General features: G+C 37.9%; 2 protein-coding genes across 5 annotated transcripts in view; one reads left to right on the top strand and one right to left on the bottom strand.

Moving 5' to 3' along the window:
- Positions 1 to 573: 573 nt before the first annotated feature.
- TSHR (thyroid stimulating hormone receptor) lies at positions 574 to 45,328 on the top strand. 4 transcript variants are annotated; one of them, XM_041400727.1, is made up of 10 exons: positions 574 to 783; positions 10,804 to 10,875; positions 13,406 to 13,480; positions 22,148 to 22,222; positions 23,360 to 23,434; positions 26,141 to 26,218; positions 27,205 to 27,273; positions 33,565 to 33,642; positions 42,914 to 43,102; positions 43,903 to 45,328. In XM_041400727.1, the coding sequence occupies exons 1-10, from the start codon at positions 608 to 610 to the stop codon at positions 45,305 to 45,307; spliced, it is 2,292 nt and encodes a 763-aa protein (XP_041256661.1). In that variant the 5' UTR covers positions 574 to 607; the 3' UTR covers positions 45,308 to 45,328. The 4 variants fall into 4 exon arrangements, with proteins under 4 accessions (XP_041256661.1, XP_041256670.1, XP_041256687.1 ...); XM_041400736.1 differs by lacking the exon at positions 13,406 to 13,480; XM_041400745.1 differs by lacking the exon at positions 26,141 to 26,218 and having other exon boundaries at positions 596 to 783.
- Positions 45,329 to 54,557: 9,229 nt separating this feature from the next.
- Positions 54,558 to 72,089, bottom strand: part of GTF2A1 (general transcription factor IIA subunit 1) — a 26,427-nt gene continuing 8,895 nt past the window's right edge. Inside the window, exons 3-9 of the mRNA XM_041400766.1 lie at positions 71,805 to 72,009; positions 69,414 to 69,478; positions 67,203 to 67,278; positions 65,295 to 65,428; positions 64,063 to 64,383; positions 62,101 to 62,190; positions 54,558 to 59,068 (exon numbers count right to left, since the gene is read on the bottom strand). Of these exons, the coding sequence (XP_041256700.1) occupies positions 58,961 to 59,068; positions 62,101 to 62,190; positions 64,063 to 64,383; positions 65,295 to 65,428; positions 67,203 to 67,278; positions 69,414 to 69,478; positions 71,805 to 72,009 (999 nt within the window). The 3' untranslated portion in view covers positions 54,558 to 58,960. The remainder of the gene's footprint in view (positions 59,069 to 62,100; positions 62,191 to 64,062; positions 64,384 to 65,294; positions 65,429 to 67,202; positions 67,279 to 69,413; positions 69,479 to 71,804; positions 72,010 to 72,089) is intronic.

Raw genomic sequence — 72,089 nt, forward strand, 5'->3', positions numbered from 1 at the left:
TTGCAAAGGTCTGCTTTAACGTCACTGCTTCCACAGGTGAGTTAATATGGCTCTTACTCAGCCCCCTTGCTCCTGTTCCTTTTTGCAAAGATGCCAGCAGGAATGGTCGGGGTCCGACGTTTCTCCGCTGCCTTTGAAAGGGGCTCGACGGGCCGGTCCCGCTCCCGGGGCGGCTCTGGCCCCGGCCGGGCAGAGCCGGGCTGGGCAGGGCTGGGCTGGGTAGGGCAGGAGCCCGCTCGCCCCTCGCAGTCCCGGCCGCCCGCGGCAGGCGGCCCCGGAGCCGCAGGGCTGCGGACGGAGCCGGGGCACTGCCGGGGAACGGGCCCCGGGGGACCCCGCAGGAGGGGTGCGGGGCAGGTCCAGGATGGCCGGCGGGATGGGCGCGGGGCCGCGGCGAGGAGAGGGACCCTGCCCCATGGCGAGAGCGCTCAGGGCTTGCTGAGACCTTTCCTGACCCCGCTTAGTGAGGAGGCGGCGTTGTCCAGCACAGGTGCCGCCTTTCCCCGGCAGCTTCTCCCGGCGGGGCAGCGTGGTCTGCCCGTGCAGCTTTAGGATCTCCTCGTCTCCTCGGAGAAGCGAGGAGCAGAGCGGGAGCGGACGGCGGAAGATGCTGTGCTTCACGGTAGCCTTCCTTCACCAGTTGCTGCTGGTGCTGGTGCTGTGCAGCCAGGGTACAGAGAGGTGTCCTTCAGCCTTCTGCGAGTGCTCCGACTGGGAGGACTACAAAATCACTTGCAGGGACATCTACTTTATTCCCCGCCTTCCGGAGGACACCCAGACTCTGTGAGTACATTGGGATGGTTTAGGGAAGCCACCTGTGAGTGTTCATACTTTGCAGGCAGGAGATGCTCTGAGCTGATGTCCTATGGGATGAGGAAGCGGTGAGAGGGGAGAGGTGCTGCAGATTACCTGGGCGGTACAGGACAGCAGAACGGCAGTGTGCAGATTGCGTGTGGCAGGAGGAGGTAGGAAAAGTGACACTCAAACCTTAAAGAGCTGTGAAGAGATGGTTCATTGGATCTTAAGAGTTCTGAAAAAAATGTGGGGAAATATGTAACTGGGCTGTTTGTGGGCGAAATGAGCAGTAGGCTGGATTCTGTGTGGCAAGTGCTTAGGGGATGAGGGGAAGCAAAGGTAGATCAAACACAATTTTGTGGTTAAAAACCAAGGAATCTCACAAAGACTTTCACAAAATCTTCTGTGCATTTTCAGCTTTGTCAAAGCCGGAAAAGAAAAATAATCCGTGAGAATTGAGAATCCAAGTACACTGTCTGGGAGACAGGGTACTTCAGATAAAAGTGTGGATTCTGGGATAAAGCAGCAATTTCAGAGCTTGCCAAAGTGATAGAGTAATTCAGGTAGCTCAGCCTAAGTGTTTGGTACATTATGGGCACAGTAGAAGATCTTGTCCAGGTTCCTGCTGCCAGTCCAGATGAGCATCTTGTATTATATCTGTCAGTCAAATACTGTGATGAGACTGAAATGGCACCTGTCAGCTACAACTGAACAGCTTAATCACTCCTGGCTTTTACTTTGTTTCTTGAGGTACAAAAGTTTTATAGTCTCTATGGGAAGGTTCACTTGTAAATATAGATTACTTTCTGATAATGTAAATTAACTCAAACTCAGTTGATTTAATTGTAAGGTGAACCAGTAACAGATTGATTCGTTTATGTCTTGATAATGATTCTCAGGACTTTATATAAATAAGAACTTTCTATAAATAAGGACTTTATATAAATAAGAACATTAAATTATTTTCACTTATTTGAATGCTTCTCAGATTTTTTAACACTGAAAGTAAAAGCTTAAATTGGTCACTTGCCTAGAAAGAAAGAAAAAAATATTTGTGTTATTTCCATTATTTTTGCTTGCCTTTAATTTTTTGTATGGTTAGACTGCAGTATTTAAGTTAATAAGATTTTAAATTATATAAGTTTTTTTGTTATTATACTTTTATATACACAGTTTATTTAGGTTGAAATTGCAGTAATGTTATGACATGGACCAAGTAGTATGTTCTTTGAAATCGACCATGATAAGTTAGAAAATATAGCATTTTCAGTTCATAGGAGAAAGTGCCTTTGTCCAGGCATTTAAAATAGTTAATAGAAACAATGAGATCACATAATGAAATTTGATACGTCCCTTGAAATATGCTTGTTTGATGGCTGAGAAGTACCTCTCTGCATACAGCTCCACAAATAAAGCACTTTGGCCACTGGAATTCTAGTGTTTTAAACACCTGTAGTAATGGGGGCTGTAAAATAATAAGCCATTGTTTCGAAAAGACAAAAACACCCCGTGAAGATCTTATTTCTGTGGGAAAAGTAATTAATAAAAACAACAGAGAAATATTTTTCTGTTTATTTGGGGTGAAATTTAATCATGTGCACCTATTAGAGTGACCATTGCAAACTTCTCAAGATGTGTTCTCCCTGCCACATCAAAAAAATATTCTGGGTAATGACAATTGTGATTTTATAGTGTATGGTAGAAGCAGTAGAACATGTGGTGCATAGTCTTTTATTTGAAAGCAAATGGGAGAATTATCTGAGGAAATAAGGAAGACAGAACTCTTCACACACAGCATCCCCAAACAAACAAGCAAATGAAACACAACCCAATCAAACACAAAACCCCCACCACAGTTTTTTTACTTCAATTTGAAGTTTTCTCTCCAGATAAAGTGTGTTTATTTTCCTTCTGTTCTCTTATTTGAATTGCTGAAGTCTGGTGGACTGTACCCAATTCTGTAGTCCCTTGCTCTCTGCAAATGTCTTAATATCTCTTTCCCTCCATATGTTAAATGGGAGTCATAACATTTACCTATATGTGGTTTTTGTTCAGAGTGCTTTCAGATGCTTGACTGGATTATTTGCACATGTCAAAACAACAGTTAAAACAACACAGAATTTCGTGTGAGATTATAAAGTGTGTGCCCCTGATTCCGTCATGTTTTCATCCTTTTGCTGTACAATAGGCAGCAGTTCTGAATCAAAGACGAAAGATTCCAAAATAATTGAAGTTTCTGTTACCCTTAAGAACAAATAAATGCTTCTTTGAGGTGAAATATGTAGCTGTACGTATTGCACATTTTATGTTGAAACTCTACAATTTTCCCTAAATGCAGCAAGTTTGTTACTTTAGGCAAAGTAATTCTGCTTCTTGGTGGTAACGAGTGAACCTCAAGATTGCCAATTTCAAAAGTTTTTTGTGCAGCTATTCAGTTTTGTAGGGTTTGTAGGACTAAGAGACTGGTGAGTCTAGGAACACTTTGCCAGCTTTTGGAGATTATGAGCTCTTTTCAATGCACAGGATCTTGAAACTCCAATTAAAGTTTCATTCTGATTATTCAGTCAGAACTGTTCTCATTTCTCTATTCTACTTTAAGAGAATGGGGTGAACCATTTTTTAAGAAATGCTTATTTTAAGAAATTCCAGTAGAAGTTTATTTCTAACTCTTTTAGTAGAAAAGTGACATGAACTTAAGCCAGAAAAGTATGTTTATTTTAAACTGTTATTTATTCAAATATAGTTAATGCAGGTGCTTATCCAGAATTCCTGAATGCACAGATATTGATCTTGGAGATGTCCTTTTTTCAGTATAAGATTTTTTTTTGTTTGTTTACTTACACATACAGATCACCAAAACCTCACTGAACATTTTTCCAAAGATATAATTGCATCATAATTCTTGAATTATTGTAATATGCTTCTTGGCATCATTATGATGACATATTCAGATGGTATCACTATTCCAGCATCACCTCAATGCAATTCTCAATTATTTTCATTTTATAGATCTATTTCTAGTTATTTTTAATTATTTTTCTTTGACAGTAAAATTAATAAAGTTTTGCTTCTTATTCAGTGTGCATTACATCTCCTGCATTCACTTACTAAAATAATTTAATCTCTCCCTTCCCTTCCCTTCCCTTCCCTTCCCTTCCCTGTTAATAAGGTTTCCATCCTGTACCCAGGTGTCTTTTCATATCACCATAATCACATTTGATTGAAATTGAACAAGAGGATGTTAGGCAAGGACAGAGGAACTGATATATAAATAGGTAAAAAAACAGTACAGGCTTCAAGAATATGCTCTTTACATTAGGTACTAAGCTACAGTTCTGCCTTTGCTCCAGTAAATTTGCCATAGCTAGGGTACTGCCTTTTAATTAATGCCCATATATTCTGTATATTTTGTAGGTAATATAGAATGGCTACACATTTTGAAATAATGTTTTAGTTGCAATTAATTAATTTTCCAAAAAATACGTGGTTATTTTCATTTGTAAAAGTATCTGACTATTTCTGAAGACAAAGCCAGATTTGAACCTTCTTAAAATAATTAATTAATTTTTTTACCAAACACCATTATACTTACCAAATCCATGAAACTGTTTTATCAATTGTCTTTCAGGTAATGATTTAAATAATTCTATGTACATGGCTGCAACATGTTTCCTAAATACTGTGCTTTACATAAAACTATAATTTCTTGTCAATTCTGATGTTTGTTATATTTACCTACATATTTTGCTTAGAAAGGCATTGTATTGCTTCTATAATCCCGCTGTTAACATAACGACAAACCTGCATTTGACATACAGTAGGTCCATCAGTATATGCTATTGTCTCAGTCAAAGTGAAATGTTAAAGTGAAAGGATTTGTTCATAATCCCAATGGTAAATTGAAGCACTGTTCTAAGGGTTCTTGAAGTAACTTACAAACTGTGCACGGCTTTACTGTACATACACAGGCCAACTCAAAGTGAGCAGATGAAGAACAGGAATGAGGGACTAAGGGAGTAGAGAAACTGCTAAAGACCACATTAATATCTTGTGAACATTGAATACAATATTTTCTTTCATTCCTTATCAGTCATTGTATCAGTAAAATTTCTTGTAGATTAGGAACATTTAAATTTCCTGTGTCATGGCACAGAAACCTATCAAGTGCAAGGAACTGTACAAGCACAAACCAAAAAGATGTAGAAACAAGCATTACTTCAGCATTTTTGAACTACATACATAGTTTGCTCAACAGAAAATAGGAGGACTGCAAGTAGTTCTGTTTTAAATGCTGTGAAGAGATTAACCTCAATGAGAATATCACACATTTTTTACAGAAGACACTGGTGATAAGGAAGTAGAAATTAATTTGTATCATTTCCTTGAGTTTTGATGAGTTTTGATCATCATAGTAGCAAAAAAGTAGTTTTTACCAGAGTTAAACAACTCTTATTTTTGGAGTTGATTTCAACACTGGTTTAACAGGCTGATTCTGTAAGTGTTACACTACACTGAATCTTGAATTGCTATTATAATCAGTTTTCATTACAGTGTTTTCTTTTGACATAACATTTCCAACCCGTTACACTTCAGAAGCACACAACAGCCTTCTCTTGAATCTGTGAAAGGAAAGAAAAAGCCTAAATTAAAAAAAAAAAAAAAAAAACCAAACCATGCGACTACTAAGGAATGATTTACAGATTTTTTTTGCAAATATCAGTGGAGAGGGCAACTTTTCATGAATCTGACTCATATAGTCTGCTTATATATTTGCAAAATTGAGAAATGTTTGATGTTTTCCTTAACATGAGTTTACAGAACCTCCAAACAGTATATAAAAGGTGATTATATTTTGAAAATTGGACTGTCTCAGGAAATGTTTTAAAAATGTCTAAATGATCTGCCTTCATCACCAAGTGTGACTGAACCTTACCACATGCAGTTCAGAGAGACTGCTGTAAAATGCTAATCTTCCAAAACAGGTATAGGGAAAAAGGGATACAGTCTCAGTTCCTGAAAAACTCAACTTTAAACATGCTTTTGTGTTCTGCTGGACTCAGCACTTACATATTCTTATGTTCAAAGAATACACATTAAAGAGTCTTAAAAAATTTAACAATATATATTGTGAAGCTGCTAATAGCATAACAGCTTCTTAACCACACTTTTGGCTACTATGTGGTAGCCAAAATTTAGAGGCTAGAAAAAGTAGTTTGTTTTACTCAAAAATGAGAAGTAAGCCATCTGCAAAATGCCATCTTATGTCAACACCTTCTGTTCTATTCAAGATTGTACAAACCAGCCAGTGTCCTGATACCTTACCCAAGTCAATGGGAAATGATACTCAGGATTTTGCAAAGTGCAATGCTATGGACTCAAGTTGAAGCAATGAGACCAGCTATAGTAAACACTACAATTTAAGCCTAAATATAGGCAATGAGCTGCTGACACATACTAAAACAAAATTACTTCTCTCTTGAACTCCAGCCAGTGTCATCTGTCTGAATGTAATGAAATCGGCATTTTAAATGGCACTCTTTACAAAGAAAGGTTGAATCACACAACATTAAAAGATTGAGCTAGTTTTTTCTCACAAATAAATAGATACATAAATATAGAATTGAATAATTTAATTGAATTGAAACCTAATACTATAATTTAGCATAGAATCATACAATAGTTTGGGTTGGAATGTACCTTTGAAGACCATCTAGTCCAACCACCTCTTGAAGGAGCAGGGACATCTTCAACTAGATCAGGTTGGTCAGAGAACCATCCAGCCTGACCTTGAATGCTTCCAGAGATGATTTATCTACCACCTTTATAAGCAATCTGCGCCTGGATTTCACCATGGTCATTGTAAAAATGTCTCCTTTACATCTAGTCTGAATTGACCATCTTTTATTTTAAAATCATAACACCCTGCCTTATTGCAGCAGGCACTACTAAAAAGCGTGTCCCAACTTTGTTAGAAACCCTCTTTAAGTACTGGAAGGCTGTAATAAAGTGTCTCTGGAGCCTTCTCTTCTGCAGGCTGAAAAAGCCCAGCAGAAGAGAAGCTCAACCTTTCCTCACAGAGAGGGATTCCAGCTCTCTGATCATTTTCATGGCCCTCCATTGAGCCCACACCAGCAGGTCCACATCTTTCTTGTACTTAGAACTCCAGAGCTGGATGCAGTACTCCAGGTGGGGTCTCACTAGAGCAGAGGGGCAGAATCTCCTCCCTTGCCCTGTGCACTTGGAGCCTTGGATAAATGACATCTGTAGCCCTTCCCTTGTCCCCTGATGTAGTCATTCCATCAGAGAAGGCCACTGGGTTGGTCAGATGGGACTTGCCCTTGGTGAAGCTGTGCTGTCTCAAATCACCTCTCTGTTCTCCATGTGCCTTAGCATAGCTTCTGGGAGGATCTTCCCAGGAACAGAGATGAGATTGACAGGTCAATAGTTACCCCAGTCCTCCCTTCCAACCTTTCAAAAAGATGGGTACAATGCTTCATCCTTTCTGGTCGTCTGGGACTTCACCCAATTGCCATATTAAAACCCTACTACCTCATGTATTTCCTTGTATTGTGATCTCAAACGTACCTATTTCATTACTTTTGAACTAAATTTTGATTTTTACCTAAACCCAGTGCTGCTACCTTTTTTACCCTGAACTTTAAACTTTTATGATGGCCTGCTATAAAACGTACTCTAACTACAATAGAGAAGAGCTGTGTTTCTGAAATATTGAACTAAAAGCCTAAAAATTGCTGCAAAGAGAGTTCAAACAGGACTAGGAAATTTCAGGAAAGAACAGTCAGAAGAGGCTCACTTCCTACAGGGAAAGAGAGTAAGAATAGGCTGTAATTGCTGGCTATTATTGCTTTTAATCAGAGAACCACTACGTGCCTATAATTGCTGCCAGCTGCTTGGCAGAGGTCAAAAAGTCAAACTGAATGTTAGGAATTATTAAGATAGAAATATAGATGAAAATAAAAGATTTTTTTGGTGTACATAGCACCTGCAAAAGGACATTGAAATGTATGAAATCACTTGCACACAAAAATAACTACATAGCAGCCATTAGCCTGTGTTTCCTCAGATCCTTCTTTGTGCCGCACTAGAAGATGTGCATGCTGCTTTTGTTTTTCAGATATAACCTCCCTTGATCACCATGATATTTCAAAGATAATAGGGTAGCCTCAGAATGATGTCAGCCAGCACCCTCATTGCCCTTAGTTGCAACATGTCTGGTCCCGTGGATTGCTGTACGTCCAGTACACTTCAGTGCTTGTTTGGTCTATCCTCTATGCCAGGTAGAGCTCCATTTCCTCAGGCTGCATTGCCAGGCAAAGGACCTAATAGGCCTGGGAGCAAATGAAAAGAAAAAAAAAAGTTGCAGAGAAGTGGCCTGATTTTGGCTGGAATAGAGTTAATTTTCTTCATAGTACCAAGTATCATGCTATGGATTGGTTTGGATTTGTATTTGTGCTGGAAAAAAAGTTGGTTATTCAAGGATGTATTAGTTATTGTTGGGCAGTGCTTAGAGAGTCACAGCCTTTTATGCTTCTCATTCTACCCCACCAGGCTGGAGGTGCACAAGGGGAGGGGACACAGCAAGCTGGCACTTTGCTTTGTTGAACCTCATACAGTTGCCTTGGCCCATCATTCCAGCCTGTACAGGACCCTTTACAGAGCCTTCCTACCCTCCAGCAGATCAACATTCCTGCTCATCTTGGTGTCATCTGAAAACTGACTGAGGATGGGATCATTCCTTCCTATAAAGTCTTTTTTTACTCAAATCCAGTCAGAAGCACTGGGTGATCACAAATTGAGCAATGATAAGCTCCAACATTGTGGATTGGTGTTTTCTATTTGCTGTAAACTCACAAGTAACCAACCTAAATTCTTGCCTGTCAGTCTGAGAGTGTCTGGATGTACCTCAGTTTGTAGGAAGAGGATACATTAGCAGTAAGAGCTTACTTTCAGTACCTACTTGTCCCAAACACTGTACAATTTCATTTGTTTTTTGAAGGAATCTAGTATTTCTTTAATTTCTTAGGGCTGGGCCAGTTTTGAGGGACACTTTATGTTATTCTGTTGGACTGCTAATTCTAGAAAAGCAGCTATGTAGTCTTGCATATTCAGAAGTGATTCCCTACTTGCAGAGTTCCTTTGCTGTGTGAATCTTTCCCTCATTCCTACTACATTGGTAATACTAGCATTGGACACTAGGTGGTAATCATCTTCTGGTAAGCTCAGCACGAATTTCACTACGCGAAATGCCTTTTTATAGTTATTTTTGCACCACTGAAAGACTGCTACTCAGAATAATTTAAAAATATATTGAATTGGATATAAAGAACCAGAAACCAATATGTCAATAGCTGTTTACCTAGCCATTACTTTGTTGTTGTGTTTATTTCTCCTATATAAAAGCTAGGTCACTGCTTGTAATAATTTTCTCAGAAAAAAATTAATTTTGAATGTAAAATTTTTAATTTTGTTTCGAATTGACAAACTCTGTTTCATGCTGAGGTATGGTAAATTTTTCCCTCTGCATCAGTGGAGAATAGTTCATTAAAATACATAAAGCTTTTGTTGACACGATTCAAATTATAAATCATATCATTTAAATCTGAAATTCTTTGGGTGGTGTGTATTTAATTATTGTGTTTTGTAGATGTGCATTTAAAAATTCTTTCAAAATGAAGAGGCAACTATGTGAAATATATATTTACTTCCCTAATATATCTTACTGAAGTAATATCACTGATAATGCTGTGGATATTAAAATAACATCTATATGGACATAACCTCTTGACCAATTGACATTCCTGTGGTTGGGAGCTTGTTTGGAGCCAGGTGTGTTGAGGTCAGGAGAAACATCAAGTCACTGTTGGAAAAGTAGAAGTCTTTACTCATTATTGTAACAAGTATATGGAGTGGAGAAGGCAGACTGGGGAAGTAGATTCTTCCCTTGAGATTATAGGAATGTGCATTCTCTTAATTTATACTTTAATTCAAGACAAAACCTTGGAGAATCTCTACATATATTGTTATTAACTCCAGTTTTATTTCTTGTATGCAAGTTCCAGAAGCTTGATAAATCTCTAGAGGATAATATATTTGGCTATGTAAATCAAATGTATTTGTAGTAATCAGATACTTGGCATTATGAAACAAAACAGAATCAGGAAATCATCCTAGTTTGTTTATTTCTTTTCTTCTTTAACTGTTGTTAAATAGCAGCTAGGGGAAAAGTTTTTCATTTGTTCGTGATTATTCTTCAAACTATTCACTGACTAGATATTCTGTAAATGTATTCCCAAACTGTATTGGAAAACGAAAGATTAACAACAACAGGTTGTAAGTTTAACAGCTATCATAGGCTGATTTTCAAAAGTATTTCCTCCTTTCTTATTTAGAGGAGAGTCTGCTGGAGATTAATTCGATTAAGAGCTTGGCTGTTGATAAGTATCTCCCTTAAATATTGTGGCTTTTTCTGAAATCTCCTGCAGATGGGTAAGGTACATGCCACCCCCGCATCAGATGTTTGAGGGGGAAGAATGTACTATTTATTGCAAAGAAAATGGAGAATTCTGGGGAGGTAGTAGCAATTGCTCTAATTCAATTTTGGCTGACATGCCTGAATTTTTTGCTCAGAATGAGGGATGGGATATTGTTGTGGAGCCTGAAATGATTAAAATAATTCTCTTAATACTTCATTAGCTTCAATGGGCAAATATGTTTTGCTGGCCATGCTCTGGAGTTTTGGAAGGCCCATCATCACCACTGACTGCTGAGTTCTTGGGAGAGATGATGCAGAAAGCTACAATTTAGATTGATGGAGCACACCAAACAAAACAAGCCACATAATGTAACAGAAATAGAAATGAGGCAAAGACGGCAACACAGAGAAAAGGCAAGATAAGAACAAAAATATTGGAGCAGAGCTGAAGATGTGTAGGACTTTTAAATTGTAGTTACTAAAGAATATTTACTGCCAATTTTTAATTTCTCTAGGAGATTTTTGGAGACTCATCTAAGAAAAATTCCAAGTGATGCTTTTTCCAATCTCCCCAACATCTCTAGGATGTAAGTTCTGTTCAGTTTCTGATACTATTCTTTTAAATCTTTGTTAAAAATTACTCTCCTCCAAAATTCTGTCTTTGTGTATAAAAATTTATGAAATAAAAATATTAGGGTACCTTTGCTACCTCACCACTTACGTTTTAGAACTGAAGTAATAATTATATTGTTTATAACCTGAACCGGTTGCAGGAAGGCATTCTGTGCATTTGTGAACAAGACCACTCCTCTGTTATTGAAGTCGATGTGATAAATAAAGCTTTATAGCTTTTTTTTAGTTTGCAAATTACAGGAAAGCATTTCACTCATAAAAAATTACCATATTCAATTGCTGGTCCTGGCTAAAAATTTGTTTCCAGCTGCCAGCATGATTTGGAGCACAACTCATTGGAGACCAGGGGCATTTCTAGACTAGAGATGGACTTTCACCAAAACATTAATATTTTGATGTGAGATCAGATTGTGTCATTTCCTTTGTGTGCAAATATATGCATGGATACAGTCCACAGAAGCAGAACCAGCTGTGTGTCTACACTTGTCCCATAAAGGTGGTTCTGTTAAGGAAACTTGCCTGTCCAACCATCCAGGAGCCACTCTGAGAGTCACATTCACACCATTACCAGCTCGACCCCACATTTCCCATAGCAAAGTCTCAGATGTCCAGATCTTTTAATGGTTTCATCTTGATTCAACAACTAAATAACAAAATAGCCCGAGTTTGGTGCCTCCAAGGAGGGACCCTGAACAAAGGGATCCCTGGGGTTTTACACACTCACAATTTAAGTGCCCCAGTGTTCGTGGTCCTTGGCTCGTGCTGTGTCTCTGAGTGTGCCCCTCACCTATTATATTTTATAGTTTCATCCAGATATATTGAAATAAAGGCTTCCTAAAATCCTTTTAAGTAATTGTTCTTGGATATCTGCAGCTTCATTTACCATCTCAGTTTAATCAGATAGATGGGATATTGTTTAGGATTTTTTTTTTGGAGAGGGAGGAATATCCCTCACAGGATGTATAATGTTGTATATAAAAAGGATAAATTTAGTTTAGAACAGAGTTTGATTCAATATAAAAGGGTGTCAGCCCTTCTTTGGCTCCAAAAGCTCCACTGGCAATTTAAATTTGAATAGTATCAATGCCCATCTGGATATTTTTTATAGCATTACAACTACCACAAAACATGGACTCCCACCCTCTTGATACAAACTTCAGGTTAGGGAATCAGTACCTGTGTTTTAACTACAACTTTTATATGTATGTCTTGGCCTCCAATGTACCATGTCTCATTTGGCTCTCCCAGCCCATAATTTCTGTGCAATGAAAACTGTGCAATGAAAATTACCAGATCGTTCCTGGTTTTGCAAATTCATCTAGAAAATGTTCTGAAGTTTCAACAGGGAAATATATACTGTATTTACTGTTCAAAATACAGCAGTTCATTTTGCTATATGGTGTCTACTATATGATTTCCACAAATAAACATGGTTTTTTAATCTATGAATAGAAAATTTAGTTGTCCTCTTTTTGAACCTTGTTTAAAGAAAAATTTTAGAGCTACAATTTCTCTTAAATGAATGCCTGTCTATGTACTTTTGATAGCCAGAAGCAGAGATTTTTTTCCCCCCCCCGTGCTGCTTTTCCACATGAATGAAAGAAAATCATTTTAATTACGTGCTTAATTGCAGAGCTAATTCCTGTCAGGAAGGCATCACTGAATAAAAAAAGTTTTATAGGATATTCAAATGCAATTGAAATTTCTGGTTTACACTGGTAATAAGGCAAATACACTAAATATTGATAAAAGGGATTCACCTGGTATTTTCTGCCAACTTAAGAACATATTGAACATTCAGTATTTTTAAGGTCAAGGATAAGGAACACTTTTTCTGGATTTAGGATGATGCTCTTGGTACACGTTCACGAGTACCTCACAAACACCTTGTCTGTAGCTCCTCAAAGTGTTTTCTCCACAGCTTCTCCACACAAAGGAGCATCCCACAGTGCTCTCAGCCAGCACGATTCCCCTGTGCACCCTTCCCCGTGTAGCACAGTGCCTTTCCCACCCTGCTCACACTGCTGCCCCACAGCCAACGCCAGCACACAGCTCCCCACACCTCGCATGTGTCTGCACCTCCGGTGCTCCCCAGTGCCAGCTGACACAGCACAGCCTCCGCTCAGTCTCCATTGCCTTAGCTGCTCCTGGTTATCCTCTCCTGAAGTGTCCCACGTGTCACCACGCTGCTCTCCTTCAGCAGCAGAAGACAACAGGGGCAGCTGGTAGGCAGCAATACGGGGGATGCTGAGGTTGGAAAAAAGCAAAGAAAGGTGGAGAGAGGGAGAAGGAAGAAAATAAGGGCTGGGAGAGGGCCTTGTGGCTGGTGCCAAGTGTTAATCTGATTTAAATCCTGCTCTCTTTCTGAGTGTAATCATAGCTGCATGAGAAAAATAATGAGACGACAAATGAAGTGGCATGATGGGCGCTAGCTGTGGCTTCCCAGTGTCTGAGACCTGTTTATTTTTCTGTTTGTGTGTTTAGTTACATCTCTATAGATGAAACACTTCAGAGTCTGGAGGCCCATTCCTTCAACAGTTTAGGCAAAGTCACTCACATGTAAGTACTGTAATTAAATAAATGAATATAGTGATGAGATAAATTTGGAATGTGTGGAAATAACATATATGTTGATGTTAGTCATTCCTGTCACCTATGTAGCTAAATATTTCTTTTTTCATTTCCTTTCTCCATAATGTAGAATGAGTCAGTCTCTTTTTTGAGCTTATTTCATTGTGCATGTTTTCCATATATCTTTTTGGTTCCCTTCTGTATCTTTCCATAGAAATGTAGGTAAATGTACTGAGAAACTAGTGGGAGTGCATAATGAACTTGATGTCAAGTTGAAATAAAATGCAAATTAAGAATTATTTCTGTCAATTTACTTGTCAATTTCTTATGCTTATATTACTGTTTTACACCTACAGGTAAGTGTAAAACAGTAATGTAAGCATAAGAAATAAAATCAGAAGGACCAAAGCACAGAGAACAATGGCACTAGCTGGAGACATGAAGAATAAGTAATCATTCCCAAAGTGCACTAGTAAAACGAAGAGTGTTTATATGGTTATTAAATGGAACAAGAATAATATGGAAAAAGCCTTCTTGGAAGTGTTTTTGCACCTTTTTGTTCTCATTTTCTGACCAATCCACACCAAGTGACGCTCTAAGGGCAATTACAGAACTGCTGGGACATATCCAGAGAATTCTTGTCATCCATCAGGACTCTGTCAAAATGAGAATGTAATGTGTTGAATAGAGAGTTCCATAGGACCCCTCCTGTATCTGGTACTCTTCCATGTTTCCATTACTGATCCAAAGGAGGTATTGGAAAGTGTGCCACTGTTGTACAGCTCAGCTTTATTACAGTTTGGCATATTTCAGAGATTTTTGTTTGAAGAGGTTCCATGGGAGAGCACTGTTGGTCACCATGGATCCAGAAAACATGGTCAGAGAGAAAAGTCTTTTGTGTCCAGAAAGAAAACATGCCAGAGGCAGATTGATTTTTTAAGGTTGTTGCAAGAGGTGAAAGCTACCACCCATTTTCACACTAATGTCTGAAAAAGTAATAATAATGTTAAAGTAGATTAGATGAGACTCCTGGCAGCTTCTAGGAAATGTATTCCTATGGCTGGTATAAATAAACACTAGAATTGTTTTCCTGGAGACATTGTCTCTACCACTGCAGGCCTTTAAGGCTGTATGGTGAAATTCCATAGATCTATTTAATCATGACTCAGGGAAACAGATTGAATTAGATGATGATTTAACACTGCTGTAGTTCTATGATTTTTTTTCCTTTTACTTTACACAGTGTGAATCAGAAAGACTAACAAAGTTACAGGAGAAAAATGTAATTATTGTTAATGAAGATAAAGGGAGAAACTAATGCTGGAGAGTGTAAGTGACTCCTCTAAGAGAACATGAACCTGACTGGCATATCTAGAAGCAGTGTGAGGATCCTGAGATCTACTTCAGGCCAACTACATGCTCCAATAGTATTCCTGAGTTTCACAGCAAGGCTTTGGTGTGATATCAGTACTTACTTTTGGTTATAATACCATTTCCTATTCTGTAGATATTTTTTCCCTAAGCCTGTCATGTCCATATTCTCTCTTCCTCTTTCATAGTTGTTGTGTCTTTAAAATTTCTTGTTTAACACAAATGAACATTTAATGAAACATTTACTGGCAGCACATTTTATCAGCAATGAATAAAGCATCTGCCACTATACACTACAAATTCCTCATATGGTACTTCTTTTGCGGTTCACCTTATTAGAAATTAAAGATAAAATGCTCCAGAAAGCTCCAAAATCACACCCCCTCCAGCCCCCAGGCCTGGATGTGCTGTCCATGGCTGGGAAGCTGCAGGTCTCAGGAGAGTGCAGGAGTCAGCAGAGTCCACAGGCACCTACTCTCACGTCACCCCTGGCACAGGCTTGTGGGGAGGGATGGAGGGAATGATTCCTGCTCCAATATACAAGGGTAGGGCAAAGTGGGACCCCTTGTATTTCTCACAAAGCACTGCCAAGAGAAACTATAGACAGACATACAAGATTTATTTTTTTCCTGCACATGATCCAAAGATATTACCCAGGACAAGACATCAGAACTCTGCTCACAAAAGTTGTAGGAAAACACCAAGACTTTGCAGATAGCCCACAAAGAGGGGCCACCTCTACCACTTGAAAGTGCTTACCAGGTTTATAAAATCTGTTTGGAAGTAAGGCACATGTACAATTTAATCAGGGAATATCCAAGCATCTGGCAAGTTAGACAGTTGCATATAAGTTGTGAAAGAAAGCAATTTATAGATTTGATAATTTTTATGCATTGTTTCTATAACTGATTTGTTAAAACCTCTCACTGTTGAGTTTGATTTACTTTCCAAACAACAGGATAATACAGGGATAAATTTGTAACTTGTGCTATGCATTAATTTAACATTCTCCATTTACATAGTATTTTTAAAGTATTATTGCTAAAATAATACTAGGTTAAGATTATCACGAAGTATTTTAAAGGAGGTTGAGATTAACAGTTTAGAAAAATAATTTCACGGAGTTTTATTTTTACAGCTTGTTTTCCTTTGAACTTTCATAAAGTGCAGCTTTATGTAAATAATCTTTTTACCCTAACTGAAACTTATACACACAGTTTCATTCTCAAAACATTTGTTTTTAGACATAAGAACTTTTCAAGAGAAAATTCAGTGTTTGTGGAAGGGAGAAACTAATGCTTTGCTTTAAGCCAAGGGTTATGTGAATAGGCATCCTGTGTTCATCACGATCTGTCTGCCAAGCTTAGTTAGTGAACTTCAGCCTTGATCTTCAGCAACCCATTTTCTCAGTACTTATTTGATTCATGTACCTCTGTCCTGACTTTCTGTTCCTCCCAGACCTCAGCTCTTTAAGCACAAATCATATTTTTATGCATACATGCCTTTCAAGTACTGAGCAACTTCTGCAAACTAAGGATACTGATGACCTGCTGTATTTTAATGAGCCACATCTCATTTTGCTGTTTAATTGATGGCAAAATTTCCACTCTATGAAGATGCAAATAAGGAACAAATTTCTGCTGGTTTTTTTTCTCCCCAATTGTGTTAAATTGGTCTCACAATGGTTTCTTGTTTCTTCTTTTTGTATTTACATTTTTAACCATGTCTGTTTACAATTTCAGATCTTTCTCTCTCATACAATTACATAAGTATGTATATTTTGTACATGTAATTGTGAAAGGGACTGATTAGTCATCAGTGTCTTTGTGTAGTTGCTTTACTAGTAGAACTGAAGCTTGGTAACATTACACAAAATAAAAACCTGTTGTAATTAGGTCTCTATTTCTCGGGGAAGCATTCCTGCAAACAGAACCTCAGAAAAATTCATTCTTTCTTTTCCTCCTTTCTCTGTGTTTTGGCTCACCCTCCCCTGGTTTCTCTCTACTCTCTTCTCCTAATCATAAAGCATTCTCCTCTTATACAACCACATAAAAAGCCCTCTCAGCATTTGGGAACAAGGCCAAAGGTTATGGTTCAAGTGGCTTGCCCTCATATACGTGACGTCATTTGGAGAGCTGCTGGGGGACCACTCTGCAGCTCTGCAGTGAGAGGCTGCCAAGGGCAGAGCAGCCCCACCATCCTCTGGGCCAGGCTGCACTTCTCTTGGGCAGCTCCTGATGCCAGGCCATGGGATACAGCGCTGCAGGGAAAGAGAGAAGCACTGGAGAGGAAGACTGAAGAGATTTGTGGGGGAATGCTGTGTACCTGCAGTGAATTTCAGAGCTGGGATAAGTGCTGTGCAGAAAAATCTTGTTAAAATCTGCAGTCTGGAGGTAGGGAGTAGGCTGTTGGGAGCGTAAGCCAGTCTTCTGGTGCCACTGGTGCAAAGGCTGGAACAGGCAGATGAAATAACATGGATGGTTTGGCTGCAGGGGGGGAATAAAGCACGGAAGTAGGTGAACACGTGAGAGAAGCTAAGGTAGCTACAAAGTCACAGAAGGTAGAGAGGGGGGCCCAGGTCATTAAAAGACCATGAAAAAAAGCTTATTTAAAACATTTCAAAATTGCTGACCTGGATATCCTTAGTCTTTGTAGGTATCACAGCACGACATGATTATATTGCTATTCTAAAACCAGATTTGTAATTTCTGAATTCTGGGCTTAAACAGACTCAAGAATGTATCAATATTGCACGGCAGGTATGAAAAACACATTTGGTAAATGAAATTTAGATTCCTCTTCCATATATAAATGTTTGTGCTTCTTTTAATGTCACCTAATTCGGACGCAGTTTTAAGGAGCATATTAACCTTTCTGAAAGATAGCTGGCAAACATATGTCTCAATTAATCAGCCTAATATTTGAATAGTTCTTCCTATTAGTTTCATTTTTAGGTTCATTTGGATTTGAAAGCAGTTATAGCTTTGGAGCTAAAAATAAGTTCATAGTTATTTGTAAGTCTTGACACATGTCTTTATGACATCAAGTGACTTTCTCTGCACATCCATTCTTGATGCAGTAAAGTTTTTTTGTGTATTTTCATTAAAAAGGAAAATTGAATTGCTGTTCTTGGACAGTCAGATGGTGATTTGATTGTGAACTTCTAGATGAGCATCTCTAAGTAATTTCAGTTAGGACTGCAAAGTGAAATGTTTGTTCAGGGTACCTTTTGCCTTTTTGCATCAATGGTCAACAAAAATGCCTACTAACTGTCTCAGGTTTTCTTATACTTTAAAAGCACTTAATGCCCAGAAGGACTCAGAATTGTAGCACTGCTGTATGCCATGATTTTTCTATTTGCAGAGTGTGTCAAAGCTGCGTTTCAAAAGTAATTTAAAATCAGCTCTCATAGACACTTAGATATCAGGGAACTAGCTTACTAGTCATTTTAATTATACTCTTGGGCTTTATCTGCATTTTAGGCAGCTCAAACTACTAACAGTTTTCCTAGAGTTGCTTGTCATAGAACTGTAACTTTTTAAGTTCACAAGTTTCAATATTTTCAACTCAGCAATTCATAGAAGATAAATTATAAAAGTGCAAACCCTGCTTAATGAATTTACTGATAATCAACTTGCTCTTCTATCTTTATGGACCTTTAAGGATTAATCTTTACACCACAGCAGTCTTTTGATTACAGCTTGAAAATTAAGATCATATAACATTTATGTGTCTTTGAGTATATTACTCATGCCTGATTACTGTAAAAGAAATTGTGAAATGCAGTTTGTCCTGTTAATTGATGAGATCAGAACTATTCAAATGTCCTTTCTCCTTATGGGCTTAACTTCATGGGCTCCAATATTAATGGAGTAGTAGATATACTTTACATCTGTGATTTTAGGGAGGAATTCCTTCCAGTACTCGAAGATTAATCATGTTTGAGTATTTAAAGCAAGGACAGCAGCACAGTTCATGAACGGAAATGAATTTGAAGGTCTGTGGGGAGGAAAGGGTTGGAAAAGAGAAGATTGGCAAGAAGAGAGAAAAATAAATTTGACTAGAATTGTTTTCATTCAGAGACCAATCTTGCACCGAGGAGATGTTGGAAAATAGTGTCAGAGAATCCATGTGTTTTGGTTATTTTTTGCCTACTGAAGAAGTGAAACTTTCTCAGGAGATAACAGAAAATTGTGAGACTTAAAAGCATTCTTCTTACAGACTTGGGGCCTCTTTGTAAGCAGGGAAGGGAGATAAGAAGTTTGGAGCTTGTAAAATACAGCCCAGTAAAGACTTGCATGTGTTCCAAGCCCCCTTTGATATGCAAGGCAGCACTCAGGCACCACTGTGCTTTGCCCCTGCTAATATGAGCCTAGCAGTCTATGTGTCTCTACTTGATTTTTTTGGATCCTCCAGCCAGCAAGATGATGGAATAAATCTACTCTTTGCACTTCAGCTGTGTGTTGTGGTCGCCTTGGCGTTACCTACATTTATCCACAGCACACAGGGTCTTTCTGGTTTTCACCCAGATAAAATGAGAGGCCACATATCCAGGCCAGTCAAATGCAGGAGGCACATTTGACTGGACTAGAAGTAGGGAAAATTGGATTTCTAACCTCATTTTTTCTTAAGTGCAACACTCACTTTCGTCAAGTTACCTTTTATTTTTATACCTCTCTCATCTGTTTTGACTAGACACTGCTCAGCCTGGCTGTCTGCTCCACAGTGGCCCTTTTCTTCCTTTTGGGCTTTAAAGCACCTCTGCAATACAAAGCGTAGGATGAATTGCAAGTATAAATACAGTTTATATAAAAGCTTCTTTTTGAATCCAAACATTACCAGTTCAAGAAAATGAAACAGCAGGGATATAAGCCTTTTCCCAGTGTTTAGTTGAATCATATTGATTCCCTCATTCACATGATTTAAGATTTTCTCTCATTACTGTGCTGTCTCATCTGGCTGTTTAAAATATTTTATTCCCAGATTAGTTAGCTTTTTATTTGCCTTTTTTAATCAGCAAATGTCCTCTCATGGCCCAATTACTTCAGAAATCAAAATTGTATCTCATTACATTACTTTGTTCTTTCAATTTTAGTACCATCTGCTGATTTTGAATTCTTATTTCCAGTACCCTCATTCAAATAATTTAGGCAGAATACTATAAATAGCAACAAAACAAAACCTGATGACTCTTTGATGCTCCAGTGCATTATCCATTTCCAGGCTAAAGGCTGAACTGAAGTCTCTCTTTCCCTGGAATATGCTTGGTCCACAGAGGATTATCACGCCAGGAAGCTCACAAGTCCAACATTTTTAAAGCACCCAGTGATGGAAAAAACATGTCAGTTAATGTTTATGAAGCAAATTCCACTGTTGGGAATGTGATAGCTACATAACTAATAAAATAATTGGAGAGAAGCAAGAAACTGACACTGAGAGGATTTCTTTCAAATGCAGAAACACAGCTACAGTTCAAAGTAGCTAACAGATGTGAAGACTAGTTCACAGCAGCACTACAGTAGCAGTATTAGAGCAATTCATGACATCAATTTAACATGCAAGTAAAAGGGAAATCCTCATTTCCTTGCAGTGTTTTAGTAAACAGAGAGAAAATTGATGACTTGAAAGGTGAAGCAGAACTGTTTTGTCAGTACAACAATATACAGAGAGGTTGAAGTCTTTGTACCAGTGTCTACATAGTGATTTATTTACTAATTTTTGTCTCTTTTCCCACTTCTATTTCTTAGACAACTTGTCTGGGTTGATTTTATCCTATTAAAACAATTCCAGAGCCAGAGGTAGCCTTAAATCCTAATTTTCTGATTCTTACATTATATAGGTTATTTGGCACAGTTAGGCTGTGGTAAATTGAATACTACTGGTTTCTGCCCATTGGGTCTCTGTTCAGTAGCAGCACTTCTTTGACTGACTGGAAGGCTGGAAGATCACCCACATAACCTGCACCACCATGCCATCTAAATCTGTCATCTTTATCAAATTTCTCTATATAAGTAGCTAGAAATGTTTTCTTCAGACCCATTGCTGCACTGCTTGTATCAGAAGGAATGCCTGAAAGGCATTCTTTCTATATGGTTTCTATTTTAAAAAAGGCTGAGAGTTGTTTCAGCAGTGTTATGAGACCAGTGTCCAGAGAAACAGAAGCAAACATGCAAAACCATACATATCCTGCTGGAATCAGTAAAGAGTCCAAGAAATTAAAATCTGCATGTGATGGGGGAAGGCTTTTTTGATAAAATATGAAAATTGGTAGGTCTACTGAATCTACCTCAATACTGAGAATTTTGGCAGAGTCTGCATGGTGCAGCCAGACTGATGACTGTTGTTATAGATAGAAAATAAAGAAATCTGCTAGAAAATAGAGGAATTAGAAATATTGAGGGGAATTGTACTAAGGGAAGAGACAAACATTTCAGAAAAATGAGGAAGTCATGATTCCAGGCAATGATGGTGTTGGCGGGAGGGGCAGCATCCCCACCAACACACCTACAGAAAGCACCATCATGGCATAGCTGTGATTAGTGTCAGGCTGGTTTTTCAACAGGTGCGGACTAAAAAGCCATTTTCAGACCAAGCTTTCTCTTGGATAGAAGTATTTAAAGACTCAGCTGTGGACAGAAGATATAAGGAATGAAGTTTATGTTACGTCTTGCCTTGTTATATAGCAAGAAGATATGCTATCCTCTATACTGCTGGGCATGGCTATGCAGTGAATGCTGTGTCCATTTCAAGTCACAAAACAAAGTTGATTTAAGTGACTGAGCCATCTCTTGATGAGCTCTGTAAAAGACAGGAAAAAAAATACAAAATACTGTCAGACCCGTGAAGAAAGTAAGCAGAAAAACTGCACAAAATTATATGGTGCATAATGGTTCTAATATGATAGGATTATTATTATATACAAATAACAAAGGTTTTACTTTTCTTATTTTTACTCAATATTGCAGACACAAAACCCTCACCATGTTCAAAGTAATAGCCATTACCACAGGGCATTTGTTTTGATTTTAGGGCCATGCAGACAAAGGATCAATAATCAAATCTTAGGTACTTCTTATCCCCTTGCTTCAAAAGGCCAGTCCCCAGGATGGCACCTATCCAGATGATAATGCATCATTGTAAGATTGCTCTGGTCTTGAGCTAGTGCTGTCCAGTACAAAAAGCTGGTTTCAGGAATTAGGTCCCTGAAATTTCATTTTAACATTGCTGATTTCTGTTGTGATATGTTATTAAACATTAATTATCAATGTTCCTCCCTTTTTACAGTGAAATTCGAAATCTTAGAAACTTGGATTACATAGATCCAGATGCTTTTAAGAACCTCCCACTTTTGAAATACCTGTAAGTATTTAGTACCTGCAACAAATTGGTACTTAAATCTCACAGATTACTCTGTACACTGTAGCAGTTTTGTTAGTTTGCTTTTGATTTTGGAGCTGACTGCCATGTTTTTCCCTTGCTTTATTCTAATGACAGAAAGCCAGCAAGGGTAGGGGTTGGAACTCTTACTAGTTTTGTGAGAATGGAAAACATGTTCACAAACTGATCAGTAGTTCTCCCATTTGTCTTATCCATTAAATATCTAGAATACACTAATATTCCTTAGGAAAATTCCACAGCTAGCTCCTTTCTTATGATAAGTGCTGTCTTACTTTATTTTTGTAGGAAATAGTGGGAAGGAGGGACACCACAGATATATACATGTCTTTAGTATTTACTACACATTTACACAGGGTTTTAAAGCATACCTGTTAGCCAAATGTGAAAAGCTCACCTATAGACACCTGATTTCATATGACCTCTACAGCAGAAAGAAATCCTAAAAATGTCCTAGTTTTCTAAAGAAACTTCTGTGATTTTGAGTAATATTTGGAAGAAAGGCTTCCGAGTGTATGTGGTGGTGGTAGTGGCAAGGAGGAAAGATTTGTCCAGGTTTTTCGTATAGATGTGAAATAAAAAAAGGAAGTAGCAAAAAATTCCATTTCAGGAGAATAGTTTTAAAAATTGAGAACTACAGGTGTTTTCACTCTACAGGAGTTCATAAAGAAGGGGCTGTAAGCATTTCATATTTTAGACAATTTCCCTTTTTAGAGCTGTATGAACAACTCTTAGCCTCACTGAAAGATTTGGGGGTCCAGACTATTAACTGAAGCAGCCTTAATATATCAAGTTAAAATAAACCAGAGTTTAAATTATTTTCTTCCTATCAACCTCATAAGATACTTCCCTCTGCAGATCTGCCTGGCTGTCTTATTAATATGTGTTCTCATTTTTTAGATTCCATTATTTATTATAAGTCTGGCATTTTGAATTTTTTCTACTGTTCTTGCATCCTTCTGTTTTGGACAGTTGATGATAAATGAATTGATTGACAACAGAGAGGATACAATAACCATCCTGCCCTGTTGAACATTTTAAATACATTGTTCGTTGTTGTTCAGTGATGCAGTAATTCTTTCTGTTTCTCCTCTCTTTCAGTGGTATTTTTAATACTGGACTCAAAGTATTTCCAGACCTCAACAAAATCTATTCATTTGATGTGAATTTTTTACTGTAAGTATCTGTCCTCACAGCTGGTTAGAATATTGCCATCCTCAGACCACATGAAAATGTATAAGAAGGTTTCTGGTTTTGAGAAAAATATAATTTAAGTCTGACAAAGTGGTTTTCCTCAAGTAATATTGCAATGATCATTAGCACCAAATCTGGAAAATGCCAGCTCACCTAGCACTACACATTTGACCTGAATTAAAGACATGGACATACAGCACATTCATGATACACAACTTCTACAGGCCCTTTGCTTTTATTTTGTTTTTGCTTCTGCATTGGCTGTGCAATACCTGAATTAATACCTGAATTAATATTGAGTGACACATGGGACCTGAGCTGGCATACATCTTTCTAACATCAAGCCACCCTGTCAAAATTATTCTAACAAATTTGTGCTGGCACGGTGAAGCAAACTGCAGAACAATTTCTTGAAGAAAGAGAATGGGAATGCAAGTGGGGACAAGCAGGTCTCCCACTATTATCCTTAAAGGTATTACAGAAACAAAGGGTTCTGCTTTGAACTCTAAAATAAGCAGGAGTTTCTTGGTATTCAAAAAGTACAATACCCACCTGTATTAATCTAAGCCAGAATTTTGAGTTGTAATCAAACTGAGGAGGAAGAGTAGCTCACATGAAGACTTGCGGGCTGACACAAGGTAAAAGTATCTTGGTCCTTTCTTGGTCCCAGAGAGGAGTTAGAAATCTTATGTTGTAGCAGTTTTCAGCTGGAAGAGAATGCTGGGTGGGCTAGGCAAAAGGCAATTAAAAATGAGAAGTGTTATGTTAGAAGGTGATTTGCAGAGATGTGATTGATGATCTACCACAGGCCTTGTTTCAGTGCTGCTAAGCTGTGTTTTTGGTCGAGAAGGGTCAGTTCCCACTGCATTCATGGTCTGCCACTGGCAAGATGAACCTCAGAGCAATAGAGAAATGCTGCTTGTTTTGCTAAAAAGTGTAGACCTGTAGGAATCAATGAGATCTTCCCTTCCAAGGATCTTCTGAAACCAGAAATAAGCTGTGTTCTATAATACACATTCACCTTGGCTGTAGGCCTCCAAGATTGAAACCTGAGCCAGTCAGAGCTCTGAGGGAGATGTAACTACATCTTAAGAACGATTAGAGAGTTTCTCAAAGACCAGAAGGGCTTCAGCTTAGATTGAAAACTCTGCTAGGTTCTGCATAGTAGAGAGAACCAAGAATTGAACAGGCTAGATGAAACAAAGCAGTTTATACAACCATCTGTGTTCTTACTTCCAACTAACTCAGTGCCTTTCTAAGTGGCAGAAAGCCAAACACTGTTTTACCTCTGCCTTGATATTTTTTTATAGTGATAACTAACAAAAGATAAATATAGGTCATACATGCTGCACAGAGTTTTTAAAGAATAGACCTGTACTTTCAAGGAAGATAGTTCTATGATATATATTTCTAAATATTGCTATTCAATGAAAGACTTTTTGTTTCTTTCATCAAGAAAAAAATGCTTTTGAAAAGTAATAGGTTTATAAATAATGAATAAGATATAGCTTGGGGAAAACCCGTTCATTATATTACTATTTGCCTTTGAGGTCAAGCAACTTACAAGTAAACATTTATTTAGAAAAAATGAACCAATCTGCAAAATGTCAAACCCAAATAACTTGTGGTGGAAACCACCCATCAGGGAAAATTACTTGGAATGAAAATGGTTGTAGTACTGTTCAGTGTTAGCACATATATATGCACAAATGTAGCACAGAAAAGGAATGAAGTTATTTCTGGCACATCGTTAGGACTTCTCAGCCCATGGACTTTATGCATTGGCCTTATTAGGCCATACCTAATCCACAAACTGAAGAAAAATAAACTTTTGCACAATATTTTCATTTCCAGACTATAGTATTATTCAGGAAAAATCAGAAAAAGGTCAAAGACTTTGCTCTGCCCTTTTTTTCTACCAGCTTTTTCCTCTCTCCTTTCTCCAATTTAGTAATAGTAAATCTCTTTAGTTTTCCTTTCTCCCTTTTTTTACAACAGAATTTTGTTCTGAAGATACATAGCACTTATTAAGAATGCAGAGTAGGAGTAAAAAAAGTATTTAAGAAATGAGTAGTGAAACCCTCCTTTGGACAAGAGGTGAGAAGAATCAGTAAGTTATTTCACTTACTAGTGAAAGAGATGTGCTAGATGCACTTCCATAAAGTAAAATGCCTCTGTTCTGAATAATGTATTATCTGATATCTGAATTTAGAGAGCAGGATTTCAGCTCTAAAGCCACGTGGGTTGTTCAATTGACACTGCAGCTAATGCTTACTCACTCTGCTAATTCTCTGGCTCATGAGACCAGGGACCTGTCTGTGCCATTAGCCACTATTATCACACAGGCTGGCACACCTCACCAGAACTACAAAACCCACCTACCTCACAAGCTGTCTTCCTGGGTGCTGGAATATGCTCAGTTCTTCATCCTACATGTATCTTCTGTGCCTTAGATATAACTTAACAGGTTATTATTTTAAAATTATTTATTTGAATAAATAAATTTAAAATTATAATATAATTAATATGGCAGTGTTATTTATTTTACAATATATTAATATTAATTTATTTCAATAATTATATTTTTAACTTCTATTTATCAAGGCAGAGAACAATTAATAACAAAGCTGTTCTCCAGATGCTCTGTTGGGCAGATGTTTGATTGTGATATTTTGTCTCCTTTTTCAGTGAAATTGCAGATAACCCTTATATGACTTCAGTGCCTGCAAATGCTTTCCATGGGCTTTGTAATGAATCTCTAACCCTGTAAGTTCTTCCAGTTTAAGTCACAAGGCAATCACCTCTCTGGTAATTGCCTATGGCAAAATGTTTAGAAATAAAATTACTCCTGTCTTACTCTCTAGTAGTTTGCAACAGAGAAATATCACAGACAGACAGCATCTATATTCTAGTTTGCATAAAGTCTGTACTTTGACAGCTATTTGAATCAGTCCTGCTCTTTTCTTTAAACTGGCTTGACTAAAGTAGTTTTTCTACGACCCTAGTGCCAATGAATGTTTATATTTGAAAAAAAACAAAGGAGAAAATCTGCAAAGTTCTACCCCTGTAAAGATTCATCAGGGTTATAACTGTGTCTAACTTTTTTTGCAACCTGAGTGGTACATACCATGGAAACTAATGGATGGCTAACATCAGAAGAGTCATATTTGAAAGAAAAGTCTTAAATAAAGTTCAGAAATGCAAGTCAGTCATTGTGAGCCCCAAGAAATAGCTGATGGGAGTGAAATTACTGTAATGAGTTATGACCTGAACTGGCAGGAAAAGCATTAGAATGCAAACAGATGAATTCTAAAGAAATTCTAAGAAAAAAAATCCTTTTGCTCTAAGGGAGTAAAAGAATGAATTCTAAAAATTTAAGGCACGCCTGATGGTAAAATCAGACCTTTTTTGCTAGTTAGTTCCTGTAGCCTTCCTTAATCAATCCTAGCAGGATTTTCTTTCCTTGCTTTTAGTTTAAGAGTGGGAAAATTATAGCAAAGTGGTTTAGTCTATCATTGCTGTAAAAAGAGGCAGATGGCACACCTGCCTCATGGCATCCTTGATTCAGGTGCAGTCAAGAACACTTCTGGGCATTTGTTTGACCTTGCACAGTAACTACTGCTTCTTCAAGAGACTGAACTTAACTCATCCATAAATGTGCTGTTGCAAAGAAAAATTATGCATAAGATATTAGGTATTCATGTATTGAAGCAGCCCAGAATACACTGATGTAATTTCTTCTTTGCTTGCAGTAAACTCTACAATAATGGTTTTACCAGTATTCAAGGCCATGCTTTTAATGGGACAAATCTGGATGCTATGTAAGTAGCAGGTAATTCTCTTCTTTCAGAAGAAAAAACCCCAAACTTCTCTGCTTATCTGGGGCTCTGAAATGCATATCTAATTTTAATTACTTGAAAGGAGCAAAGTGAGGATGTTAATTTCAGCCAGCAATAACAGTATCATTGCTTAATGTCTTTTGCAGTGTGCTTTCATTTAGTATGTATATTTATAGCTCAGAAATAAAAGCATGGCAAGTAATTCCATTGTGAGTTTTGCTCTGGTTTGAAGCTACAGTAAAACTTTGATCAGCACCTTTTCTAAGACAATTTGGAAGATAAATATGCTTTTTTTTTTTTTTTTTTACAAGACTGTATGTTAGTAAGTGTAGCGCTGATAATGGTAGCAGTTCTTTCACAGGTGTCAGCTGCAAAAAAGAGAGAGGTGTAAGGGGCTGGGAGGAACTCAGAGGAACCAGCCACTTACACTGGAAAAGAGATGTACATCTCAAAATTATGAATCAACCATTTCATATTTCCCTGCAATTTCTTATTGTATTTTCTGAAAAAAAAATATTTAGTGAGTGAACATCTTTTTTACACCACACCCAAAATCATCTGCCTCCATCAGTAAGAGAGAATAAATCTCAATTCTAGAGACTCCATTCACTTTGGCAGAGCTTACTCTTGTCCTACAGAAGCTTGACCAAAAACTCTGTCACTCTCATGAGTAAAGAGATTTCTTCATCTTTAGCTCTTAAATTAACCAGAGAAACATGATGATAGATATGATTATTTTTAGTACTTTATTTTAAATTAGGCTTAAATTCTATAAGAATTCCACAAAAGCATCCTTTACATGGTTCTAATCTTTCCAAACTGCCTATTTTATCTTAGCAGCTAGCTAGACTTCTTAAAGTTTGAAAGGTTTGAGTTAAACTAAAGATCTGGAATAGATCTGATTTTATTCACACTAGTTCAGTTACTTTGAACTTTCATATGAAAAAGGAAGTTTTCCATGATGACATAGTGCTTGTACTAGTGCCCACAGAAATCACAAGATGTAAAATATGGCAAAAATAAAGCCAGTGTCTTGAATGAATCCCTCTAAGCTGCATGCAGCAATACTCAGAACAATACTCAGAAACTTTCCAAGCCTTAGCCATTGTATGAACTGTGCTGGCTCTTCCATTTCGACAAAACATGGGTTGGACACTATTTTGTAGCAATTTTTCTTTATGCTTCTCTCATAGTATGCAGGTGCTATTGCTTCTGCCCTCTCTGGAATTCTCCTTATTATTAAAGAATCAAAGGCAAATGTAGTTTTAGAAGACCTGGAGTTCTAAATGTCTGCTTTACTGAACTGGGAAGGACAGAAGCACACAGCACATACTCTGTAGATACTCTTTGCTTATTTTTAGAAAAAAAAATTGTAATTAGTATTCTTTAAAGATATAGAAGTATTTTTTAAGGCTAAGAGTAGAGGGCTTTACAGAGAGATCTGGACAGACTTGAAAGCCAGGCAATCACCATCTATATTGAATTTAACAATTACTGTATTCTCCATCTGGCATGGTGTAATCCTGGTTACACATACAAAGTGGGAGGCTGGAGAGCAGCCCCACAGAAGTAGATCTGGGGTCCTGGTTGATGGCAAGTTAAGCACAAGCCAGCAGTGCCCTGGCAGCCAGGAGGGCCAGCATTGTCCTGGGGTGCATCAGGCACAGCATGGCCAGCCAGGCAAGGGAGGGGATTGTCCTGCTCTGCTCTGCACTGGGGCAGCCTCACCTCGAGTGCTGGGGGCAGTTTTGGGTGCCACAATAGGAGCAGGATATCAAACCCTTAAGTGTGTCCAAAGGAGAGCAGCCAAGATGGTGAAAGGCCTTGAGGGCAAAACTTATGAGAAGTGGCTGTGGTAACTTGGCTTGTTCAGCCTAGAGAGGGGGAGCATGAGGGGGAGATCTCGTGGCAGCCCACAGCTTCCTCAGGGTGGGCAGTGGAGGGGCAGAGGCTGATCGCTCTCTGGTGACCAGTGACAGGAGACAAGAGAACAGAATGAACCTGCATCAGGGGAGGTTCAACTGGACATTAGGTGAAGGTTCTTCACCAAGAGGGTGGTCAGTCACTGGAAGAGGCTCCCCAGGGGAGTGGTCACAGCACCAAGACAGAGTTCAGATTGCATCTGGTCATGGTCACGATTTTGTTTTTCGTCATCCTGCAAGGACTAGGGAGTTGGACCCCATGATGAATACATGGGTCCCTTCCAACCTGATAACTTCTATGATTTATGATCCTAAGTGAACCCTACCAGAGACTGGCTATGATGCACTGGTCAATCAAATTTTAAAAGAAAAAAAAAACCAACAAACAACCAGCAGAATAACCAAAATTAGACTTATGTTCATGAGTTTATCTACCAGCAGTAAAAATGGTTTATTACAACAAACACTTTTCTCCTAATTAAATCATATGACATTTAGTTGGAGCAGAGCACTACTCTAGATGTACAAGGCAAAGGAGGGAGCTGAACATGAGTGGTAAAGACTTTATCTGTTTGATAAACTACACTGAAATTTCTAAACTAATTTTCTGAAGTAGTTTGGTTACCATATGACAGGATAAAGTATAATTTTGCTAAGTGCAAGCTTGGAGATTTGTTGTTTTTAGCAGCAGCATTAAGTTAATATAAGAGGCAAATACTTAATTTTCTCTATTCTGACATTTCTAATTTGAACTCCTGTTTATCTACCACTATATCGTGAAGGAAATACCTGATTTCTCTGGGTCTGATCCAAGAGCATTTGAATTTAACAAAAATAGGAGCAAAAATAAACTAATAGAAAAAGGGTGAGGGAAATTTGAATGCATTTTGAATTATTATCTCAAGGACAAAAATAAGTAACAAAACAAAACAATCAAAAACAATAATAAATTTTTGGCAAATTATTCAAAGAGTTCATGTTCTATCCATAAATCAGAAGACATTTTTGGGAATATTGGAGGCTATCTTCTACTATGCATTATGCCTTTCTACCACTCTTGCAGTATTAAAATGCCTATGTAATTAAAGGGGGCCAAAAAATTAATGCAGAAAAATTAATGCAAAAAAAATATAGGCGAAAAACCATGGACAAAGGGTTTCCATTATCACAATGAATAATAGCACTACCTAGTTGATCTTGTCATCCAACAAGGATCCACAGTACTGCTATGTAAGTTTTACAAGGGCAGGGAAGTCAGGAACCAAGAATGAAGGGCTCAATGACACTTTTACTGAAAAGCATTCATCTGACACTTGAATCCCTCATCTTAACCCATCATTAAAGTCCCAAACTGCATCACTCCTGCAAAGTGGTGCTGCTGCACCAATGTTTATTTCTGTAAGGTAATTGGTGAGGAAAGAAGAGTTTTTAAAAGATATTTTCAGTGAATGGCAAAATATATTTGTGATGAGCTTTTACAGATCTAAATTACTGAAGTGGAAAATGTGAGATCTCAAAATCTAATCACAAAAATAAACTCCAAAAGAAACTATTTACTTTAGTATACACTTTCAGGCTTCACTTATAATGCTTGGCACAGCTCAGAGTTAAGATAAACTATTGTGTGGAAAAATCATATGATGAATCCTTAGTACTGCTCACTTGCATCTGTTTTGCCTGTCCTCCTTTTCTTTAACCTTCATTTCATAACCCAGCTGGATGCATATTACATAGCACTTGAAATGTCCTGTTAGTGTTTTGTGCCCTCAGAAGGTCCTGCTCAGCACCCTGCAGTCATGGTGTTTTCTGGTGTGGTTGAGGTTTAACACAGTATTCCTCCCACTTACCCTTGACCCTGAGTCCATAGAGGCTGTTAGACACAAGTATAGGTGGTTTACTGCTCTGACTGGATTGAAAAACGTGAAAAAGGGCCTTCATTTACTTACAGTACTACAGAAACATCAGCATCTCCTACTCCAGATTCTGCACTTACTGCTACAGATTTCCTGCAGTTTGCACTGGGGTATTCATGTATATCTGACTGCCATCACCAACTCTCCAAAATTATTATTCTGGTGTCCCCATTGAGGCTAGATATTACATATCACCTATGTGATTTCTAAAACTTCTAAATTTTATTTAGACATGTTGTTACCACCGTTGCGGTTTTCTCTTCTGCAGAAAATTTAAATGACATTCTGTATCATTTAACTATCAGTAACAGCAGGAATTATGGCACTTTCAGAAGGAACTGACTCTACATGTGCTTTTTTTGTCAAATTAGTATTTACCAAAGCCTTATTCTTTCCATCTAAAAGCAGCACCTATCAAAATAAAAGGGCCTAAGCAACTGAAACCAATTAGCATCAGGAAATTGTACATTCTGATGGGCTTGACTCATTGATGTGAAAACTGGCAGCTAACACCACAACCCCTCCTTAGTAACACATGGTTCTGTACTTCCCAAAGTCTCTAGCTGTTTCTATTTGTAACTTTGAAGATTTTTATCAGACATATCAGCTATTATATTTCAGGTTTATTAGTCACTATGGTACTCAAACATCAGGGGAAAATATTTCAAAATTGGACAAGCAATTAAGTGGTTGTATAATAGTCTCTAGTTACTAAAGCAGACAGGTTTTTTTAGGTTAAGCAGGTTTTTGTGTCCTTCAACACTACAACCTAGATGTTGAAATCTTTGATTAATTCTTAACTGTTGCTCTGGTTTTAATTTTTGTATTCATTTTGCAGACAAAAGCATAAGGAAATTTGCACACTAAAGGAAATTATTAGAACAATAGTGTGCCATTTACAGAATATGAAAATCAGTTCTCAGAAAACACAAACACCAGGTAATGCTAGAATGCCATATATTAATAAAGAATGAAAGCTTATTTCAAACAACAACAGCTGAGAAGGTGATATAAACTATTTTCCTCTGTAAGAAACAAGGCTTAAGGCATGAGTAATGTCCAATGAATAGCATGCCAGAAGCACTGTTTGGCTCCCAGAGACTTTCTGTTGTGTAACCCAGATGAAGCGCATTTACTTCTCATTTCTTACTATGGTGATCAATATAAGCTTATATCCAGTGAATGCTATGAAAAATTTGCCAATGACTTCAACCAGGACAGGATTAGAATATTTACTTAATTTTTTCCACACCACAGCTTGCCAGCTGGGCAAGGGAAGGGATTGTCTTGCTCTGCTCTGGTGCAGCCTCACTGTGAGCAGTTTTGGTCACAATATAAGAAAGATACTAAACTATTAGAGAGTGTCCAAAGGAGAGCTGGATGGTGAAGGACCTTGAGGGGATGTATGGGGAGCAGCTGAGGTCACCTGGTCTGTTCAGCCTGGAGGAGACTGAGGGGAGACCTCACTGCAGTTACCATTTCCTCTTGAGGAAAGAGAAGGACACCAATTTCTTCTCTGTAGTACCCAGTGACAGGACAGGAGGGAATGGCCTGAGATTTGTCATAAAGGTTTAGGTCGGATATTAGAAAAAGGTTTTTCACCCAGAGGGTGGCTGGACACTGGAACAGGCTCCTCAGGGAAGTGGTCACAGCACCAAGCCTGACAGAGTTCCAGAAGTGTTTAGACAACAGGCACATGGTGTGACTCTTGGGGTTCTTTGCAGGGCCAGAAGTTGGATTTTAATGATCTTTGTGGGTCCCTTCTAACTCAGAATGTTCTGTGACTCTGTGACCTTCAGAGATACCCTCTGACATCTGTTGTGACCACTTTATCTTCCTAGCTACATCACAAGCTAACTTGTGCATGTTTATAACAGGGTACCAAATATCCCACTCTTTCCTTGCTGTTCTTATAGCAAAACTTCAATCTTTACTTTTGGCCTGTATATAGAAACTTCCATTTGACTATGAAGATTTTAAAGCATTTAAAAATGTTATTGAACTTACAACATGGAGGAAACTGTTTTCCTGTTTGTCCATTATGTTTTCCATCATGTAATTCCCCATACCCCATTCTGACAAAAGAAAACAAAACTATTTGAACTCATCCTCACACATATGTACTTGAAGATAGTGTGTATGCATGTGCCCTTATGTGTATGACAGCGAGAGAAAAAAATTGGAACAAAGATAATAAATAAATTAGCAAAATAAAGTATTTGTTGAGGAATTTAATTGCTTTTAAAAACTGAAAACCTGTATTTTGTTTCTTGGGTACACAGAAAATGAAGTAACTGATTATGTTTCAATATGTGGTTGGGAATGGGTGGCGTTTATACATATTGCTTTTGTACATCTGTGTAGGCAAGTAAACTCGAGATGTTCGGTAACCTATGGATAACTACTTCCAAGTCACTGTATTTTGTTTGTTTCTGCAGCTATCTGCACAAGAACAGATACCTCAAAGTTATCAATGATGATGCATTTCTGGGAGTGCACAGTGGACCAACTCTACTGTAAGTAGGTGAAAATGAATTAGAGAAAGCTTTAAAAACAATCCTGTTTTAGCTTACAATTTCTTTACAATAATTAGCATCAGAGAAGCAGGGACAGGAATGGCATGTTTACAAAAAATAATACCAGAAACCAAGCCTGTGCTTTAGAGAACTGATTTATGAAATGCTTGCATCCTACATTACATATACTGTTCTTACCAATTAGTCTTATGGAAGATTCTGTACTAAAACCTGTCTTATGGCTGTACAATTGTAATACAAAAGAAGGACTCTTGTACCACACATGTAAAGACAACTGAAAGAGAGGAAAAAAAAATGTAGACAGAAAAAGTTACTTCTGATGCCCTTTTTTTTTCACCTCATGTTATTTAGCTTCCAGTCTGATTTAATAATCCTCCAAAGAACTTTTCAATAAAATTAGGAACCATAATGCAGAATGAAAATAAAACTTGAAAGAAGTTAAGAACTTCCAGAAGAATCACATTCCCTGACTCAAATTGTCTAGTACATAATGTAGTGCCTACGACTGATCACAAGGAGAACTGAAATACTGAAGGGGGAATTTCTTCCTCCACTGCAAAACTAGATGATGCTGGCAGTGCTCAGTCCATCTAAGAACAAGCTTTACATTCTACTCTTCAGGAAATCAGCTTATTCATAGCAGAATAAATGTATTTTTCTTGGAAGGAATGCTAGCAGCTACCTGCAATAACAAAAGGTGCAGAAGCCATTATTTTTCTTTCAGAATCTTTTCAAATTCAGAAAATCTGTCTGGCTCCAGCAGGTGAGAGCCTGCAGAAGCACAGATTTTTGACTCTTGATTATTGTGAGTATTTAAAGCATCAGTGTTGTTGTTATGCTGGACAGGTCAGCAAGTAATGATATGCTGCAAAAGGTTGTGGGTGGTTAATCGTATGCTGAAAGAGCCAATTAGCTTCCAGAGCAAAGGCTAGCTTGGAGATGTATCAGTTACACAATACCTCTTGGTTTAGGAGCTAGAGATGCTTTCCTAGGATGTGCATATCTAAAAAAATAAAAGAACTTGTAAAAAGTAAAGAACTTCCTTTTTACCCTGTTTTCAAGTTAGCTATCTTAAATGACTCCAATTTTTTTCTAGTCCTCCATAACTATTGTGATATCCCAGCTACCACTGATCCTTGATCTCAGGACATGTTTTATACTTGCAGTCTAAACAATCAGCTATCCATCTCCTCTTAGAATGATACACTTGCATGGCTAAGAAGAGTCCTAGCAGTACTTATAACTCAAGAGAGATGTGGTACTTACTATAGTGTCATTACAGAGAGAGGTCTCGCTCCTCAAAGGCAGAAAGCCAGAAATGGCATGTAAGCACAGTAAATCAACAGTGGGTTTAAAAAGCAAGAGTATTTCACATCATGATACTTTGATATGCAAGTCCTAAGATAAAGCTCCTAGGATGGTGTCACAGTTTAACACTGGCCTTCACCTCAGCTCCACACAGCTGCGTATTTGCCCCTGCACCCAATGGGATGAGGGAAAGAATTGGAAGGGTAAAGATGAGAAAAATAATGGGTTGAGATAATGTCAGCTTAATAATTAAAAAAGGGATGTTGAAAAAAAAATCAGAGGGGCAAGAAAGCAAACCAAAACCAAGAACAACAAGTGATGTAAGAAAAACAATTGTTCACCACCAGCCCATTGATCCCCAGCCAGTCCCCTGGCAATGGCAGTCATGGCAAATGTCCACCCAGTCTTTACTGCTGAGCATGGTTTGGTAAGGTCTAGAATACCTCAGGTCAGCTGTCCTGGCTATCCTCCTCCAAATTCTTGTGCACCCTTAACCTCCTCGCTGGTCAGATGGTGTGAAAAACAAAAAATGCCTTGGCTGTGTATAAGTACTGCCCAGGGAGAGCTAAAACATCCCTGTATTATCAACATCATTTTCACTCCCAAATCAAAAAAACATAGCCCCATACCAGCGACTGTGAAGAAATTTAACTCTATGCAAACCAAAACCAGTACTGAATTAATAATTCAAGTTAATAGCTTTTAATTTTATTTTAATGTAATTTTAATAGCAGCCTAGGGGCTTGTGTTACCCACAGATAACCAGGAATTATTATGCATGTGTGATGTAGAAAAGGTTTGCCATAAAATGGGCAACAATTTAAAGCGGAATCCTTCCACCTGGACAGCTCTCTTAGCAGACCTTCAGGAAATAGAATTATTTTAACAGGAACAAAAGAGTTTCTGAAACCCCAGATATGCATTATATTAATAGGGCTTAAGTAAAAAAAATGCAAACTGAGTGAAAACCCAGTATTTGTGGTTGTGTCATGTCACTGGTCATTAACAACTCCCACAGGCGACAAAAATGTCCTTGCAATTGGTGCCTTAGTATACACCCCCACTATACCATCATGACCAATGAGTTATTTACAGAGAGACCACAGATTTGTTAACTAGTGTCACAGTCTGAAAAGTCTGACCAATACAGCCCTTTGGGCACTGTAAACAACTTAGCTTGTTATAAGGAAAAGTTTGTTAAGACATTTTTGCTTCAGGCACCTTGGTGTTGTTAGCTGACCATTTCATCTTCCTGAAAATAAAGTTTTACTTCCAAACTGTTTCATCTTGAAGATTAACTCTATGGAAAATTTTTGTGAGAATACTGCTCTTTTTCTGGGACAATGAATGACATTGCATATAGTGGCAGCAGTACACACCAGGAAAAAAAAATTTAGAATTTCAAAAAGGAAACATTTATAGAGCTCTAAGAGAAATTCTATCTTGCCTCCCTACCAAGCTGGCAAAACTTATTGTCTGGAGTTCCCTATATGCACTCTTCAGGTGAGATAGGAATTCACAGTAGTTGGAAAGTGTGCCCCAGAGATTGTGCTTTTTTTCTGATCAGGATTTCAGTAGCAACAGCAACTTAAAGGCTGAAATACAGACCATGGATCCACCCCAATGGGGTAATATTCCATTTTGTCTTTAAAGAAACCCAATGAGAAAAATTTAACTACAAAGAACTCTGCCTGACTATATGTATGTTGTGTGACTTGGGCCATGCTCTCAGACCACCTAATTAAAAATACTCAAGTATGGAAAGCTAGGATTTATTTTATTTTTTTTTTAATTTGCCGTTTACAACAGCAGAGGAGGCAGGGATTGTGCTCACTGAATAGAGGAAAACAGATGTCAGCAACTCTGGTTCTTTGTCACTGTGGTATACTCAGGTGTATGTGGATGTATACACTGATTGCTCTCTTTAGAAAAGTATTTTAAGAGTATGATGACAGTACATTGCTCTTCACCTCAAAATGAAACCTTGGCAAGGATTCAGCAATTCGGTGGACCTGATTTACTAAATGCGACAAGAGCTGCTGCCTAGAGCAAAAGTTCAACAGAGTACAACAAAAATAGAATTAGGGTCATTATTCAATTAGCTTTTGAACAGAGTTCAAACTCAAAATATTACAGTCACAGAAGATACAGGTGAGTAGTTAATTATCTGTAGAATGCAGAATTTCTCTTTAAAGCATCAATTCCCAGTCTAGGAATGGTTCTTCCCATGGGACATAAGCAAATCCTTGAGCAAGAGGAGCACTCTCTATTTTGCTAATCAAACAATGCTTATTTTTAGATTTAAAAAATCTTTCAGTAGAGTTAAAATAGTATCTGTGGTTTAAGCCCATCTATTATATATTTTATGCTTTATCTATTGCGGTTGTCAGAAATTTGTGTATGATTAGGTAAAAATTCTCAATTTTACTATGATGCATTCAATCTCATTTTCTTAACTACCTGTCTTTTAAATTATTGCTGTTACTGGATTTCACACTACAATTGCATACTTCCAGCAATGAAAAGGATTATTGACAAAAGTTATTATCACTTAGATCCAGTTCTGAAATACTGACTTCATAAAATCAACAAAGAATTAGACTGAAATATAATAGTCCAGGAAAAAAAGAAAAAAAATCTGAGCAGCTGAATATCTGTTTAAGACTTCTAAAATATACAGCTCATTCAGAAAACAGCATCATTGAATTCATAAACTATGATTTATTCCCACGTTTATCTGAACTTCTGCAATGTCTCCTTAACATTTAATAGAATGTGTAAATTTCAGCTGAGATAAGCAACAGCCTAGAAAGAAAAGACATGAAAGAAAATACAAGAAAATATATGAGGATGAAACAAAACTACTACCAAGCCAAAATGTTGAGACTGGTTGAGAGCACTTTGGTTGATGTTCTGCCTCACACTATAAAACCCTACACAAGCACTTCCACTACCTGAGTGGGCTGCAGACCACGGCTACTTAAAAGCTCAAGTCTGCTCTGGCTCTAGGCTAGCTGAGAATGTTGCTAGCCTTTTCCACAATCCTGAGCACTTGACACCTTCCACAAGAGTGTGTCTGCCTGGTTTCTGTCTCAGCCTTGTGGGCATTTGTCACAGGCCTTGTAGAAGTCCCAAGAGACTTTGAGCAGATGATAAGCACAGCACTCAGAGAAGTTTGCAAGGCAGGACTTATTTTTACAAAAGCCCCTTACGTGCGACTTTCCCCAGGTATATCATATTCGGTGGCAGCTTGTTTGCTGCCTTTCTGCAGGAGAGCAAAGCTGAAGGTTCCATGACTCTTTTACCAATTCAACTACTTCCTCCTTCAGCTGCTTCAGAACTATTCTGGTGAAATCCAGTCCTTGAGACTTGCTATCATTCATTTTATCAGTTTCCTGCCTAGCTTCTTTTATGGTCACTTCAGTTTGACACAGATCCTCTTGACAACTCCATCAGACCTCTTGCCCATTCTCTTGTGTTTCTTTAAGGGTGCAAGCTATAGCTTAGCCGTGTCAGCAAGACACTCTTATGTGCAATGTAAGCACTGCTGTGTTTAAACATCATCTTAGTTATCAGTATGATTAGATGTTAATGAGGCAGACATAACTTCAGTCAGTTCCCATTTTTCTCAATAGACCAAAATCAGGACTGATCATCCGTGACTGATTGGGACTGACCACACTTGGCTGATTCAGGCTTGGTAAGAAGCAACAGGACAAGAGGAAATCGCCTCAAGTTGTGCCAGGGGAGGTTTAGATTGGATATTAGGAAAAGATTTTTCACAGAAGGGCTTGTAAAGCATTGGAACAGGCTGCCCAGGGAAGTGGTGAAGTCAGGGTCCCTGAAAGTGTTCAAAAAACACATGGATATGGCACTTGAGGACACAGTGAACATGGTGGGTGCTAGATTGATGGTTGGACTGATGATCTTAAAGGTCTTTTCCAACCTTAATTATTCTATACACTGGCACACAAAGATCATTCAGGAAAATGTGTCTTCTCTATGAATGCAGGCACAGATACTATAGTCAGGACAACTCCATCTACTTGGATTCACGTGGCTGTGAGGATTAGTAATTATTTCTAAATCTTTTCAATCTAGTTTGAAGACAGATGCTATGCTGCTTGAAGTAGATTGTGAATCTGATTAGATCATCATCAAGACTAGATTTGCAAAGTAAAAAAAACAATCCTGAAATCCCTGAGAATCCCACACTTTCCTCTTGGCCAGCTGACACACACACAACAAAGTGTGGGCCTAGGTAGAATAACTAAAAAAATATCTTCCATTGGGACACAAATTATCACCAGACTCCCAGGAAGCTCTTTAATTTGTAATAGCAGTGGTACAGAGAGGGTCACAAGACCTCTTGCTGGCAGACACCACATACCAGCAGTTTAGGGACTTCCCAAAAGAGGATTTTAGAAACTTCTAAACTTCTGAGCTATTGTGTTTAATATGGCCCATGGATGGGACAAAGTATCTATTGTTAGCCCTGTAGCAGAATTAATCCTAAATCAACAAGAACTTCAAGGCATCTCTTCCTGTAACTTTTCCCCAAGCTCCCCAGTATAAAACAGAATGCTTAAAAACCAAACCTACAATACCTGTCTGCTTAAATATACACGCATAAGCACATACACAAAAGAATTCATAGAATTTGGTAAGATAGAACAGAAATGACACAGTCTTACAACTAATTCTTCCAAGCCCTTTCTTTTCACTGAACAGATAGTTTCTTCCACATTTTTTAACATCACTTGGTAACACTCTGAGTTGCCACAGACTTTGCATGTTCACCTTTGTTCCCTGGGAAATTGTTTCCACAGCTGGAGCCCTGCTACTCCCTTCTGTTTGCAGCTCTCCAGGAGCTGCAGCTCCATTCCTGCACATCCAGAGAAGCTCCTCTCAGCAGCTATTTCCAAAGCATGAGCCCTTGTCCCCCAGGGTGCTCTTGCTGACCAAGACATTTCTGATGGGAATGTTACACAACTGTGAATAAAACCAAAGCAAAACGGTATATTGTTCTTCTTGTTACTTAGCTTTTTGGCCTGCATGATGAACCACAGCACTGATTTTCACAATGATGCAGTGTTGTAAAAATTTATGCTTTTTCTTATTTTTAAGTCTCTTGCCTCACATTCTTAAGTGCTCCAAAACTCATCTCACAAGAGTAAATAATCATTGCCAATCACCTTCTTCACAATCTGCACAGCACTATAGTCTACTACTGCTGCTTCCTGATGTAGCTTTTCACAAGAGAAAAGTCGTTATCTGTACCTCATTACTTAATACAGAATCAACTTGATACTTCTATCATCCTAGCTGCAGCTTTCCATGCTCTTATTATATAACTGTATATACTATTTTTAGAAGTGCAGGTAATATTTAAGTTACAGTGATACTAGATTTGTGAAGTGAAGTTTTTTTGCTCCATCTTCTGGTTCTTTTCCAAGAATTCTTAGAATTCCATTTTCCTTCAACATTACTAAAAGCACTGACCTGACATTTGCAGAGGACTCCAAGAACTTCCCAGAGTGCTAGCTAAATTAAATGCCCCTGTCATCCATGTAAAGTTAAACTTGCTTTTTTCCTTAACATATTTTACATTCATTAATTTTGAAGCATATTATTTTTCTGCTCATTCACATACTATTCCAAAACCTTCTGCTTCTTCAGACAATTAGCTTTCACTACCTTGTATTACTTTGTACCAGAAACAAGCTTTGTTGCAGCTACTCTCACTTCCTTCCCAGACTGTTAATGAGTATTTCAGCAGTACCAGAGCCAGCCTCGCCTCTGTGGGCCCTGCTGCAATGACCTGTGCATTCAGATACCAACTAACTTTCCATTTTTCCTCTCGCATGAAATCTTGTCATCTCTACTCAGGCTTTTACTCCGCTCTTATATTTTTCAATTTGCATGAAATCTTGTCATTTTTACTCCGCTCTTATATTTTTCAATTAATCCAAGAGACATTCCCCTTGTCACATAACAGAGTAGTTAGCACAACAGCCCTTGATATTTGATTTTGTCAAGGCTTGTCAGAATTCCCAACTCTGCACAAACAGGATCATCTTTCTCCATAAGCTTGTGCCAGTACATATTCAAAGAACTCTCAAAAATGTGTGAGTTGTAATTTCCCTTTCAAAGAGTCTTAGCCTCTCCCATCAAAGAGTGTTTAACCTACCTGCAGAGAGCTGCCACCACCATGAGGACTTGATGGAGACCCATGAGGGTTGCTGAAAAACCAGCCTTGTCTCAGCAAGACCTATCCCAAGATCTAATTTACCAAGATGTTTTGCTGCAGAAGAAGGAAGAGCACTGCCAGCAGGTCAAGGGAGGTGATCCTGCCCCTCTTCTCAGCCCTGCTGAGGCCACAGCTGGAGTGCTGTGTCCAGCTCTGGGCCCCTCAGAGCGAGAGAGACTAGGAGCTCCTGACACAGGTCCACTGGAGAGCAAAAATGATGATTAAGGGACTGGAGCATCTCTCTCATGAGGAAAGGCTGAGGAAGCTGGGCCTGTTCCTTGAAATGACTGAGAGAAGAAATGACTGAGAGGTGACCTCATCATACATCTGAAAAAATTTCTTTGTTGTGAGAGTGCTCAAATGCCATAACACATTGCTAAAGAGGCTGTGGAGTCTCCTGACCTGGAGATGCTGAGAAGTCAATGGGGGACACCTCAGAGCAACCTGCTCCAGGTGACCCTTTTTTGATCAAGGAGGTCAAACTAGATGACTTGGAAACTCAACTACTCTGTGATTCTTTAGAAGGTCAAATTGATAGCAGACAACATTCAGACTCTTCTAAGAGCCAGTTCAGGCTCTTGGTAGAAATACCTATCCAAAAGGACTTCAGAAGAACAAAAAAGAATTTAATGTAGTTGAAATTAATTAGTTGTGACATATTAAAGGACATATGATAGCAAGGGAGCTTTTAGAAGTGAAAAAGTCCTCCTACAAAAAGGAGCAACATTTTCTAACTCAATTTAAAAACAAATACAAACAAACCAAAAGGAAAAAAGAAACAACAGAGCAAACCCAAATGTTGTAGACATTTAAAAGTTGTTTAAAGCCTAAAATTAGTTCCAATTTCCTTTTGGGTGCAAGAAACCAGACAGTGAGCAAGACTACTAGAGGGATAAGAAAGTGTAGAAAAAACAGATTTATTTATTATGACAGCGTTCATGATAAAACAATGCTCAAACAATGTTCCTACCCGAGAACTCCTTTTACAGGTTTACTTCACAGACTGTAATTCTAAAAACAACTTTAAGTGTCACTAGAAGAGGTTTTGGGACAAAGCAAAAACTGAGTAGAAAACACTAGCGTGACCAGGTGACACTCCTGGCAGTCTGAAAGGAAAGCCACCTCCCCATCAACTGGGCATCAACTTTCTCATGAGTCCACCTCAGCAGACAAGTAGAAAGCAACAAACATAATACTCAAGTTTTCTGAGAGATTCAGGATGGACTATGACAGAAGATTTGAATTTCAGTATATAGAGAATATTCTTTTAGGAATTGCAATAATACTTTCTATTAAAGTGTGCTGATAGGTTAAAATTAATACAAGGAAGTCTAAGGGAATATAACTCTTCCAATGGAAGATGTGATTTCTTTAAAGGATTTTTAAAACTGTGTGGTTGCATATGTATTTTTATCTGGTTGGCTTTAAAGCTGTAATTTTACAAGTCATGGTATTTCTTCATAATACATATTCTGTGCTAAAAGACATTAAAGACAAGAGCTTTAAAAAACAGTGAAAATAATAGAGAACTGAACAGCCTTACCTGAATTTGAATGGTATCAGAATTTAGTAAGGCAATATGAAATCCCCATCTCCTTAGGATTTGATTTTCATTGCAGAATTCTGTGGAACTCCTGAAGAACAGTAATAATCTGAAAAAAAATCTGATCTAGTCATCTTTTTCTTTCTTAGGGACGTCTCCAGAACAGCTGTTGCCAACCTTCCAGCCAAAGGACTGGAAAGCCTAAAAGAACTAATGGCCAAAAATACATGGACTTTAAAGAAATTACCAGCTGTAAAGGTATTTCTTCAGCTAATGCGAGCTGACCTATCATACCCAAGTCACTGCTGTGCTTTCAAGAACTGGAAAAAAAAAAGTGGGTGAGTTTCACTAACTCACATTTATTTTTTTTAATATATCAGTAAAGACAATATTTTTAAAAATACTTCTATTGGCACTTTTGTAACCATTTTTTCTAGGTATAGACAAAGTTCTTTGAAACAGGTTACAATTGCAAAGTGGCAGAGGAATTTTTTTTGTAAGACCTTTTGCATCAGTTCCTCCTCTTGCTGAGCCCAGAATTAAAGTGAAAGAAAAAAGAAAAGGGTAATGTGCTACATCAAGGCCTGGGAAAAAAAGTGTTGGAGAGGTTATTAGCCTCAAGTCTCATGTTTTCTAACTAAAAAGCTGTTAACTACTGAAAATTTTTTGACTGCTGCATAACACCATGAGGTACAGAATTCCAAATTGCTGCACTGCTAGTTAGCTGTAAAGAAGCTACTGAACAGAAATTAGACTGATGGAAGTTCTGGGAGAAATTGAATAGTGAGCAACACTGAAAAAGAAAGTAATATTGTATGTATTATACAAGAAGTTATAAAGAGTAAATAAATGTCTTCTTACCTATTAAAAATGTGGCTCTCAGAAAAGAAGATGGATTATGGATGTCAAACAAGTAAAATTACTACTGGGGATAAAATTAAAAATACAGTTAAATAAAAAATAGCCCAGAAAAGGTATTGTATGTTTTATGGTCTGTTAACAAAAATATATCCAATCACATTCTTATAGCTACATTTTCATCCAGGATGATTTGCTTTTGAAGCATTTCCTTTGTTCACAATCTGTGCACCAGTCCAACTGTAAATGCCAAAAGTGATTTCCCCCTCTACTCTTTCAGGATCCTGGAGTACCTGATGTGTAACCAGAGCAGCCACAGCTTTCGTAAGAGATCGGTCAAGACTCTTAGAGACCCATTTTACAAAGATTATGCAGAAGAATACACAGACCACACCAATGCTGTGTATGACACAAACACCAAGTTCACAAGCTCTCATGAAAATCTCCATTATTACTTTTCTTTGGAGGAGCATGGAGAAGGAAATCTTGGCTTTGGCAAAGAGCTCAAGAACCCTCAAATGGAAGATGTCCAGACCTTTGACAGTCATTATGACTATCCTGTCTGTGGAGGCAATGAAGATGTAATATGCACACCAGAGCCTGATGAGTTTAATCCCTGTGAGGATATAATGGGATATCAGTTTCTGAGGATTGTGGTGTGGTTTGTGAACCTGCTTGCCATCCTAGGCAACATTTTTGTCCTTTTCATCCTTCTCACCAGTCATTATAAATTGACTGTACCTCGCTTTTTGATGTGCAACTTGGCCTTTGCTGACTTTTGCATGGGGTTATACCTCCTTCTGATCGCTTCAGTGGATCTCTACACCAGGTCAGAGTACTATAATCATGCTATAGAGTGGCAGACTGGGCCTGGCTGCAACACAGCCGGGTTTTTCACGGTCTTTGCCAGTGAGCTCTCTGTGTACACCCTGACCGTGATCACCCTGGAGCGCTGGTACGCCATCACCTTCGCCATGCGGCCTGACCGGAAGATTCGCCTGCGGCACGCTGTGCTCATCATGCTGGGAGGGTGGCTCTCCTGCATCCTGCTCGCCCTTTTGCCACTGGTTGGTGTCAGCAGCTACAGCAAAGTCAGCATCTGCTTGCCTATGGACACTGAAACACCACTGGCTGAAGCCTACATTGTCTTCGTTTTAATATGTAACATTATTGCTTTTGTTATCATTTGCGCCTGCTACATAAAAATCTACGTAACTGTGCGAAACCCTCAGTACAAGTCAGGGGACAAAGACACCAAAATTGCCAAGAGGATGGCTGTGTTGATTTTCACCGACTTTCTGTGCATGGCTCCCATCTCTTTCCATGCTTTATCTGCCATTATGAACAAACCACTGATAACTGTCTCCAATTCCAAGATTTTGCTGGTACTTTTCTACCCACTCAATTCTTGTGCCAACCCCTTTCTTTATGCTATTTTCACCAAAGCTTTCCGCAGAGATGTGTTTATCCTGCTAAGCAAGTTTGGTATATGTGAGCATCAGGCTCAAGTCTACAGAGGTCAGACAGTCTCAGCCAAAAACAGCAGTGGGTCTTCCGGGCAGAGAATCAGCCGAGGGATAGGTCAGGTTCTTACAAGCATTCAAGACCCAGCCAATGATTACCTTCCTGCTGTGAAAATGCAGAACCAAATTCTCGTGGAAGAATGCAAGCAAACTGAGCTCTAACATCTCAAAGTACCACAGCCAAAACCTGGTCAAGAGGTGATTGTGCATACAGTGAATCAAGTGAGAAGACAATATTGTCCATTTCCTTTTCCCCTAGATTATGTTTCGCTATAGCAAAAAGTATCTCTGGAGTGGTCTTCTTTCAGACAAATCACTTATTTGAACCTCTTATCAGTGCAGGGCAAAACACATGGTCCTGATGATAATTCTAGAAGTAGATGTGAATGCTCTACCTAAATAAGAAATTTTTTATATATATAAAAATATATAAACTGGGCAAATATAAAATATACCCTCATCTTAAAAAAACAAGTAAGAAGCCCAACAGTAAGACTTGGGGGTACTTATATGACTGAAAAAAATGGACAAAGTTGGATAATTGAAATAATATTTTTTTTAAAAATTAAAGGTTGAAGCTCTCAAATACCTACATGTCAAAATGTTGGGTTTTTTCCTAACAGAAAATTTCTAAAACTTCTACCAGGCCTAAAATGGAACAGATTTCTTCTCATTCTGTCATCCTGACCTGAAACAAATCTAATCTTTTGTTTGCTGTTCTTGGTTTAGTTTGGTGAGGTGGCAAAACAAGCTTCTTCTTCATACTGCCTTTATAGTGGCAAAAGGCAAATTATCCCTGATTTTGCAGCTGCTCATAAGATATCAGGTAAGAAAAATTACGGCATTTGGGTCCATTACTATCACTTTCTCACTTTTTGATATATCTATTTAGGAGCTGGTTTATTTGCATTTGTTTTGAAGATGACTCAAGTTAATGATGATTGTTTGGGTTGTTTTGGATGACTGATCCAGATGTTACCGTATTTCAAGGCTGTTTTATCTGAGCATATTTATTGCTCTGAATACCCTGCAATTCCTGCTTTCTTCCCACTTCTGCTGTCCCTACTTACCTCTCTCTCACAGGGTAGAACTTTCCTTTTAGCCCTTTCTACGCTGAGCCGCCTCAAACCTCAACTTAGACCAAAAGAGTGGATCACACCTTTAGGTTCCTTCATGCCATACAGTTTACTGCATTGAAGGCTGACTTCTAGCTCCTTCAGCATGTTTTAAGAACATCTATCTTGTAGCGAGATCTGTTACCTGACCTTCGTGATGTTTGCAGCACAACTACAAGAATTGCATAGTTATCCTCTGGCTGACCACAGCCTGGCTGTAGCTGGAACACATGCTCTCCACAGTGTGCTTAAGGGAATCTGTGCTTAGACCCAAGGAACAACCCCTAGTCTAAAGAATTAAGACACCCTTCTGCCCTATCTGCTGCTAGGTGGGGCCAGACCAAGGTCAAGCTTGGCTGTGCTCAGCTCATTCTAACACCACAAAAAAATGAAAGGAAGCCTGGCTCTCCAGCTCCTGCAGACATCAGGACTCAGGGCAGGAACTGCTCTGCACCAGCTTCATTGTTAACACTTGAGTGGCCTGAGTGCCTGGCTTTGCTGGCAGGATCACACCTGGCCCCAGCAGCTCCACAAACTGGCTCTGCAGAACTGCTACCAAGGTTACCATGGATCATTTCACTCAGCTATTTGAAAGCCTTGGCATAAGAATGGAAAATATTGTGTGAATATTTGCCTTCAGGTAGGTATTTTAAAATTAATTTTGTAATAACTATGCTGGTTTTCATGGAATGATAGTCTTTGTGGAACTATAATTAAATTGATCCAACAATAGTCAGGGCTTATATAATGTGGGCTAGTAGTATCCAAAAAACCGTAACAGTAGAGCCCTTTGAACTGCTGGCTACTGCATCTGGAAACTGAGTGATTGCAAATGCCATGTACATACTCTATTTGATTCTGTATTTTCCAAATATTTAAAACTCAATTAGATTCTCTATTTCTGATTATAAATGAAGGTTGCTTCAATGAGCAGAAGCAAGGGACTAGATAAATGAATTCCATGAGATGGTCTTACAGAAAATAAATAATCTATCATTGTTAATGCCATTTAAAAAAATCTACAGTATTGTATTATAGACTAATTTAACTGTTTATTTGGGGGAGACGCATATTTCCATTTTAGGTTGATTCTCAGCAAACTCTGAAAGCAAAACTGCTGAAATCCATGCAAATAATAATTTATTACCTCCTCTTCTGTAATCTGGAGTTGCCCAGTATTACATCAGAAACAAAGACCGCTTCTTAAGTGTGCAGATCAGCAAAATTCCTTACTCTTGAAACAGCTGCATTTGTAATGCTCTGGCCATGTCCGAGAGTCCCATACAAACATGGGACTTTTCAGATGCAACACCCCCGCACCAGGTTCTGCCACCCTTCTGATACTGGAATAACCCTTTAAAGGGAGAAACAGTTTCCTGAGTGCCTTTATTTAGTACCTCAGCAGCAGCAAAGACAATCAAGCTCTAATCCTACAGACTTCACAGACACTAGTGTACCAGTGGAAAAGAAAATCCAAGCTTAAATCATATTCTTTTTCAGAAAGAAAGGAAAGACTAAATCAAAATTTATGTTGCTTTTAAAAGTAACATGAATATTTCTTTCACAGAAACTAGTAGTAATTCAGAAAGATGTGGTATGTTGGACTGGTATAGGCTGTTTGTAAACTAATGCAGCTATTTGCTATTACTAATGGATGACAGAAATATTTACACATTATTGAACTTTTCTGTCTCTCATTATCGCATATACATTATGCCTGTTAAAAGAATTCTGAGATGAATGAAGTTTGATATTTCCAGTTTGTCTTGCACAGCCCTTCTTGTGTTTAACTTGGTAAAAAACATTTTATATGCTTTTGGAAAGGTCCAAGCAAATACAATTTAAATAATTTATTTGCTAGACCTTTTATTGTAAATGTTTGTATCCTATAGGTATTCTCTTCCATTCCTGCTTTGATCCATTCCTTGAGCCATTTTTGGGTTTTTGCACACCTTTATGTAGTACTTGCTATTTTAAATCTGTCTCAGCAAGTTGTATTATTTCTGGCATTTAGTATGTATGTTCTCTAGAATGCTTCAGAAATAATGTAAAGCATGGGAATAAAATATTTTGTTTGAAATTAGAAGAGGCTCAACAAGTATTTTTTTGGGAAATTTTGAAATATTTTTCCTACAAAAGAAGTTAATACTATTTATTTTGCATTCAACTTCATTGTTCTCCTTGGCTGACCTATCCCATAACACACTGTCTGATGCAGGTTTGGGGGCTTTTAGCTCCATCACTAGCTGAGAGAGGGATATCCTAAATGGCCATTTCAGACAGTGCAGTAGGGATAGAAAGGAACAGTATTAGCACTGCTGAGCTCAGGGGTTCTACAATCATCATTCATTACATCTAAGATACCGAAAGAAAAAAAACCTGTAAAGTTGAGATGGGGCCTTAGTTATGAACACTTGGAACATTCTCTGAGCAATTTAATGGCTTTAGGTGACCTTTGGTAGTCTCTTCGCTCTCCAACAGAGAGAGAAGTGAATTTTTATAGAGTAGGTATTGGTTCTAGATGACATCATCTGCAACAGGTCACCTATAGTAAAAGTAAAGCACACCCTGCCCTGCTACTGGTGTTTGGATTCTGAAAACAGCACAAGCAATCAAAGATAAATTTCATATCACTAGCATAGCATTTTGGTTTATCAACATAAATGCCCTCTTGCTTCCTTTCTTGTGGGATAAATAAAGTATTCATGCTCACATTACAGGAAAATCTGTACCAAAAAATCTCATTAGAAAGAGAAGCTTGATTTGAGTAGAAGCCCTATGCTTACGTGTTAATATGAACCAAACCCTCTCAGGCTGTTTGGGAAGGCCAATGAGTAATAGCAGCATAATCTCTATTGGTTTTCTAACAGATGCCAGGCATCTGCACTCTAAAACCACTTGGTATCAAATGGTTCTGGGTTGCTGTTAAAATTAGACTGTAAGGCACAAAATTAGTTGGATATTATGCCTTTCCCTTAGGCACTCTCCTCCTCTGCAGGGATTCTGAAATCAGGACATTATACTGCACTTACATGTAGGCTTTGTGGACTAAGGCAGAAGTCGTTGAAGGGCCCTCATCATGCCCTGAACAGAAGATGGTTAAGAGGTCTTAGTGACGCACACTGGGAGATTCTGACAACATCATCAACCTAGAATTCAACACATCTCCATAAAGCTGGAATACTTTCCATCTGTTTAGTCACTTCCATCTGACCAGACTAATTTTTATGTGACTGGAAATCATTATGTGAAAGTAAACAAATGAAGGCTCTCTCAGGTCAATGCACAGTATTTCATCAGAACCCATCATCTCTAACTTCCTATTCCCACTCCACATCTGCCCGCCCCGTGCCCCCATGTACACACATTGGTATGAATTTCCACAGTATGCCGAATTTCTAGGTTCTCAGACACAATACTAATCCTGTGTCGTTTTCTAACTGCCTGACCTTACTTTCCACCTTGAATAAATTGGGTAACTATTCCAAAATGTGGGAAAGTCTCATGAACTGTAGCACCGGTCTTGGACCTCATTGGGGCCATTCTGAACTACTTCTTTCAAGAGTTTAACTTCTGTTGGATTAATATAGTCAACTTGAATCTTACCCCACCTTTTTGGGAGGACTTCTCTGTGCCATCCTGATTATATGCAACAGCAGGGCTTGTACTTGTGGCCATCTCAAGTCATATCCTTACTGCTGAACACCTGTGCAGTTCCACTGAAGCTCATTGAAGCTTTGATAATGAGTTCAAGGAGAAGGAACCCACTCATTTTGGTTCTCAGCTATTCAATATGCAGCTGTGATGAGAAGCATCCTTTCTTTTTCTTCTCTCTTAAGGAAAGAAATATGTTGTGAACATCAACTTCGTTAACAACCTGTGTCTAAGAGCTCACTAAACAGTCATTAGAAAGTGACTGAAACTATTGGACTGTTCATATACACTGTGACAGTTTTTATAAGACCTACTTTGCTCTCTGGAAGAGCCTCTGTTTCAAACACTGAGACTGATAACTGACTGGAGTGCCAAGCCCATGCTGGTTGTGTTACAGCTTCAGCTGAAATAACAGTGGCTTTTCTTTGAAAAGTAAAAAAAACCTGCAGTGTTCATGTCTTTTGACATGAAGGCAAAGCTGCAACAAATTAAACTGGAGCAGTAACATGAATTTTAACAAAAACCTTCTCACTGCAGGCTCTGAGGTGTTACCTGAATGTCTGTCTTCCCCATGGCCTGCTGCTGACATGTGCAGGACAGCACTGAAATACCAAGCGGCACTAAAGCTCTATTTGTGCTGTTTTCAGTCTGACTGTAGTAAGAATTCCCTAAGTTATATGTGGATTACTGCTGCTGCCTAGAGGGAGCTGTGGAAACAACAAATTAATTCTCTTTTAGCCAACTACAGATTTCCAACTAAATCCTGCAACCATCAGTAAAAAGCAGCATGAGAAGCCCAGAAGGGGAAAAACAGGGGGGGTTTTCAATTCATACATATGCTTCTCCTTCAACATGAAAATAAGCTTGCAATCTCTCCTTGATTTTTTCTTTTTTTAAGGGGTGGCTGAATTACTTATCTTTTCCTCTGTACCATTTCCTCTTTCCAGTTTCTCTTTACATCTCCTTCCTCTGCTTTGCAAAATGCCACACTCCATTTTAAGAATTATTTTGTGTTTCCCACCTACTATCTGAAGTGATTGAGGCTATCTGGCAACACAGGAACTTCTGAGAGAAATAACAAAGCAGTTTAAGGACATGAAAATAATTTAGGACAGAAAATGAAAGCTAAAAGATACTCTGAACGTAAGATTAACAGTAATTTGTTCTGGTAAATTTAAGAACTGCTCTACTTTCTCTCTGCCCCCTCCCAAAACCAACTTCAATGACACATGCAAAAAAGTCTGTGATATGAATATACTTCACCTTTAGCTATCTGATTTTTAACACCAGTAACACCAACACACTTATCAAGCCCTTTGTCAACTCTTTCAACATACAGGGAATTTCACTAGATACTGATTTAATGTTTTAAGACTGAAACTACTTATTAAAATCAGACAGACAAATTCAGCCCACAAAAACTAGGATGTCAGAAGTATTATTCCCAGCACTAATGCTTTTCTTCATTAAAACCATGAACAAGGTAAGCTCAGGAGGAAAGGGCTTCTATTCTGCAACAATGTGAATTTTCTGAAAACAGAAGTCAATATATGCCAAACCTACAAGCAGTATTCCCAGCAAGTGAATTCTGCAATAAATCCTTTTTTAGAAATGCTGTACTTCCCACAACACTTTGTTTCCCAGAATACATTACCTGTTGGAACCAGACAGCCCACTTAAGTCAGCCAGTTGTTCCTCCGAGGGGAAAGGTCTGTGTGAAATATTCAGATGCTGGTACAACAGGACACAGGAGGAGCCGTATCTGCAGGGAGCTCACAGCAGGATTCCTAGGAGAAATGGGAAAAATCAGGCAGCCAAGAGCCTCAGCAGAGAGGACTGCCTTCCTTATTTTGTTGCTCAAAATGGTTTTCCCCATCACAAGCAAGGAAGGCTGTTCTTTACCTTAAATCCATTAAATCCAGCATTAAATCCAGTACTCGTAAAGCAGCGTCCAGACTCTCTTGGGATTCCAGACATCTAGAGGGATTTTTCCACAACACTGTTCTCCTTCATTTGGTTCCTCTAGCAAAGGAAAAACATTTCTACCTTGACAGAATCACATATCCACACATAATATTGTTTGCTGTTACGAGATTATTTATTATTTTTACAATTTAATGATAGTCCTTGTTTTGGATTTGCTACTGAAATATGCTTACCAAATTAAACACCATGCTTTCAATTTCAGTAAATTTTTACTCACCAAACTGAGCTAAAAAGGAAAACAAAAACTAGATCCAGTTTTTAAACAGTTATCATTAAAAAGCATATTAAAATAGCAGTTCATGAATACCCATCTTCAGAGAGTAGTTTTCAACCTATGAAGTCAATATGGGCAATTCAGAATCATTTGTAACATAAAGCACTATTTGCATTTATTCCCTCTCCATGTTATCTATTTCAGATAAACCTCTTTCAGGTCACACAAGGGCATACACATTTATACTATGTAAAAAAGTGTAATTACATAGGCACTTCACACGAAAAATAACTGGGAAAGTCTTCACTCTAAAGAAAAAAATTGCCCTAAACCAAATTTTCTAAATCTTATATATCCACTCTGAAGATCAAATGTGGTTGAATTTTAGTTCATCTCACTGTACTACAGACGTCCTTACCTCTGAAGGGATTAGGTTTTGGCATAATCCCATTAGTGATAAAGTGCTGAAATCTGCTCTGAAAACAAGGGGCAAGTCTTTAACAGAGTATTTTACAAACAGAAGTCTGCATTAGAAAAAATAATACACACTCAAAAACTGTTGTTTAAGACAAGTTGTAAGGAATAACGTATAGTCGAAAATAAATGGGGATATACTAAAAGCTATGCTAATATCCCAAGATTCTTAACCTCTCATACCTCTGCAATGACAATAATTAAGCCATATAAAAATCACATAAGAAAACTACTAATTTTTAAATATACTTGATTTTGCAAAAAAATAAATAGTTTAAATACTTTGCTCAGCCACAGCTGGGAGAGCACAATTAACATTCAATTGTAATGCTCTCGTATTTTCTCACAGGAATGAAATCTAGCATTTTTTGTGTTTTAACTTAAATTTGGTACTAATTTGTCAGCATTCTGCTTTGTCTCCTCTTTTGTCAGGGTACTTTTGAAAACCTTTTGGCCAAAACAACAGGCCATTTTTCCAGCCTGTTTGTTTCTTATGTGGTATGCAAACTACAACAGCAATTACCTCTTTTTGGAAAAACACTGGATTTTTAAATAATAATAGTTTTTTATCCAGAATCAACTCCAACTCCCTTTCAAGTAAGGCAAATTTTATAGAAAAATCAGTATTGCATTTTTTTTTCAGATTTCCTTAAGTGTTGAAGGCTGGAGAGCAAAGAGGAGTATGGGGGGGCGGGGCAGAGGAGGGCAGTCCATCCTTGAATACTAGGGAAAAAACAAAACAACACCACTACTCATGAGGCTTGGTTTGCTATACATTGACACCACTGTAGATAAAAAATTACTTCAAAATCATCACATTCCAAAATACTCCCCCCATACAGGCAGTATAGCCTACACCTATTTTCTTCCTAATTATTTTAGAGTTTGAAGTTCAAAATTTAGATTTAAAAATAAATCACAAGTCATGTCTCAAGATACTGGTTTTGGATAGGAACTAAAAAGATGTCACCTGCTTGAAAGCAATTCTGTCAGATTAACTGATGAAGACAAAACCTTATTGATTGGCCACTTATCCTCCAAGAACTCTGCATTTTACTTCTCACATTTCCACATACAGGACTAATATCAAGATATTACACAGAATCACAGAATCAACAGGGTTGGAAGGTACCTCTGGAAAGCATCCAGTCCAACTCCCCCAGAAGGCAGTGTCACCTGGAACAGATGACACAGGAACTAATCCAGGTGGTTTTTGAATGTCTCCAGACCGAGAGACTCCACAATCTCCCTGGGCAGTCTGTGCCAGTGCTCTGCCACCATCAGCGTAAAGAAGTTCTTCCTCACGTTGAGGTGGAATTTCTTGTGTTTGCCCATTGCTCCTTTTCTTGTTGCTGGGCATCATGAAAAAGAGTCTGACACCATCCTCCTGACACCCGTGTTTGAGGTGTTTATATGCAGTAATGACATCCCTCTCAGTACTCTCCAGACTAAACACTCCCAGCTCCCAGTCTCTCCTAAGAAAGATACACCAATCCCTTGGCCGTCTTTGTGGCCCTTTGCTGGACCTTCTCCAGTAGCTCCTTGTCCTGGTACTGGGGAACCCACAACTGACAAGGCACTCCAGATGTGGCCTCACTAGGGCTGAGCAGAAAGGAAAGATCACCTCCCTCGACCCACAGGTCACTGTTCCAATGCACCTCAGGATACCACTGGCCTTAATACGAAGTTGTCCAACCAATCTTATCTCAACACCTAAGCCTTAGGTTACCACAGGGAGAAATCCTTAAATATGCAAGCCTGGCCCTGTAATTAAACTGTGATTTTTTTTTTTAACATTATGATGGTATTAAACAGAAAGTCTGCACAGCAAACTGAACGAGTAAGTGACAGTGAAATTACCTCCATGTGATGAAAATCAATGCAGAATCTTCAACATTATAATGGATTAGTAATAAGCCTCATACATGAAACAAATGCACATGCAAGATAGTAAATGAAGTGGCAAACATTTTTAAATAACATCTTTAATTAAAGTTTTTGCAAAGGCAAAATATTAAACTTAAAATAGGTCTTAGTACATCAAAATACTAAGTTCTCTAATCGTATTCCAAGCATGGCCTTTGAAACATAATATCCTGTATATCACAGAGGAGCAACCTTGATCTGCAATTGTACAGAATGAATTTTACAAACATAATAAATATATTTACCCCCTTACACATAACAGTATATGTACAACAGCAGTTGACAATAGTAGCTCAGAACAGCAAAAAAGGATAGTCCCCCACTCCATAATCTATTGGTACCCTATGCACTCTGGAACATGTCTCATTGGATGACTGTACATATAGCTAACCCAAGGTAGTTTTTCCTGTTTCAGAAAGCTCCTTTTGTTCCACAACATCTAATCCACCAAATAATAATTAAAAAACACACTGCATGAACTGCCTGAAAAAAGTAGACGACATGGAAACCAATGTACTGGTTTTTACACATTTCCCAACCAATCACAGCAATGGGAAAACGAGACTTTAAATGCCAGACACCAATACAGAACAATATGCAAGTTTCTTCATCTTGTATAGTCACTAATCTCGAAGTCTGAGAAGTACTGTAATACCAGATAGGGGTGCATTGGTGGTGTGGGATGGCACACAGTAAACCCCACGGTGCTGTGTAAGGCAGCCCAGTATCAATCCAGTGTGCGTTGCCCTAAAACCACTGTTCATTTCCTGGACATCTTATTGCATTCTATTAGGAAGCTTTTGCTTTGGGGGAAATTCTGGGGGACTTTATTGTTTTTAAAGGAGCTTTTACAAATTGAAGAGATGAAATCAATATGAACTTCAGTTAACAAGGTCTCTTAACTCTTTCACTGAAATTGAGAAATTTTACTCTGGTAGTGTTATCTGGTAACATAATTACTACTAACTGTCAAGAGGTGAAATTATTTTCACAGACTCAATGAAGTTTATTTTAACACTCCTAATTGTGCAGCAAAAAGTTAAGAAAATATTTATTTTAAAAAAATCAGTTACATGACACAACATGTTTTTTACTCTCTTCTAGAAAATGTGCTTCAGAATCACATATCAATCCTGGAAATAAACTCGGACCACAACTGTCACTTTAAATAGTGTTGAGAAAACTGAATGATGTTTAAATGCAAGTTGTGAGTACAATGCAGGAACAAGGAATTTGAAATCTCAAAGAAATCTTGTTGCTAACCAGCAACTGAGGGGGAATAAAAACATATTTTATTTAAATAGTCCAATAAAGTTCCTTATGTGACTAAATTCTCTATTATCTCCTCAAAGAAAACTTTTGTTTTCCACTTAGATGGTTTTAAATGATTGCACACACTGAAACCTAACAGAATTAGCGCAAAAAAAGTTGCTTTTCTGATTGAAGCACTGCAGGAAATTTACTCTCTCAAGAATCATTGTCATACTGGCAAAACAGGTATTCTGCAAACTGAAAAGGCACAAGACTCAGTTTTGCCCAGTTGCTCTACAAGTTTCCATCAGCCATCATGGTTATAATTCTGAAGTTATCTTATCTTCCCCACTTTTTTCCATCATAAAAAAGGTGCTCCATTATCTGTGCAAATTTTAACATAAGCCCTCTTGAAACCATTAATTGTTTCCATAATACTGAACTATTTAAATTGGAAAAAAAAAGCGCTATTGCTAAGGGGGAAAAAAATCACTTATGAACATTGGGAATCCTTTGCCCTCTGAAAGGAATGGTTTCTTTTGAACCTAATGAAATGGTCTGTTCAGTTATATAGTTAAAACCATGATTAAAAATTCAAGTATAATAATAAAATTAAGCAAACTACATTCTTACAGCAAGCTGCTACAATAAAATGAAATTAAAACATGCTTTTTGACTTAAAAAAAAGGAACACTTGATGTAGCAATAAGAGCACAGTTTGGTATGTGCATGGTTTGACTGGCTTTCCCAAAATTTCACAGATGTTTGTATTTGAAGACAAAACCTATCTGAAAAGCATACCATACAATTAGCTTGCAAGAGGCTATGCAAGTTCAGAAAGCTTCTAACATCCTTCAGAACAGACTAAGCTCATTTACCTTTAAAGTCCAGCTACCCTTTAAATAGAGAGGCTATGCAGCTTCTAGTATATGTATGTGGGTGAAAAATATCACTAAGTTGTATGAAAATAAAGTGTTGTATAAGTAAACTGGGTTCCAATAGTACAAAAAGGAATCTATAGCTAAAGGGATGTTTTTTCCTTCTATTGGTTTGGTTGTGCAGCATTATGGGAATTTTTCTGAAATACACTACTTAAGACTTACTGGTAACAGACATGGAAAAGGTGAGGGAAGGAATTAGTTGGTATATTATTGATTTCCTTGCAGTTGTACATAGAAGTGTCAACAGTGGTAAAAAAATAAAATATCTGCGTTGTTCAGAAGAAAGCAAACACCAATCAGTTTGAGATACCTTGAAAGCCCCCAGGTAAAAATGCAGTCTAAATGATGATTCCATTACTGAAGAATCAATTATAAGAATCATCAATTAACTTTTCATAAAGCTTATGTATGTAGATGGCTTTCTAACAGCCATATGGCTCTACACATAGCCTACAGGCAGTTTCAGTCACTATCAATGAGAGAGCAGGTGTACAAAGTCACAGCAATAAAACCTCCTTTACAATTTGTTGTGATTTTTCTCCATACTACTGAGACTACAAATGCACTTGGAGGCAAATGAATCAGAGAATGAAAATCAAAGCAGTTGTTACATACTGCTGAAATACACTTGTGACTTTGTTAAATAATGTTTAAGATGTCTCATTCTCAAGCAAAAAATGAAGTCAGAAATCATGCCTGCTTCTCATGGTCTTACCTAATTCAGCAAAAATTATCTTTTTTGTGTCCTTTTTTCATCATCCTTTCAAGCACCCAACAAAATGCAAATTTTTTTTGAAATGGTGAGCCACATGAACATTCCTTCCTCAACAGTTTCTGAAGTATAATGCCCATTCCCTCTCCTCGTTCAGAAGCAACTGCATTTCCAAAAGCAGGGTTTGCAAGCATGGCCCTATGCAGGAAGAAAAGTTCTTCAACTTCTGAGGTGAGAAAGGGAAGGAGGGGGGAATAACTTTGTTGCTTTTCACAAATTGAACACAAAAAAAAACCCAAACGAACACACAATAAAAAAGGCAAGTGAAAAAAGTGACTACACAAGGTTTAGTGCATCTGACTGCTTGATTTGCTGTAACCAAGACAGTCTAAAGACACTCTAACAAAATTTGTGTTCTTAAAAGCTGTGCAGCTCTCTTCATGAAATTATACGCCATCTGGAAACTTTAGAGAGATTAACTGCTGCAGGTAATTTCTGGCTATACTTTTTAGTAAAGAAAATCTTTGATTAAGAGTTGCAGCCAGGATGTTAGAATTTTTATGTGATTTTCTGTATTAAAAATTTAGTCTTTTGTGTGGTCTGTTGAATTATTTGTGGGTGTCTGGACTACAAACACAGTAAGCAGGTAAAGGAATGCATCTATTATGGCATTACCTAGATATAGATTCAAAAGGTCTCCAAACCCTTTGAAAAAAACGATTTTGTTAAAAAATCAAGGGAAACTTACTTGTTTCAATCAGTGATGCTGAATCACCGCAAAACAGCAAGAAATAATTAACAAGTTAAGCAATCTGACTTTTGTGGGGGATGAGGTGCTTCAAAATTGAAAAATGCAGCCCTAGATAAAACCTATCACATGAAATTAAAATAATTTTGAAACATAAATCATTTTACCATTTTGTAACTGCTAGGAACAACAACCTGTTTATGGGGAATGGCATGGAAAACAACAAATAGATATAATAATTAATGAGCATATCAGAATTAAAAATATTTTCCTTATACAAGTTATTTAGATTTTAACACCTTAATTCTTACCCTTCTGTACAAAGCTTGCACGCAGTTTAAGTAAGATTCTGACCATCCTCACTACCAAAAGGAAGTGTTCAAAGCAAAGATTTGTACACACAATAAGCATTTTCAGATTAATAATCTATCAAAGGGAATAGTTCCTTCAATCAGTGGAAGAAGTATTTTAAAATCTTAAATCAAGGGCAGGGGGGACAAAGCCTTACATGCTAAATACCAGCTGTAGGTACCTGTATGTAGAATTGATAATTAAGGTATTCCTAACACACAAAACCAGCTCCCAGACAATGCTATAGCTGCTACAGTCCATGGCTTGCTCATCTGAAGTAGTGTCTTTGTTGCCACATTTTACCTTTGTTCCAATACTTTTGTTTATTTCTGATGTGCAGATAAACATTTTGATTGGAGTATATATCCAAGTCTCAACATTTCCTGCTTTTGTTTTGTTTTCTTCCTTTTACAGGGAGTTCTTTTGTTTTGTCTTTTAAAACTTCACCATTCTGCGTCCCCAATGGCTTTGGAAAATACATAATCTCTTCCATTAAGATTCATGATGCCATCTTTGAGATGAAATTTCCATTTGTTTTTACTTCTGTGAATCTAAAAACAGGGCAAAAACATTAACCTATTACTCTGCATCAGAAATGGACAATAATGCATAAGTAAATTATAAGGGCAAGAAAAATAAAAGTAACTATTAGACATACATTACTAAATTATTTAAAATACTGAGTGCCACATCCAGTCTTTCCTTAAACTCCTCCAGGGGCAACGACTCTACCACCTACCTGGGCAACCCATTCTAATGGTTTAAACAACCCTTTCTGTAAAGACATTCCTCCTGATGTCCAGCCTGTATGTTTCATTTAAAACTAAAGAAAATTGAACAAAATTCAGCCTAAAGATAGAGGAGTAAACTTTGGCAAAATTAAAAAAAAAACCCAAACCAACAAACCCCCCCCCACCACATACTGTTAGCAAAGAGCAAATTCTTGCCATCTATCAAAAACTGCATCTGAAAGACCAAAAGATCACCAGATGACCAGATACTTAAAGAAAGCAAAAACTTTTCAGAAAGCTGAAATGCTGTCCAAAAGGAAAGGCTATCATAAACCTTCTGCAGATGGAACAAAGATGTAATTCTAGACCAAAGATGGTCTTCTTCTAAAGTTAAAATTTTACGTAAGTCATAAAAACAGGAAACCCTGCTGCAATTTTTCAACTTTTTATCAAGCAGAGAAGTCTCACCATCTACCATTACTGCTGTAGAAACAGTAACATGTCACCGAACAGCTATGACCATATCACTCTACTCATTTCTAGTACTGCTTGATCTGTTCTCACTTTAAGCTGAAGAAGAGACAGTCAGTGGCAAAAGTTAGTCAGCAAGTAAATGAACAAGGAAAGGTCTGGCTTATATACACTCTTTGCCCCACTGAATGGCATTCCACAAAAAGCCGTCATCAGAAGCATTTGAGCTGCCATGAGTTTAGAAGAAAGGTCCTCAGATGAATAACTGAATCAAGATGAGAAAACACAGATAAGATCAGTTTCTACAGCAAAATGAGTTAATCCCAGCAAAAGTTTGTGCTGGTTGGAGCCCACACAGTTTAAGAGCTTACTAAGGATCTGAAAAATGACAAAATGTACTGATGATACAAAAAAACTAGTCACTGAAGAGCTGCAGAACGATGTTACTGCCCTAACTCATGGTGTAAGAAAACAATGGTGGCATTCAAGGCATATGAAGACAGGAACAATGGGGAAAAAATAAATTTCAATTTACATGGACAATGAAAGTAGTGGGTTTGAAATAACAATTGCAAGTCAGGAATGAGGTCCCAAGGTTCTAAGACCTCCTCATGAGAGTATCAGCTCTGCGTCCAATCGGGCCAAAAACATACACAAACTAATGCAGAACATTACTAGACCAGCAAATAAATGGAAGTGTTACCTGTGCTCCTCCCTAAACCTTATCTACCCTTACAAGTAAGATACAGAAAAATCAAACAGATCTGCAGAATGAAAGTAAGAGCAATCAAATATTTGAACAGCAATCAAATATTCAAATCAGGTACAAGTAACAAAGTGCAGCTCTGATTTCAAAGGCATGACTGTGGGGGGTGATGATCGTCTGCAGTATCATAAAGAGCACCAAGAAAGCAAAAAAGAAAAGACTCTTTAGAACTAGGAAGTACCTTATGAAACTAACAGGTTTACAACCGAGGTGATCCTCCAGACATCACACATTTCTAAAACTTCTTGTCGTAAGGCAAAATTTTCAAGGATTCAAAAATAATAAATTTGATTTCTAACAAGTAGAGGAAAAAAATCCTCTGTTGGCCATTTGAGAAGAAGGCACTTTCTCTTCCTCAAGAGACAGTTCACAGCAGGATGGCAAAAAACTCTACATGAACATTGCTACCTGTCTGTTTTTGTCTCATAGTTCCAGAAGTATCCACCATCAGCTGATGCAGGACACTGGGCAGGAGGGAACTGCTCAGATCTGAACTGATTCTATGTACTTTAGAGACAAACTGAATAATGATTTCTTGAAAAGAGATGGAAGTCCTTTCAGAGTATGTGGCACTGGAAGCTAACGACAGACACTGCTCCCTACCAAGTTCCCATTCCTAACTTTTAAGAGGGTGAGGATTTCAGAGTAGTTCCTGTTGCTCAGTTTCAGCAGCTCCCAATAAGCTTTTCTATCTGCTGATCTGAGGTCCCTCACTGTTCCTCACAAATTGCCTCAAAACAGTTTTGGATTACAGTCTAGAGAAGACAGATGGTTGGGATGTAGGTCTTAAATTCTGTGTTGAATCTGATGGCAAGTCTAAGCAGAGTCTGGGCGTAACTGAAGACTCGCTAACCCAGCCATTCTTTGCAATACAGGAGCTTAATAGCTTTTTTTCCCCACCACTTTAAAAAGGATCCCTATTTGTTGTAGTCAAATTAATTAAGTACAGGAGAGGAAAAAGGAAAAAAAATCCACACCACATAATCTGTGTACTATCTCAGCCAAAAGATTCTGATATTGTCTAGACACATTTAAAAAGTTTCCAGCATGGATGAATTCAGGGAAAATCTGATCCCCTGGAACGCCTAAATTCTTGCAACACAGTTCAGGAGAATTTAAAGCAAAACAGGAACAAACATTCCACACAGCCATTTGATATAGCACAATGCATAGCACAGAAAGAACATTCTTCTCTGGTAACCATCCCATCATCCAGAAAAGATACTTATAGTGATCAAGGAACAGTTTTCCACAAGTCTAAATCCTGAGGACTACTTTTCCTGCTTAGAGCCACAATAAACGTACAAACTTAACAACAGTTCACCTCTCCTGGTCCTAGAAGACTGCCCTTTTATCAAAGGGCACAAAAAGACACTACGAAGAAAAATAACATGCAGACAAATTTTTTTAAGCTTTGCCTATAACCAAGTTTAGTACAAACATGGTACACAAACCTGTTTTAAAAACAGTAGGTAATTCTTACATTTCCATTCACATTATAGGCTGTATAGATCTACCTGTACTTAACAGTTACTAAGGTACTACTTTAAAATTATAATTTGATAGTAAGAGCAGAGAAAGTAAAACTCTTGGATTGTTTTCTGTAGAGATTTACCTTATCATACTGGCACACAACAACATTTTCTGTATCAAATAGTTCTTGTCCTTCCTCATCACTCACATCATCTTCACTGTTCAGAGGCTCCTGAAAGAAACACATGCAAGAAGTTGTGATGACTAGCAAGATTAGAGCTGTTACTTCAATTATTAGCATGAGGCTACAGTGTTGTCAATGAACTACAGGACCCAAAATGCAATATCAGACTTTCCAACAGAGTGCTGATGCTTCCTACTCCCCATCCTCAGAAGATACCCATATGAATTTTAGCCTGGAACTTCAGTGTCCAGGCCAGATTCTAAGCACTGCAGCCTTTTATCACTACAACTATTCCATTCTTGCTCCTTCACTGTTCATGTAAAATGTATGTATGTTTACAATGTTCATGTAAAAGTATGCAGGTTTCCATTTTTGTAAAGCATCTAAGCAGTGGAAAGGTGACATCAAATGTGAATAAGCCATGGAGTTGTATTTTTAAGGGCACATAAGAAGTGATGTGACCATAAAAAAAAAAAAAAAAAACCAAAAAACAAAAAAACAACAAAACTCCATGTCTTATTCACATTTGATGTACTAAAATTGAAAACAAACCTCAACATACACACTCTTATGTGAATAATAAACACTTCAACAGCTAAAACAACCACTAATAAGCACAGGACAACAAATATACTTCCAAATATATAAGCTAAATGGAGGAGAAGCTAGTGAGAGAAGGTGTACTAGAGGTCCTAATTCCATTCAAAGTAATTCCATGTTTAACTGAGTTGAAAATCTCTAAGGAAGTGACCCACTCAAAGTATCTGCTGAGGAGCAAAGGAAGCAAAAAACAGCAGATTTCTGCCATGATGATAATGAAATCTTGGCATATAAAAAATTCCCTCCAGAACGTTAGCATTAAGCTCAAGGAGCACTTAATATTTAAGAATGATAACTAATACTAAATAAGGCAACTATTAAAACATTCAAACTGACATCAGTGCTTTTCCATATAATGGAAAAGTGGCGTGAACCCAACCAGTAATTTGTAACAGAAAAATAGTGTTAAGACACCACTGTAAATGTACTACAGAAAATCTGATTATTTACAAGTTTTACCCGCATATCTTGCATGGGTGATACACACTGTGAATTATTGTTCATACTAGCATTTTAAATGGAAACTAAAATAATTGGAAAGGCTGTAGAGAAGTTTGGAAGTAATCTGGGAGTTGAAAATGCTTCTTAGGGACAGATTTAGGGAGTACCAAGCTTCCTGTTTGAGACTAAGTATCAGTACTTTTAACTTAGTAGTATTTCCCCACCCTCTACCCATTTTATACAATTTCTTATTCTTGTAAGGCTTTTTGGTGCAACACACCAAAACTCAGTAAGAACCACTGGCTGAAGTCCAAAACCAAGCCAACTCAAAGACAAAATTAAGCACACACGATTAAGAGTAGTATGCCTGTTTCTGTCTCCTTAGTTTATTAAATCAAGGTAAGATGTGTTTCTAGAAGATGCATTATAATCAAATTTGAGTTCTCAAGCTTGCTCCTGTGTAACAAAAAGCAGTGGAATGGCCAGTGAGACACAGGCAGGCCACATCTGTTGGTCTCTTCACTGAACCAAATGCTGCTCTCCTTTTTGTCTATCTTAGCACCCTGCTTTTGTACACACTTGGTCCCAAGTGGAGTTGACTACTTCTCTTTGCTCATGACTTCACAACTGACCTCTCCATAACATCAAAAATATTCCTACTGAAGTGTTTAAATGGTGCTGGTCACAGCCAATTTTTGCTGTGTCCCCCACACCCTCCCCAGCTGCACTGCTTTGCTAATACACACCATTTCTACAACTTCAATAAGGGTAAAAGTTATATTTTCAAAATTACTGAAGTAATTGTATTATTTGATATAGACAGTTTTCTTTAAAATATCAACAAAAAAAATTGAAACACAACCATAACATCAAGTTTACCTCTTCAACTTGGCCATCTTCACCCCCATCTTTTTCTTTCTCTTCCTCTTCATCATCATCATACTCTTCTTCCTCATCATCCTCTTCTTCAGATGATGTGTCCCCTGTTCCATCAACTTGGAGAACAAGTGGTGCTTGTGGTTGTGCCTGTTGCTGCTGTGGCTGCTGCTGACCAGCTGCAGGAATCTGTGCTTGAGCTGGTGTAGGGGCAGCCACTGTTGTAGGTATAACTTGAGTTTTATTTCCTGTAAACAGGATCTGCTGAGGCTGAATAATCACTCCTGTCTGCTGGGAAAGCCCTCCAGGGAGAGGAGCCAAAACCTGATGAAATATCACTGTAAGTACTGTGGCTGCTAATGTGACACACTACCACATCACAGACTCAAAGGAAACAATTAAAGCATATCAATCTGATCTGAACTAATTACAGAAAAGTTACAAATATTCTACCTATATTAGGTACACGATTTCAGTTCTAATCCCATACCTTCTTGCACTACTTGTTAAATTTTCTGCATTTTAAGACAAAATTTTAAAAGTCTGTCCATTCTAAAACCTGAGCACTACCACCACACCTGAGTTCCAAACACAGCACTGGAATGTTTTAATTCAAGCAAAAGATTATTTTTATAAAGTCTTCTTTATAAAAAAAATTAAAACTCTTCACAAATTGTTAGTCATTCTTAAACTGTACAACTGTGACACTATAACAATGTGTGACTTTGTTAAATTCAATGCTAACACAGTCTGGACACACAGCTGACCTTGTCGATGAACAACAATCTTTTAAAACATTGTACTCCCTACTAAAATACCACATTTTATTCACGATTAAAATAACCAAGGAGTGTCAGTTTTAGGCATTTCGTTCTGCCTGTTAGGTTACTCAAAATCATTTCAATTAATTTAAAAGTACGTAGACTAGGATTATGCACATAATATAATTCATCAGGAGACGCACAAAAGACATTTTAAACTGCAGCCAAGCAATATCTGACAGGAATAAGTGACACTGAAAACAACATTTCAAGATTGTTCATTATAAAGAAAAAAAAAAAAAAAAAAACAAAAAAATAAAAAAAAAACCCCCCGCCACACTTGACACAACTTTCTCTTTTTTTAAATTATACTGTTCCTGAGTTTGTGCTCTAGTTCAACTTGTTCACAAAAACGCAAGCACCTTTAGTAATTTTTTTCTTCCAAGTGTACCTATTCAAAAAAATCTCCTTTACCTGCTGAATAACAGGTGCTTGTACTCCACCAGGCTGCATTTGGGGTATAACCTGCTGCTGTAGGACCACTGGCTGCTGTGGTTGAATAATATACTGAGCTCCATTTGCAGTTCTAACTACTTGGAGGATCTGGCCTGTAGTAAAATAAGTATCAAATTAATCAAATGTACAAGTTCACTTTTAAAATTATGTTAGTTTAGCAGTTCATTTCCTGGAAGAATACCATGCCAATTAAAAGAGAGACATACTAAAATGATTCACTTTCATCAGTGAAAAGACAGTATGCAATTGCAGCTGTGCCAGAAACAAAGAATAGGGTTGTTTACCATCTAAATATGATCATGAGGTATGCAATCCAAAAATAAATTTACTTTCGCAGGCCACAGACTAATCCTTTAACACAGCACAGTATTTCAAATAATAGCTCCCATTTATGAGCATACCTGTTTTAAAAGATAGATTTTACAGCTGGAAAGACAAATTATTGTAAATCAAAACAGAAGTACAGATATTCACAACATAAAAATTCTATCCACTGCAAACATTGTATTTCCAGGGTCCTGTGAAATGATGATCTTTCCTCAGAATTTTTCCCTTCTGATTGCCACATTGCAAGAAACTCCTCTGTCCATAACTTTCTTTACAATATTATTTGCAGGTGTTTTTTGGAAAAAAAAAATCCTTACACTTATTGTGCACCTCTCCTTTCTGTTCCTACAATGCCTGTACTTGATTTCCCTTTTACCATTTTATACCCTTCATCACTTAACAAAATACATCCAAGATGCAAACACACACTTGCAAATAGCCTGAAATTCTGAAAAGAGCTAACATACACTCCGACATTAGTTTTCACATTTCTTATTAGAAAGGTGGAATAAGAAGAGAGAAGAAATTAAATTAGATAATCCAGAACTTTATACATTTCCCTCAGATGGTTCTCCTGTTCTCACTTAACAGCAAAACACAAAACCCTATTTTTACTGAAACAGTTAAATGTACCTGAAAGAAGGGACTTCCCCAGCTCTAGTCTAAGAAATTACTATAAATGTTCAAAACTGAATTATTACTACAAAAGTAACAAATGTAGGCTGCAGCTTATTCTGTGCCATAACAAACATAGATGTGCTTCCTTAAAACTGAAGATTTCGATTTTTTTAGAACAGCTGCACATTTAAATTTTACTTCAACTATATACTATTAAACATTATAGTGTTTATAACAGCAGGGTTAAGTCCCAGGTGATCCCGATCATAGGTGAATTACTTCAGCAAAAGCAGCAACAAGATCTAGAAAATGAGATTTCCTAGGGCTTTCTTTACTTGCTGTGCAGTATAGGCTATAATCAGGTTTATAAAATCAACATAACATGAAAGTACGTGAAATATCAGATATGCTGCTCATCAAAGTAACATTTCATTATATTCTAAATGCTCGGCATAACAGTATTTAGAAGTTATAAATATGAAATACAGCTAGCCAAGTTAGAAATTCCGTTTTTCATGCTTAGCAGGTATGAAAAACCTTAGGATATTACTCTTCTGAAGTCACTAAAGTAGTGATCCTACTTCATAGTAGCTCAGTACCTGAGCTTGGATCATGCATCACAAAACTCAGAAATACACAAAGGGGAAAGGCAGCAACACAATCCCTGTGCATCTAGAACTTAAGTTCTAGGGAAAAACCTAGAGAGGTTCTAACCTACAACACCATTAGGGAAGAACCACAAGATTCCTAAAAAAGTCAGTGAGTAAAAAGTGCAGGAATCAAGTAAAGAGACTGCACTACCTTGTTAGGGTGGATTCCCAAATCCTGCTTTTTAGCAGTAAATAACAAGAAGTAAGGCCCAGAATGCTTCCCTCTAAAACCCCCTTAAAACTATAGCTTGTTCTCAATATTAAGAGTTACCTGAATTTGTAAGTATCTGCTGAACTGGAGTAACACCAGCGGGGAGAGCCAATGTAGCTGCAGTGGCTGCAGCACTCTGAAATACAGGAAAAGCGTTTTAACCACAAACGTAATATTGACAATGTTTTATCTCACAACACACTGCCTGAACATACCTAACTTTTTATTGCTGTTAACAGTGTTTGCACATAAGTTCCTGCAGCTATTAAAATGCAGACACTTCAACTGTACATTATACTACATATAAAAATGATGTTATTTTTCTTCTCTAACAGTAAGGAGACTGAAGCAAAACCAGTAAATATCACACCCTAATGCAATTGCATGTGGTTTCTTGGTTTATCTGCTGAGCTTGCCCTGCCTTCTCTGCTGATCTACTTAAACAGCACAACACTGCATTGCTCATGTGGCAACTTCAGTTACTCTTTTTCAAAGCGGCTAAGGCCATGGGCCTAAAAGTCTGAAGGAACATAAGGTACTGATTGAAGCAACGATTATGTTTGCCTGTCTTGTTTTCACAAGGCACAGCGATCAGGTTTGCACTCTTCTTCATTCTGTAAGTGATTTGCATGTCAAGTCCCACATCACACAGCTCCTTTGAGTGAACCTAAACATACTGTGTACTGACTATTCACAGAACGACTCATTTTTTTCTCTCAAGACAGCTGGTGCAAAGAAAAAGTGGAACTATCAATGAGTAATGATTTGAACCTGCAAGGAAACAGAATTTCAACACAATTATGGGAGCTCCAAACACCAAAATCTGTATTAAGTCCTTAACTTGCAGAGGACGATGGACCTCTCTAGAGGCCCCACCACTTCAAGGGTCCAACTTCAGCTGCCATGGAAAAGCCTACCTTCCTCTACTATAAGGGAACCATGGCCAATTATTCTTTGTTACTGAAAGGATTTAAGCTTCATTACTGGGTAGAGTGCATATTTCCTGTTTAGAAGAAGCAGGATCTCCCCATACCATCTAGTCAACGTAACAGCCACACTTCCCAAGATTAGCAATCACCACACAAAACTAAAATATGCTTTATGCATCCTCACATCCCAGACAAACACAGATGAATGAAATCTCATTACTCTCTGCCTTCCAAAATACTCGAAGTCTGTCAGATCCACTCTTTCATATCAACTCAAATGTTTCTAATAAACAATATTTCCAAATTGATTGTAACTCTTTGCTGAACAGTAGTTCTCTGTGGTATACAAAGCCTCAACATTTTGACAGCAGTAGAGTTTAAAAAGCTTGGCATACTCACCTTTTTTTTTAATACCCTGAGATAACTGAGACAGGATAAAAACACATTTAACTGTTGGATTTCTAAAGTTACAAATCCCATTGAAATGGTCGTCAAACATAAGAAAAAGGTGAATGTTTATGTGCTCTTGGCTTGTGGGTAAATCATGCTATTCAAGTAACAAAGTTCAGGCTCTTTTCTGTAGCAAGATCAGCAGGTAATGGAAAAGTAAGAGAAGGCTGTTCCAGCTTCAAAACTTGTTGCATCATGAAACTTTGCTTCATGGGCTTTTACCATAGAAGTGGTCAAATTCTGGTCATAATACACGTAACTAAACTTATATTAGGGGTTGTCTTCAAAGCTTTGCAAACAACTTATTTCTCTTTAAATTAAGCCAAGGCCTTTAAAGCAAGATAAGATAAGCAGTATTAACCTCTAGAGATACAGAGTATCTGTACAGCAAGAAAATTGTACATGACCAGAGTCAGTTCTATATGCTGTTATATAATTAGTGAATGGAATTCATGTGACCAGCAAAGATCTACACGAAATGCTAAATCCTCTCTCATTTAACATAAACCTAAATTTCAATATTTAATGCTTTTTTCTGCATCTAGCAAATACATTATGCTTGCATCAGTTACTGGTGGTGTATTGGTATATGAGCATATCATCATGGAGATTCATACCAGCAGTATTCCAATTTCTGATTTTAAAAAAGGTTTGGTTAAATATATTTAAACAGAGGATCAAAGTAAGTCCTAGATTTGTTAGCAGAATTTATACATCACTGTTCCTAGACTGTTAAGTGCAGCAACAAAACTCAGAAAAGTGGCAGACAGGTTTACCAGGGTGCTCTAAATTACTTTTAAGCATCTGATGACTAATAGAGATTTGTATTTACTGTTTAATCAAAACAATTTACATAATGACAGTGTAAGCCTGTATAAACTTCTTCTCTTACCATGCCTGATGCATTCATATGTGGTATCAGCTTGGAATCTGGCACAATAACCTGCTGCTGAGGTGCTAGAAATGAAAAAACAGCATTAAAGAAAAATACACAATCCGCCCAAATAACATCCAAGCCAGAGCAACTTATAAAGATTATCCTCTAAATGTCAGCTGAGCCTCACCATGAAAACAAATACTAAGCAGTCTCTGGTCTTAGTAAGTTTTACTTTCAAGACAATATTCAACAGTAGCTCTGAGGGGTGATATGATTATTTTGCCTTTACAGATCTTATTTCAAGGGCTTCAGTTACCTGTTCTGTATCTAGGTAAAGCAAGACTGAAAATGTATTTCTGAAATTAAAGGTATTAGTCAGATGTTGATAAAATTTATGATGCCCATTATCAGAGTTCTTAAAAAACAAGAACTCTTAAAACAGACTTAAGTAAGAATTATTCCAAGATGAAAAGTAACAGGATGCTGCAGTTAGCTTGAGCTATGCACAGTCAGTTATGCTTTAAGCTCATTATCTTCACTGTCTTTCTAATGCAGCAGAAGCAAATGAAATGTGATAAACCACCTCTCCCACACAACAACACAGTTTTGGTGGGCTAAACGAAAGGCTAGCTAAACTGTAAAAACAACCTCTTGATCATCTGGAAGTGTATATGGCCAAGTCTATGGAACAAGCACGTTGCCACTGCTATTACCAGTGACAGGAAACTTCAAAGTGACAGAGCAATTTGAATTAATTTATGATTGACAAACTATTCTCCATCCAATCCTTTAAACAAATGACACTTAAGAATATCAGGAGTAAGAGTTTCTGGGAAAGATTCTGGGGTAGGAACACTCAAAACCTGTACAGACATCTGAGGGCATCTCAAATTTTCAGGGAAATGAAGGAAGGCAAAAGATTTCCTTAATCTCAAGAACCTGTGGCAGGACCACAGAAAGGACAGCAGGAATCACGACGTCACTCATCCTGACCCCTCCCTGGGAATGCACCATTGTCATGTGAACAGCTACTATACCATCTCCACCATGGAACAGGGAAGTCAAGTAATTCAGAAAACTACATCTCTGTGATGGAAGTGCTTTGATATCCTAATTTCATTTAGTCTCCGTGCTATCATTTCTTTGCAAGCCGCAACACTGGGCAGCAATAAATCAGCCTCAAGTGTGTTCCCACGGGCAGGATCCTGCCTACCCCGGGAGCGCAGGGAGCACCTCCATGTTCCAGCGCAGGGAACGCGGGCCAGCGGAGCCGCGGCTGCTCCGCCAAGGGGCCGCCAGAGGGCGCGGCGAGCGGCCGCCCCGCGGAGGCCCCGAGCCTTTGCAGCCACCGTGTTTATTGAGAGGCTTTCATCTCAAAACTAATTCTATCCCAACGCACAGAACTCATTTATGTCTAGCCAAAATAAAAAGTACTGTAAGAATAAAACAAGCAACCAACACCCATCTTTCCCTCCCTGTCAAAAAAGTGCCCCAAACCAACCACAAAAAATCCAGCCAAAACAACATCATGAAAAACTGATCACATTATTTCTATACTGTGTTGAATACATGGTGGTTGGGTTTTGGCTGGTTTTGGGGGGAGACAGTGAGGGATATCAACTCATATCTCTCTTTCGTGCCTATGACAACACTGATTTTCTGATCCATGAAATCTGACAAGACAACTGAAGTCTGTGACTACCACAGGTAAGTATTTTATGTCACAAATGTAATACACTGAAAACTCAATCAAGCCTTTCATAGGTAGCAGATATGTTTACTCAGCATATATGCAGTAAAATCCAGTAGTATTTATCTCAGTTTTCAACTGAAATTATAACTGCTGAAAAAATTTTTCATTAAATTATCAATGAACACACAAGACAGTTATTACAAGAAACAATACTGTTACACCTAGCTAAAATACAAGTTGTACATCCACGTCTACACAACATGCAATCTTTTATGACCAAAAGAAAAATCTACATATACTCAGACTATTATACAAGTATTTTTCATGTCCTAGCATTGAGTTATGCTAACCAATAATGGTTTTTTGAAACAATTTGCTCCTAATTGTCATTACCACCTCATGACTAACTGTCAACTGTTTATATTGGCTTGAACTCAGAGCTGCCAATGGAATTTTGAAAGTTGTGCATTCTGAAGGCATGTTATGTTACAGATGACAGAAGAATCTAGCTTTCTCAAAATCTTCTAAAGAATAGGACTTAAAACAATACCAAAACACTTTTCCCCAGCTTTCCTGACCCACTGAATAGAGACCAAGTAGAAAGACGGAAAGTTAACCACCAGACAAGCATCCAGACCTACATTTAGAATATGCTAAGGAGCTTGGACTAACTTCAGAGTGTTTTGCCAGAGTGTTTAGAGATTAAGTCTGACCTTGCTGAGATGCTGGAATAAGGACCTGTTGTGGCTGAGACTGCTGCTGCACAGTCTGCTGCGGCTGAGGTGTGTGATGATGGTGGTGATGATGCTGCTGTTGCTGCTGCTGCTGTTGCTGTTGTTGCACCTGCAATAAAAGCTGCTGCTCTTCTGAATGGAAGCCATCTACAGCCTTAGACTGCATCAGCTTGTTCTCCCACAGCTAGTTTGGAAAAGGAAACAAAAATATCTGTGTAAAACTTTTACTCTACAGGATTTGTAACAATATAATGACAGTACTCC

This window comes from Onychostruthus taczanowskii, unplaced genomic scaffold (assembly GCF_017590055.1).
Source record: "Onychostruthus taczanowskii isolate IOZ18803 unplaced genomic scaffold, ASM1759005v1 scaffold1, whole genome shotgun sequence".
NCBI lineage: Eukaryota > Metazoa > Chordata > Aves > Passeriformes > Passeridae > Onychostruthus > Onychostruthus taczanowskii.

Coding starts and splice junctions, on each gene's coding strand:
- TSHR (XM_041400727.1), top strand. CDS start 608: ATGCTGTGCTTCACGGTAGCCTTCCTTCACCAGTTGCTGCTGGTGCTG. Junction 13,481..22,147: donor TTAGGCAAAGTCACTCACAT/GTAAGTACTGTA, acceptor CCCTTTTTACAG/TGAAATTCGAAATCTTAGAA. Junction 43,103..43,902: donor AACTGGAAAAAAAAAAGTGG/GTGAGTTTCACT, acceptor CTACTCTTTCAG/GATCCTGGAGTACCTGATGT.